Here is a 67,572-nt window from a genome sequence, read left to right on the forward strand (position 1 = left end):
TAACAACATGAAATTCCAATTGCCTATCTATCATTTAAACCAGGTTTTTTCAAAATAGGGTCAGACTCATTGTACACTTCTGTTACTACCATATTTCATGTTATAGTATGGAATACTATACTACCCTAATGAATTAAATGAGAAACATATACATTTATGTTATAGTATGGAATACTATACTAACCTAATGAATTAAATGAGAAACATATACATTTATGTTATAGTATGGAATCCTATACTAACCTAATGAATTAAATGAGAAACATATACATTTATGTTATAGTATGGAATCCTATACTAACCTAATGAATTAAATGAGAAACATATACATTTATGTTATAGTATGGAATCCTATACTAACCTAATGAATTAAATGAGGAACATATACATTTATGTTATAGTATGGAATTCTATACTAACCTAATGAATTAAATGAGAAACATATACCTTTATGTTATAGTATGGAATACTATACTAACCTAATGAATTAAATGAGGAACATATACCTTTTATTCTACAGGTTCTCCACAAGGTTCACCCACCTCCTCCTGCGCCTCCTCCCTCCTCTGTGTCCTCCTCCTCCACAGCCGTGGGCCAACATCCTCCCAGCCAGCGGCGTCAGAGAGAGGTCTCTTCCAGCAGCTTCTGGACAGATAAAGAGGAAGCGGCATCCAAACCCTATTCCCTTTCTCCCTGTCATGGAAATTCCCAGTCTGACTTCTTGCAGCCCATCATCCCAGAGTTGAGGCTAAGCTGCACGGATACGCCGGAAGACAAGCAGCAGTTGCCTCAGACACAACCCATGCATCAGGCTACACAGCAGGGCACAGGCATGCAGCATCAGGCTGGAAGATCATGGCAGTTGGAGGACTCTCCTGTTTCTAGAGCTGCCTCACAAAGCAAGGAAGATCCTGACCTCATCGACCTCTCGTCAGACTGCACCTCCATCGCAGACAAGAACTCCGTTCTCTCCATGTCTGACAGCGACTCGCTGGTGTTTGAGCCGCTTCCCGCGCTCTGCATCGTTGAGAGTGACGAGGAGTTTGAGACGGCACAAACTAAAGTCAGCCTCCAGTGTGTCTCCCTCACAGCCAGGAGGAACTCAAACGCTGCTCACCTCTCCCCCACTGTGTGGCTCAATGTGGACGACTGCTGTAGGACTCGAGCAGGAAGTACCAGCCACAGCCCCAGCTCCAGCAGCTCAGCCCCATGCCCTCTAATGGCTCCCAGTCTGAAGACCTCTCCCGTAACCAGCCCTCTAATGGCTCCCAGCCTGAAGACCTCTCCCTTGAGCAGCCCTCTCATGGCTCCCAGCCTGAAGACCTCTCCCTTGAGCAGCCCTCTCATGGCTCCCAGCCTGAAGACCTCTCCCTTGAGCAGCCCTCTCATGGCTCCCAGCCTGAAGACCTCTCCCTTGAGCAGCCCTCTGATGGCTCCCAGCCTGAAGACCTCTCCCTTGAGCAGCCCTCTCATGGCTCCCAGCCTGAAGACCTCTCCCTTGAGCAGCCCTCTCATGGCTCCCAGCCTGAAGACCTCTCCCTTGAGCAGCCCTGTGGGGTCCTTGGAGCTCTCAGAATTCCCTCCGAGCTTGCTGTCGGGACAAGAGAGTCCCATGACTCTGAGACAGAAGCGAGAGCTGTTCAGGAAGGCGCCCCGTGTGCCTCCTGTCACCTCTCTGTATGACTCCCAGCAGGAGCCGGATCACCACGGCAACCCTAACCCTAACCCTGATCACCACGGCAACAGCAGCCGAGGCCCCAGCCCGGCGGGCAGGAACATCATCCTCAGCATCCCAGCGGACCCACACACACACACACACACCACACACACACTAGAGTCTTCAGACCCGCTCAGTGAGGACAACGAGTTTGAGGACAATGATGATTACATTGATGATGATGAAGCAGACAGTGATCCGAAGTGCGAAGAGGACAATGATGAGGCAGAGTTCAAAATCCAGATTGTGCCTCGACAACGAAAGCAGAGAAAGATTGCTGTGAGTGCCATTCAGAGGGAGTATCTGGATATCTCCTTCAACACCCTGGACAAGCTGGGGGAACAGGCATCTGACTCAGGTATAGCACAGAGTCATTCACAAGTGGCATGCGTATTTGCAAAACACATTGCGTTTGTTTGAGAGCTGTGATTGCCGATCTTAGTGCATGTGTTTTCATTAGGCATTTGTAATACATTGTCTTTTGTTTGCAAATCACATAATATTTCTTAAACACATTCAGTTAGTTTGTAGTAGTCCCCCCAGGATTTTGTGATAGTGCTGCTTTTGTGGGGGATTTTGTTTCTCATTATAACTTACTCCAAATATAGGCTAATAATAAACAAGTTTATAAGGGGTACAAAATCACAAGCATCATACATAGAGTAGCTATCTATATATATAAATTGTTGTGTGTGTTTTTATGTTTTACATTTCATGTGCTCATTGTAGATGTGTTATCTGATACTCAGAATGTAATTTCAGCAAAATTAGAATGTTATTGAATACTTTCACAACCATACTCAGAAGGTAATTTCATCAATACTAGAATGTTATTTAATGTATTTCATCTCAATATCAAATATATCCCATTATCTTTTGTATAAAACACCATTTTAATTTCAACCATGTAACCATCAATCACTAAAGAGAAAGATGGTCTGAGATAGATGTTCAATTTCCTTCCATATCATTCAGTTTTCACCATCACACAAGTCCTCTCTCTGTCCTATGGCTTGCTGGGGACCTGGTTTTGGTTGAAGTGCAAAAAGGGAATTAAGGGAATTGAGTTAGATGCCAAAAGATTTAGTTTCCCAATATGTTTTGCTTGCTTAGTTTGGCTTATTCACTATTTAATATTATTCACTTTGCTCTGGATATGGAATATCCTGAAAAGGATTCAATGGTTACAATAGTCCCTCTGGCATTACTCCACACCACAAGGTGGCGCTCTCTGAGGACTGCGGTAGAAAGAATGTTCTATACCAGTAGAACCACTCACCTCTTAACACTTCTACCTGTGAGGCTATCACTTGTGTTCCATGTCTTCCAGATCCCAAAACTCTTTCCACACTGGAGAGGCCCCTGGGATCCGCCTCAGCCCCGACCCTAGAGGCGGCGCACCCTGAAACCAGCAACCGCTCTTCAGTGTCAAGTAGGATCTCCACTCACCACCACACACACGCACGCACGCACGCACGCACGCACGCACGCACGCACGCACGCACGCACACACACACACACACACATCAAAAAGTGTGACTCCTCATGTTGTGTCTTTTAAATATTATGTACAGTTTTACATAGTGTGTTCTCACCTACAATTTAACATTACGTAAATAAAATAGTTGTGTTCATGTTATTAACTCGTATAATGCAATCGCTGTTGACTTGTGTTCAGCCACTCTGGCACATGGACAACCATGATACTGAATACTGAATTCAATGGAATTGTTTGTTGTTCTTTGTGTGTGCCTTCGTGTGACTCTCTGCTTGTCTCTGCAGCTCAGTACAGGCAAGTGAAGCGTGGCTCACTGGGTGCCCTGACGATGAGTCAGCTGATGAAGAAACAACTAGAGCATCAGTCCAGCGCCCCCCACAACATCAGCACCTGGGAGGCTGGTAAAACTCTTTATTCATTTATATAGCGCCATAACAATGCAATTGCCTCTAGGCGCTTTACAGAGCCCAGAGCCTGGACCCCCTTAGTGCAAGCACAATGGCAACATGGGCAAGAAAAAACGTCCTGTTAGTCAGGAAGAAACCTTAAGCAGAACCACGGCACATAAGGGGGCACCCATCTGCTTGAGGTCAGCCTGGTGGAGATAGGAAGGGGGGGAGGGGGAGGGAAACAACAGGGGTTGTACACAGCCAGTATTTGGTAGATGTACGTAATATAAATACAGACATCCGGTGGTAAATACATGATACAGGCAAGACCAGTTTACTGTACTCATAGGGTTACTGTTACAGGGGTAAGGGATGTAGGGACAGAGAAACATTTCAGTGGTTGCAATAATGTATATTGTATATAAATGCTAGCATAGGGTATGGGGTAGAGTAAGTGTACGGCAGTGCAGTGGCGGTGGGTGCAATTTGCCGAGGGTTTCTCCAGGTAGACCAGGTGGAGAGACTACAGCAGCGTCCCATGGCGGAGATAGTCTAGATTAGGAGGGAAAGAAAAGGAACAGAGTGAGTGGGTAGAGTTTGGCTGTCCATATGCGTAGATGAGGAGTGGTGGGGGTGAGGAGCAATGTTTCCACTTTCATCAGCAATTGGAACATGCTATAAATCATGTATGGCCCTGCAAGACTACTGTTGCGCTGCTAGCTAGCAGTATGTACATTCTCGAAGTCGAAAGTCCTCTCTATGGCAGAAGTGACACACACACAGTGAAGTTAGGTTACACACTAACCCGGAGCAGTGAGCTGCCTTTGGCGGCGCCCGGGGAGCAGTGATCGGGGTTAGGTGCCTTACTCAAGGGCACTTCAGCCGTGGATGTGGGTATGGGAGAGCAGTGGTCTACCACTTTCCCCGCCCACATTTTTCCTACTGGTCGGGAATTGAACCAGCCACCCTACGGTTTCCGGCCTGAAACCCTAACCAGTAGGTCATGGCTGCCCCATAATCATGTCCCAGGTATTTATTGTCTTAAATAACTTGTGTACTAGCTAGCTCACTTCATCATTCAAACAGAGAAAAACACATAACATTATAGACATTACCCTGGAGACTAACATTATAACTCCAGCTGCCGCTGTGGGGACACTCAAAGACTGTGAAGTCGTGTGCAGATATGAAATGGAAATGAGCCCTAGTGACTAGTGACTGTTTATGGCAGAGATAGTGACACACACACACTCTGAATTATATCTCTGCATTTTACCCATCCAGGGTAGTGATACACACAGTGAAGCACACTAACCCGGAGCAGTGAGCTGCTTTTGAGCGTGTGCAGATATTTCGATAGAGAATAGAGTGCAAAGCAGGAAATGGGCTCCAGGCTTAGTGAAGTATCTTTGATCATATTACCAGCCAACAGAACTTAAATTCATAGAATTTTAAAATCCATTCCTGTGTCTCTTCTCTGCGTAGGTTTTCCAGGTCAGACCAACAAGACTAGCCTGCTGTCAGCTCCCAGCTCAGTCAGCATGTTTGTACCTGCCCCCGAGGAGTTCACCGATGACCAGCCTACCACCATGACCGACAGGTAGAGCACTAAATGCCCTTAACATGATACATCTAACCTCCTACTCCTAACCCTAACCCTACCACCATGACCGACCGGTATAGCACTCAATGCCCTTAACATGATACATCTAACCTCCTACTCCTAACCCTCACCCTACCACCATGACCGACCGGTATAGCACTCAATGCCCTTAACATGATACATCTAACCTCCTACTACACAACCAAGTTAACCACTCAGCCACTTTTGAGGGAGTCTGACATGCCTGACATTATGTAATTCATCTATCTTAACAACATCCAAAAGTGCTTTGTGTGCTTATATTCAGCACATCAGTCAATATTCTGAGAGCAGTAAGAATGTCAATTTTTTGGTAATAAAGAAACATTCTGAGGAGCTGTATAATAACAGAGGTTAATGGACATTCTAAAGAGTGTGTCTCAGGCATTAAACCAAGCTGTGGTATAACAAAGCCATAACACCTACCAATGGGTCGTATAAAGAGTATATGACAAATTAAAATGTGTTTAGCCTGACATGAAGCAGAGAGCTAAGGCATCGGTATAAGTATGTGTGTATTTGCCAGGTGTCGAGACTGTGGTGCTGTATTGGAAGAGTATGATGAGGAGACACTGGGCTTAGCTGTGACAGTTCTATCCATGTTCATTTATCTAGTATAAGTATGTGTGTATTTGAAAGTGAAAGTGAAAGTCCTCTCTATTTGCCAGGTGTCGAGACTGCGGTGCTGTATTGGAAGAGTATGATGAGGAGACACTGGGCTTAGATGTCGTGGTTCTGTCCATGTTCATTCATCTAGTATAAGTGTGTGTGTATTTGCCGGGTGTCGAAACTGTGGTGCTGTATTGGAAGAGTATGATGAGGAGACACTGGGCTTAGATGTCGTGGTTCTGTCCATGTTCATTCATGTAGTATAAGTATGTTTGTATTTGCCAGGTGTCGAGACTGTGGTGCTGTATTGGAAGAGTATGATGAGGAGACACTGGGCTTAGCTGTGACGGTTCTGTCCATGTTCATTCATCTAGTATAAGTATGTATGTATTTGAAAGTGAAAGTGAAAGTGAAAGTCCTCTCTATTTGCCAGGTGTCGAGACTGCGGTGCTGTATTGGAAGAGTATGATGAGGAGACACTGGGCGGTTCTGTCCATGTTCATTCATCTAGTATAAGTATGTGTGTATTTGAAAGTGAAAGTGAAAGTGAAAGTCCTCTCTATTTGCCAGGTGTCGAGACTGCGGTGCTGTATTGGAAGAGTATGATGAGGAGATACTGGGCGGTTCTGTCCATGTTCCTTCATCTAGTATAAGTATGTGTGTATTTGAAAGTGAAAGTGAAAGTCCTCTCTATTTGCCAGGTGTCGAGACTGTGGTGCTGTATTGGAAGAGTATGATGAGGAGACACTGGGCTTAGCTGTGACGGTTCTCTCCATGTTCATTCATCTGAGCCCTGATCTGGCTGCTCCCCTTCTTCTGGATATCCTACAGTCTGTCGGCAGGTAAACAAACAATCATCACTAAGCATCAGGTAGCTATCACCCACACACCTGACACAAACAAACCTTACCGTTAGAGAACATGAATCATCTCTGAGCATCAGGTAGCTATCGCACACCTGACACAAACAAACCTTACCATTAGAGAACATCAATCATCTGTGAGCATCAGGTAGCTATCACCCACACACCTGACACAAACAAACCTTACCGTTAGAGAACATGAATCATCTCTGAGCATCAGGTAGCTATCACACACACACCTGACACAAACAAACCTTACCGTTAGAGAACATCAATCATCTGTGAGCATCAGGTAGCTATCACACACACACCTGACACAAACAAACCTTACCGTTAGAGAACATCAATCATTTGTTTCTTTTCACACACTTAGGTTGGCCTCCAGCACTAACTTCTCTGGGCAAGCAGAGAGGTATGTTGTATACTTTTATATAATATTTATATAATTCGTCTATAGTTTGCTATTTTGTCTATTTATTTTATCTATTTATTTATTTTATTTCTTATTCAATTAAAAAAAAAAAAAAATTGATGATAATGTATATAGATCATTGATAACTATTCCCACTACCCTGCTGCTTTGGCAATTGAATTTCCGGCTCGGGATTAATAAAGGTTTCCTATCCTACTTTCATTTTCTGATGATCAGTGATAATGCCATATGTGTATGTCTTCAATAAATATGTAGTAGGATGTAGTATGTTTTCTGTGTGAGTATATGTTTAATGTGGATTTTGATGTCTCTATATTTCTAGGGTTATATAGTATGCTAATGTAATATAGTATACTAGTATATATAGTATGCTAATATCTATATGTCTGTGTTTATAGTATGCTGATCCCGGGTAATGCTGCTGGGGTTGCCAAACAGTTCCTGCGTTGTGTGTTACACCAGCTCGCTCCTAACGGCATCCTGCCACAGCTGTTCCAGAGCAACATTAAAGGTACATTTGGCCACAAATACTACAGATGTTGTCACGTACATTTACAAACACATCGCCAAGGTTTTATATACCTCTGTAAAATAGTTGACTGGTTGAGGCAGGCAGGCAAACGACGTTGTTGCTCAGCGAAAAATAGTGGTCCTGGTATTAGCCAGTTCCTGCCTAGTAACTAATCTTAACCAATCAATATACTAGAATTACATTGTCAACCCATTGTTTTTTGAGTCAACATTCTAGAATTGCATTGTCAACCCATCGTTTTTTGAGTCAACATTCTAGAATTGCATTGTCAACCCATCGTTTTTTGAGTCAACATTCTAGAATTGCATTGTCAACCCATTGTTTTTTGAGTCAACATTCTAGAATTGCATTGTCAACCCATCGTTTTTTGAGTCAACCCATCGTCTACCCACAGTTGTCACGTACATTTACACACACGTACACACACCCTAATATAGATAATCATCCAGATTAATTCAGCCTGTACGTTTGGTCATCAGATGGAAGTTTCCTACGGACTGTAGCCACCTCCCTTATTGACTTCAATGAATTGAGTTCTGTGGCTGCTCTTAATCAGCTTTTGGAGGTAAGACTACGCAAGCTTTACGCATTTTTTCTTACTTGTTATGCTTACACTTTGAAACTAGTCATATGAGCATCTAAGTATTGTAATATTATATGTGTTTATCAAAATATGTTATTTTGAAATAGATTCATTTTTAAACAGCTTGAATTGGATAATGGCTGATATCTAGCAACTGTGAAGTGTGACACGTTTCTGACTGCAGCTATCTACTAGAGCAGGATTTTTCAACTAGTTTTGTCCCAGGGACCACCATTCTGACTAAAAAGTAATCCGCGTCCCACTGATGTGCTCGCTTGCACGTGCGTGCGTGGAGAGAGGAGAGACGTGTCAGTGTGAAATCTGGGCATGGTAAAGTCCACACAGCCTGTCTATTCGTGGTGAAATGGTAGACAGCTACAGTCTTATATCATTATCTGATTCAAGCCTTGACCTGTACTTATTCTTCAAGTACACCAGTGTAGAAAAAACACTCTCACACAGGTAGATAGTTGGAAATGGCAAAATACACCTCATTGCTTTTGCAGAAAGCTCTGGACTTTTTAAAGAACTTAAGACATATGAAAATATCAATAGTACTCAATAGGCTTGGTATTCAAGAAAACGTGATGCGTTAGCAAAACCTATGGTGCGGCACGCCATTTAAGCATTTGTAGGTGCGCTTTAAAGTATTCTCTTATCTCTTATCTGCTATGAAACAACATATTATTATAAACAAACTAATAACAAAATAACATGAATTATAGTATCATGGTTTATTAGTCAAGCTATACATATGTTAACTACTGAGGTGGTCTGATTATAGTATGTCTTTCCCTACTGTTACAGTATCAGGGTTTATTACTCAAGCCATACATATGATATCTACTGAAGTTCTTCCTCTTTTATCCAGGGTCTCAATAACAAGAAGAACCTCCCAGCGGGCAGTACCATGCTCCATTGCCTGGAGAATATAGCGGCCTATATGGAGGCCCTGCCCATGGATGTCCCTAGCAACCTGTGGACCTCCATCTGCAGCCACTTCCAGACATTCTTGACCAAACTACCTGCAGTGCTTCCTCTCAAGGTATCACATGATGGTATTATGCACTCATCCATGACTGTCCATACGCATCAACATCTTGATTTATTCTATTATTCTAACTTGCACCTTTCACTTTACAGTTTTCCATTGTTTGCACTACAGTAATATTGCACTACCTGATACCAGGCACATTTGTCTTTAGGTTAGTATAGGTCTATTAGGTTAGTTTAGGTTACTACATGTGTATTATATGTTTAGCAGATGGTATTGTATGTTTATTTTGTAGATTTTGTAGATTTATTATATGGTTATTATTATATGTGAAATTTATGTTCAGAGTACTTATATGTTATGTTATGTTATTTTACGTTATGCTATGGTACGTTGTTGTGCGGTGTCTTGTCCTAAGAATTTCAATGCCCAGTCTGACTCTGTTTTTCTGTGTAAATGACAAATAAATACTTGAACTTGAACTTACCAACTTCTATCTGTTGTAGTGTCCACTGGATTCAGCCCTCAGGGTGATGATCTGCTTGCTGAAGATTCCAGCCACCAGTGTCACCAGGGTGAGTGTGGAATATTGTAATCATTTGATGGTTTCAGTCAGTGTGTGTGTGTGTGTGTGTGTGTGTGTGTGTGTGTGTGTGTGTGTGTGTGTGTGTGTGTTTGTGTGTGTGTGTGTGTCTGTGTGTGTGTGTGTTACCTCTGCTGTTTCAGTCATCTCAAGCACTTAAGAATCGTGTCTGTATTTGAAACAAATTTCACCTTGGGATTTCATTATGTTGTTTGTGCTTGGCTAGTGCATCTTACAATGAGCGGGGTTAAATATATATCAGACAACACGGCCCTGTGACTTTATTTTTGCAAATGATTTGTACTATACATATTTCACAAGTAACTGAATAGCAAACACATGAGACATAGTGGGTTTTAAATTGGTTCTCAGTTGGGCACCCAACAGCATTTGACCTAAACGTGGGCAAACTAAGGACTTAGGGGACCCTAAGGACCCAACTCATTTTGGGTGCAAATGTAAGCCTGATTGTGGGGCATTCACCTCAGGTGTGGGTCCTTTTGAGCATTACCACTCCAGCTGCTGATCTGATTTGAGTGACGATTATTTCTGCATCAGTCAAGTTTATCTTCTCTTAAATGCAGAGGTTAATTTCAGAGTGTGTGTGTCTACACCACCTCTGCCATAGAGAGGACTTTCACTTTCACTTTCACTTTCACTTTCAGTCAAGTTTATCTTGAGGGAGCCACGCCTCAACAATCAATCTACTGCTTACAGGGGTTGCAGTCCTTCCAGGGTTGTTACATATTGTCACCTTGGACACAGAACAAAACAAGAATGGGAGCATTCAGAGAATGCAAACCTCCGCTTTGTGACCTTGACCTTTGACCTTGACATCTGAAAATCGAATCAATTATTGCCATTATATTACCCAATCTTTATAACGGAAGAACCTTAATAAGCCCCTCCTCTCCTAATTTTCATTGTTTTTTCCAACTCCATTAAAAGCCAATAGCAAGCAGCCCACAATATTTGATTGTTTGTGCTTTTGTTGCCAGTGAACTGCTTAAAATGCAATGTTGATGGACAGACTGTAATCCCGACCTTCGGCTTTTCTCTTTGGCAGGGTCTTCTGGAACCCTTTTCTAAGCTGCTCAGCTTTGTCATCCAGTATAGTGTCTTTAGCCTCTCCTACCTGGTGGAGCTCTGTGGACTTTGCTACAAAACATTCAACAAGGTTAGTACTTCTGGTATACAGGGCTGTCTGAGAAACACAAATTGACCAACGCAGTTTCACCACATGCTAATGTTTGTATCTTTGACATGATTTATCCTCTTAACTTCAGTTTCAGTTTCAGTTTGTTTATTTGTTGAAGAGGGACAGTGTACATTAATAAACATTAAAATGTAAATGCACCCAATTGTAGCCAAAAGGCTAGTTTCCATTGGCAGTCCCCCTGCCAGAGTGTATATGGCTAAACAACTTAAAAAGGCTGAACCTATAGTAGGTTTCACCTTTTCCTCTTAAGGAGAATTATGTCAGGTGGTACTTTTGTTAAGTGTAGTGGCTTAGCACAATGTAAACCTGAACAAGTTCAGAGTACTTATCAGTTTCTCTACTTTAACTCATACCAACAAATAGTAAAACCAAAGTTAACATTTTAGTTTTATTCTATAAATTACTGACAACATTTCTACCAAATTTCAAATAAAAATATTGTCAGTTAGAGCATTTATTTGCAGAAAAATGACAATTGGTCAAAATAGCAAAATAAATGGAATGTTTTCAGATCTCGAATAATGCAAAGAAAACAAGTTCATATAGATTCTTAAACTACACAATACTAATGCTTTAACTAAGGAAGAGATCAGAAATCAATATCTGGAAATACTGCATCTTTTTTGCAAATAATGCTCTAAATGACAGTATTTTTATTTGAAATTCAGTAGAAATGTTGTCAGTAGTTTATAGAAAGAAACAAAAGTGTTAATTTTACTCAAACACATACCAATAAATAGTAAAAAAAGAAAAACTGATAATTTTTTAAAAGTGGTCTCTTAATTTTTTCCGCGGCTGTATTTTTTTTAAGTAAACTTAACTTAAAAATTATACATCGGCTATACTGATTTATACACAGCTAATTCTATTAATAAGAACCCTTAGTGTACATTAAGATCCTCCATATGTTGTATGACCGTTATATTTGTATGCTGGCATTGCTCCATACCTTACTTTGACCCTTTCCACACTCTGTACCCATTATGTTTGCCAGTTGTACATCTGACACATGTATGCCAATATTATTTATGTCTGAGGTATTTGCTTGATTCTATGTTTGGGTTATGTGCCTGCTTTTTCAATTCCAATAATGGCAACTCCTTCATGATACCGCCCTAATCTCACCCAGAGCAGAGGACTGTGTAGTTCATAAACACATAAATACAGTACCAGTCTTTATTCACATTGAGAGATAAATATGTACTATATTAAAAAATATATAAAATATAAAAAAACAGTGGTTCTTAACCTGGGTTTGATCGAACCCCAGGGGCTCGTTGAGTCACTCTCAGGGGTTTGGCAGGAGTCAAGACACACACAGTATAGCCTAGTTCACACTAGCAATGTCGGGTCGTTTTTTTACATACCTACGTTTTGAAGAAATCATATCTAATTTTTCAAATACAAAGGGTTCGGCGAATGCACTGATGAAGCTTGCAGGGTTCAGTACCTCCAATAGGGTTAAGAACCACTGATATGAAATGTAATATGTACTATGAAACACAATATCCTTACAGTCTTTAAACTACTGTTTAAGTTAACATTTTTTCAACATTCTTATTCCCTCATTTTAGGAGAGGGACAAGTCGTATATGTCTCGCATTGTTGTGCTAGAGTTACTTCAAGCATTAAAGTTCAAGTCTCCCCTCCCTGACACCAATCTGCTGTTGCTTGTCCAGGTAATGTCTCTGGTCACCTCTCCCCTTGTTGTTCTTATGTTTACTATCTGGAGATGAATCCGGCCCAGTGTCCGTATCAATATCATCAATATTCATGGAGATGGCCTAAAGGACCCTTTAATGCAGTGTTTCCGTATCAATATCATCAGTAGTCATAGAGATGGCCTAAGAGTCACTTTAATGCAGTGTTTCCGTATCAATATCATCAATATTCATGGAGATGGCCTAAAGGTCCCTTTAATGCAGTGTTTCCGTATCAATATCATCAGTAGTCATGGAGATGGCCTAAGCCTCACTTTAATGCAGTGTTTCCGTATCAATATCATCAGTAGTCATGGAGATGGCCTAAGCCTCACTTTAATGCAGTGTTTCCGTATCAATATCATCAGTAGTCATGGAGATGGCCTAAGCCTCACTTTAATGCAGTGTTTCCGTATCAATATCATCAGTAGTCATGGAGATGGCCTAAGCGTCACTCTAATGCATTGCTGCATGAACAAGTTTGCTTCAGAGACAGCAACAGTACTGACAGTTATGTCTGTGTGTGTGTGTGTGTGTGTGTGTGTGTGTGTGTGTGTGTCTGTGTTTGTCCATAAGTTTGTTTGCACAGACCTTGGCACCCGGCTTGCAGAGTCGACTATCCTGCAGAAACACATGATCTCCTCCCTCCCTGTGGTGAGTCCACTGGTGTGTGTGAGTGTGTGAGTGTGTGTGTGTGTGTGTGTGTGTGTGTGTGTGTGTGTGTGTGTGTGTGTGTGTGTGTGTGTGTGTGTGTGTGTGTGTGTGTGTGTGAGTGAGTGTGGTGAGCCCACTGGTCCTGTTTCCAACACTCATTTACAGAGCAATGTTTCCTCACAGACAGTTCAGTCTAGTTTATTTGTTGAAGAGGGACAGTTTACATTAATAAACATCAAAATGTAAATATACCCAATTGTAGCCAAAAGGCTAGTTTCTATTGGCAGTCCCCAAGTGTTAATGGCTAAACAACTTAACGACGATGATTTCAACCACCCCTGTCATTGGTTCTTTCTATCTAACCCTAACCCTAACCACCCCTGTCATGTGATCTTTCTATCTAACCCTAACCCTAACCACCCCTGTCATGTGATCTTTCTATCTAACCCTAACCCTAACCACCCCTGTCATGTGATCTTTCTATCTATCCCTAACCCTAACCACCCCTGTCATGTGATCTTTCTATCTAACCCTAACCCTAACCACCCCTGTCATGTGATCTTTCTATCTAACCCTAACCCTAACCACCCCTGTCATGTGATCTTTCTATCTAACCCTAACCCTAACCACCCCTGTCATGTGATCTTTCTATCTATCCCTAACCCTAACCACCCCTGTCATGTGATCTTTCTATCTAACCCTAACCCTAACCACCCCTGTCATGTGATCTTTCTATCTTACCCTAACCCTAACCACCCCTGTCATGTGATCTTTCCTTCTCTAAGTGTACCACTGCTGCCATGGAGTGCATGAGGCAGTACCTGAGTGAAATACTGGACTTCATAGCGGACATGCACACTCTGACCAAATTAAAGGTAACCTCTCTCCCCTTTCATACTTAGACAGACATTTCTGATACTCAGCTTCTGTGAAGGTAGTCTTGCCTTCATCATGTAACATATTCTTAATTTTCAGAGCCATATGAAGGCTTGTTGCCAGCCTCTTCATGAAGATACTTTTGGCGGGAATTTGAAGGTGGGTTTGGCCCAGGTTGCGGCCATGGAGATAAGCAAGGGCAATCACCGTGACAACAAGGCTGTGGTCCGACACTTGCCATGGCTATACCATCCACCATCAGCCTTGCAGCAGGGGTGAGAGACATCAGTCTTACCTATTCACTAACGTATGTGTACATGTGCTAGCATGCACTTCAGTAAATATGATTCAAAAGACACAGCAAGAAACCACGAATATCGGTATCAACACAAGAATGGGAGCATTCAGAGAATGCAAACCTCCCCCTTGTGACCTTGACCTTTGACCTTGACATCTGAAAATCTAATCAATTATTGCCATTATATTACCCAATCTCCCCACAAAGTTTGAAGGAAATCGGTCCATGCGTTTCTGCGTAATCCTGCTGACAAACAAACAAACAAACAGACAAACAAACATACAGGGGTGAAAACATAACCTCCTTGGCGGAGCTAATTAATGTTATAATGTGCCAGCTGTGTGGAACTAGAGACGATGGATCTGCAAGCAGTAACATGGTGGGACCATACTGAGCATTCCACCATCAGTGACACGACTTATAAAGTAATGCTTTAAGATTGGCCTGCCCAAATGTTTTAAGATTGGCCTGCCCAAATGTTTTAAGATTGGCCTGCCCAAATGTTTTAAGATTGGCCTGCCCAAATGTTCTTCTGTTCAATATGCTCCACCAGAGAAGAGTGAATATAGGTGTCATCTGAATGGTTAACGTAAAGCGACCATCTGGAGGGACTTTCTAAGCATTTCTTTCTTCCTCTCTCATCGTTCTCCTCTCTCTCTCTCTCTCTCCCTCTCTCTTCGTTCTCCTCTCTCTCTCCCTCTCCCTCTCTCATCGTTCTCCTCTCTCTTTCCCTCTCCCTCTCTCATCGTTCTCCTCTCTCTCTCTCTCTCTCTCTCGATCTCTCTCATCTCTCTCTCTCCCTCTCTCCTCTCTCTCTCTCTCTCCCTCTCTTTCTCTCTCTCTCTCTCTCTCTCCTCCACAGGCCAAAGGAGTTCATTGAGTGTGTGTCCCATATCCTAACCCTAACTCAGTCTCTCTCTCTCTCTCTCTCTCCCTCTCTCATCGTTCTCTCTCTCTCTCTCTCTCTCTCCTCTCTCCCACAGGCCAAAGGAGTTCATTGAGTGTGTGTCCCATATCCTAACCCTAACTCAGTCTCTCTCTCTCTCTCTCTCTCTCTCTCTCTCTCTCTCTCTCTCTCTCTCTCCCTCTCCCTCTCTCATCGTTCTCTCTCTCTCTCCCTCTCCCTCTCTCATCGTTCTCTCTCTCTCTCTCTCTCTCTCCTCTCTCCCACAGGCCAAAGGAGTTCATTGAGTGTGTGTCCCATATCCTAACCCTAACTCAGTCTCTCTCTCTCTCTCTCTCTCTCTCTCCCTCTCCCTCTCTCGTCGTTCTCTCTCTCTCTCTCTCTCTCTCTCTCTCTCTCTCTCTCTCCTCTCTCCCACAGGCCAAAGGAGTTCATTGAGTGCGTGTCCCATATCCTAACCCTAACTCAGTCTCTCTCTCTCTCTCTCTCTCTCCCACAGGCCAAAGGAGTTCATTGAGTGTGTGTCCCATATCCGTCAGCTGTCCTGGCTGCTGCTTGGCTCCCTCACCCACTGTGCCCTGCATCAGGGCTCCACGTGCTGCATGCCCATCCCACTGGACGCCGGCTCACAGATCGCTGACCACCTCATCGTCATCCTCATTGGCTTCCCAGAGCAGTCCAAAGTATGTCCACAATTATAAAACAATTGGGTTCTATCGCATAATTTATAGGTTATTCGTCAACATACCAACAGTTACGGGACTTTTCACAGCTAATAATAAATCACTCCCAGAACAGTCCAAAGTATATCAACAAAGATACATAATAATAAACTTTATCACAGGCTCAAGGCCCACATGGAAGATGTACAATACATATAATCAATAAATGACATATAAATATACATACATACATACAATCATAAGTCATATAAATCATCACCTCATCATCATCCTGATTGGCTTCCCAGAACAGTCCAAAGTATATCTTTATATATAGCTTTAATTATTATGCACTTTACACCATACATCCTTTATCCAGCACTGTACATAGCTGAATTGTATTGTTGGTAATGTCTGTACATATTGTATATATTGTTTGTAATTATTGTAAATATGTGAGAGCTGCAAGATCCCAGAATTTCCCCACGGGATTAATAAAGTATTTATCTATCTATCTTTCTATCTATCTATCTATCAACAAAGATACATAGTCAACATTTAAGATATCTTGAAGAGAGTGCAGACAGGCTCATCGCCTCTGATTTGTACTTAACTTCACTTCCCCTCCATGCCTCTATGTGGCGCTGTCTCTCTCTCCCTCCACAGACCTCAGTGCTGCACATGTGCTCCCTGTTCCACGCCTTCATGTTCGCACAGCTGTGGACCGTGTACTGTGAGCAGGCCGCCGCCACCCCGTCCCTTCAGAACCAGAACCTGACGGAGTATTCCTCCGGTGCCATCCTCACGGGCCTAGAGTTCTGGAGCCGAGTCACACCCAGCATTCTGCAGCTCATGGCCCACAACAAAGTGGTGAGGAGGGAGATGTTTACACCCTGGCGGCTTCCTGTTACGCCCCCTGGTGGCTCGGAGTAGGCCATAAGTCACGCACATAAACATTTACACCCTGGCTTCCCACACACACACACACACACACACACACACACACACACACACACACACACACACACACACACACACACACACACATCCATAAACATTTACACCGCGGCTTCCCAGTGCATAAGTCACACAAAAACAAATAAAGTGAATTTGTTAACTTGTATATGCCATTTGCATTTCATAATCAAAACCTGTTAATAGTTGTTAGATTGTTGAGACTATGGCATGAGTAAATAATATAACCGTTCTTCACAATATTTAATTAAAATAAGTCAGGTGTGTGGCTGGCATGACACACACACACACACACACACACACACACACACACACACACACACACACACACACAGTCTCGTGTGTGGCTGGCATGACACAATTGTAACTCCTTGCTCCGACCAACGCTCCTCCTAAGTAATCACAGGCAGAAAATGAAACAGCATTAAAGGTTGGCAGTATGGTCCTTTAACGAACTAGTTTAAACACACACACACACACACACACACACACACACACATACACACACACACACACACACACACACACACACACACACACACACACATACACACACACACACACACACACACACAGAAACAGCATTAAAGGTTGGCAGTATGGTCATTTAACGAACTAGTTTAAAAACACACACACACACACACACACACACACACACACACACACACACACACACAGAAACAGCATTAAAGGGTGGCAGTATGGTCCTTTAACAAACTAGTTTAACACACACACACACACACACACACACACACACACACACACACACACACACACACACACACACACACACATACACACACACACACACACACACACACACACACACACAGACACACACACACACACACACACACACACACACACACACACACACACACACACACACATCCATAAACATTTACACCACGGCTTCCCAGTGCATAAGTCACACAAAAACAAATAAAGTGAATTTGTTAACTTGTATATGCCATTTGCATTTCATAATCAAAACCTGTTAATAGTTGTTAGATTGTTGAGACTATGGCATGAGTAAATAATATAACCGTTCTTCACAATATTTAATTAAAATAAGTCAGGTGTGTGGCTGGCATGACACACACACACACACACACACACACACACACACACACACACACACACACACACACACACACACACACACAGTCTCGTGTGTGGCTGGCATGACACAATTGTAACTCCTTGCTCCGACCAACGCTCCTCCTAAGTAATCACAGGCAGAAAATGAAACAGCATTAAAGGTTGGCAGTATGGTCCTTTAGCGAACTAGTTTAAACACACACACACACACACACACACACACACACATACACACACACACACACACACACACACACACACACACACACACACACACACACACATACACACACACACACACACACACACACAGAAACAGCATTAAAGGTTGGCAGTATGGTCATTTAACGAACTAGTTTAAAAACACACACACACACACACACACACACACACAGAAACAGCATTAAAGGTTGGCAGTATGGTCCTTTAACGAACTAGTTTAAACACACACACACACACACACACACACACACACACACACACACACACACATACACACACACACACACACACACACACACACACACAGACACACACACACACACACACACACACACACACACACACATCCATAAACATTTACACCACGGCTTCAACTTGTATATGCCATTTGCATTTCATAATCAAAACCTGTTAATAGTTGTTTGATTGTTGAGACTATGGCATGAGTAAATAATATAACCGTTCTTCACAATATTTAATTAAAATAAGTCAGTTGTGTGGCTGGCATGACACACACACACACACACACACACACACACACACACACACACACACACACACACACACACAGAAACAGCATTAAAGGTATGTCATTATGTCAGTATGGTCATTAAATGAACTAGTTTAAACACACACACACACACACACACACACACACACACACACACACACACACACACACACACACACAGTCTCGTGTGTGGCTGGCATGACACAATTGTAACTCCTTGCTCCGACCAACGCTCCTCCTAAGTAATCACAGGCAGAAAATGAAACAGCATTAAAGGTTGGCAGTATGGTCATTTAACGAACTAGTTTAAAAACACACACACACACACACACACACACACACACACACAGAAACAGCATTAAAGGTTGGCAGTCATTTAACGTGTCTCTGTGGTCAAAATTACTTACAGACAACTGGAGTGGTACTGCAGATTTATTAACGATATCGGGAGCATTGTTACAAGCAATCCATGTTCATGAAATGTCCCACAACAATGCCCATCAGTCTCTGGGCAAACTCATGTCTTATACCTAAAACCCCTCCCTCGGACTAATACACTGTGGCCACCTTGTCCTCCACTATAGATAAGATTATTGACATAGGATCCCCTTACCCCAAGCCTTGAGTAACTATCTTAGCTCATCAAACCTTACCCAACAGGTCAGGCAGAATACATGGCCACACTAAGTTACCAATTCAATTTATGTTATCCTATGGAATCCTATACTAACCTCCCTAATTAAATGTGAAACATATATTTTTTATCCCACATCTCTATATCGTTCTCCAAAATAACTCTTTTACGAACCCCCAGATGGTGGAGATGGTGTGCCTGCACGTGATCAGCCTGATGGAAGCTCTCCAAGAGTGCAACTCCACCATATTTGTTAAAGTGAGTTTATCTATGATCTATGATCTATTGCTTTTTAAAGTGAGTTTATCTATGATCTATTGCTTTTTAAAGTGAGTTTATCTATTATCTATGATCTATTGCTTTTTAAAGTGAGTTTATCTATGATCTATTGCTTTTTGTTTCAGTATAAGAAAAATACCCGTATGTATTATTTTTTTGTGACATGGTTAAAATAAATTCTTAGCTATGTTAAATGTTCTGTTGGTGTCATCTCTTTTCTCAGCTCATCCCCATGTGGCTACCAATGATCCAGTCCAACCTGAAGGTAACATTCCCATGGTGTGATCTATCTAGTCAGTCAAATTAGCTTCAGATCATTTGAATTCAACCCATTTTAAATAGATGAAATCTGGTCTGCAACAGCTCCTTTCATTTGAATTCAGCCCATTTTAATAAGATGAAATCTAATCTGCAACAGCTCCTTTCATTTGAATTCAACCCATTTTAATTAGATGAAATCTAATCTGTAACAGCTCCTTTCATTTGAATTCAACCCATTTTAATAAGATGAAATCTAATCTGTAACAGCTCCTTTCATTTGAATTCAACCCATTTTAATAAGATGAAATCTAATCTGTAACAGCTCCTTTCATTTGAATTCAACCCATTTTAATAAGATGAAATCTAATCTGTAACAGCTCCTTTCATTTGAATTCAACCCATTTAAATAAGATGGAATCTGAATCGTAACAGCTCCTTTCATTTGAATTCAGCCCATTTAAATAAGATGGAATCTGATCGGTAACAGCTCCTTTTATTTGAATTCAGCCCATTTTAATTAGATGAAATCTGATCTGCAACAGCTCCTTTCATTTTAATAAGATGAAGTCTGATCTTTAACTGCTCCTTTCATTTGAATTCAGCCCATTTTAATAAGATGAAGTCTGATCGGTAACAGCTCCTTTTATTTGAATTCAGCCCATTTTAATAAGATGAAATCTAATCTGTAACAGCTCCTTTTATTTGAATTCAACCCATTTTAATTAGATGAAATCTGATCTTTAACTGCTCCTTTTATTTGAATTCAACTCATTTAAAGAAGATGGAATCTGATCGGTAACAGCTCCTTTCATTTTAATAAGATGAAATCTGATCTGCAACAGCTCCTTTCATTTTAATAAGATGAAATCTGATCTGTAACCGCTCCTTTTATTTGAATTCAACCCATTTTAATAAGATGAAATCTGATCTTTAACGGCTCCTTTTAATGTTTTCATTTGAATTCAACCCATTTTAATAAGATGAAATCTGATCTTTAATGGCTCCTTTCATTTTAATAAGATGAAATCTGATCTTTAACGGCTCCTTTTAATGTTTTCATTTGAATTCAACCCATTTTAATGAGATGAAGTCTGATCTTTAACGGCTCCTTTTAATGTTTTCATTTGAATTCAACCCATTTTAATTAGATGAAGTCTGATCTTTAACAGCTCCTTTTATGTTCTCCTCCACTTCCCAGCACCTCTCTGCAGGTCTCCACCTGCGGCTTCAGGCCATCCAGAACCGGGTCAGCTACCAGTGCTTCCAGGGCCAGGGCTCTGGGTCCCAGCCACAGGCGCTGCGCAAGTGGCTCCAATGCACTCAGTTCAAAATGGCCCAGGTAGAGATCCAGTCGTCTGAGGCTGCCTCCCAGTTCTATCCCATGTGACCTGTAGAGATCTAGTCGTCTGAGGCGGCCTCCCAGTTCTATCCCATGTGACCCGTAGAGATCCAGTCGTCTGAGGCTGCCTCCCAGTGACCCGTAGAGATCCAGGCTGCCTCCCAGTTCTATCCCATGTGACCTGTAGAGATCTAGTCGTCTGAGGCGGCCTCCCAGTTCTATCCCATGTGACCCGTAGAGATCCAGGCTGCCTCCCAGTTCTGCCTCCCAGTTCTATCCCATGTGACCCGTAAAGATCCAGTCGTCTGAGGATGTGACCCGTAAAGATCTAGTCGTCTGAGGCGGCCTCCCAGTTCTATCCCATGTGACCCGTCCACTGTCGGCCATCATGAGAGACCAAGGATATGCAATGGAATAAGCCCTTTCTCATCTTTGCATGGTGACAAGGCCAGGGATAAGGGGGATAATACACATGTTCTAGACAGGGTTAGTGTGGACCTGACAGAACCAATACACATATTCTAGACAGGGTTAGTATGTTCCTGACAGAACCAGAACCAATCCACATGTTCTAGACAGGGTTAGTATGGTTCTGACAGAACCAATCCACATGTTCTAGACAGGGTCAGTATGGACCTGACAGAACCAATCCACATGTTCTAGACAGGGTTAGTATGTTCCTGACAGAACCAGAACCAATCCACATGTTCTAGACAGGGTTAGTATGTTCCTGACAGATCCAATACACATGTTCTAGACAGGGTTAGTATGGACCTGCCAGAAAACCAGGACAATTGTTCCAATGGGTTAACAGATGAATGCAGAAGGTTTTATAAAGGTCATGAAATAAACAAACATTTTGTAGACAATAATAAAGACACTTTCTATGAAGCTTGTATCTATGAAGGCATTAATATTGTCTTATAAATATGCTATAAGTCATAGCAACACTTATTATAACTATGTATATGTCTTCACAATGACTAATTACCACCTTCATGATACAGTATGTCAGTTAATTATAAATGGTTATAATTTAATTCACAATAATGCAATTCTACATACTGTATGTGATCATTAGTCTGTGTGTCTACCAAATGTCATAATGCATCCTAGCTAACTTGTTTTGCTGAAGATATGTAGAGATGTACAATGAGACTTCACTGCTATTTCAGAGTTAAGCCATAGACATAAGTCATTGTAATATATATTATAACTATGTCCATAAGTCTTCACAGCACCCCATAACCACCTGTATGATACATCATGCATAATAATGTATGTATAGCCACCTGTATGATGCATCATGCATAATAATGTATGGATAACCACCTGTATGATACATCATGCATAATAATGTATGGATATCAGCAGACCAGCACGATGCATTATAAATTACAAAATAAAGGCACAGGCTAATGACCACATATTTATAGTAACCTTATTCTGTCTTAATAAACAACCATTCATAATTCATAAAAAAGTGGTTATAAGTCATTGGGAAAACAAACTTTGTGAAGACTTAGTTTCTTTATAAGACATAATGAATGACCTCATATTGGGAAGGGAAGCATCTATCATAGCATACAAGGTGAACATTCCTTGTAATGAGCTTGAATGGGAAACATAAAACACATTTCATAAAGATGGCCTGAAAGTTAAATGTTGCTGTCTGCTATCTGCTATCTGTAATGTGGACATTGCACATTTTAAATTGGTTTGATAATGCACTTACACAAATATTGTTTTTAACAAAATTATTGCCAGCCAGAATTAAGAATGAATTAGCTTGTTTCACAAATATAATGATTTTGTCTGTAACTTGATAATTGTTTTTAATTTAAAAAAAATATTTAGGGTGTATTGTGAAAGCTGATATTTGAAACACATATTTAGTCTTTAAAACAAACAAATCTATTCATTACCCTTATTTCATATCAGTTTACTAGCTCAAGAGTGGTTATCATATTTTTATTTTTATTTTGTTCATCATATTATATATTATGCTCATGCTTGAGTGGAACATGAGCTTGTCAACATGGTCATCAGATATTAGTGGTGAACATAGTTTGTGATATGAAAGCAGTTTGATAAAGGCCCAGCTGTTTCTGTTGATGCTTAATTGACTTCTAACTTCTCCCCAGTTTCAGTTTCATGCAGGGACACACTTTGCCAGTGGTTCTTATCCTTATTGGATGTACTTAACCCTGCAAGCTTCATCAGTGCATTCACGAACCCTTCGTAATTTGAAAAATAAAATATGATTTCTTCAAACGTAGGTATGTATAAAAACGGCTCGACATTGCTAGTGTGAACCGGGCTATACTGTGTGTGTCTTGACCCCTGCCGAACCCCTGAGAGTGACTCAACGAACCCCCGGGGTTCGATCGAACCCAGGTTAAGAACCACTGCACTTTGCCAAGAACTAGCCTTCATTGCAAAAAATGTCTTCTGTTTGGTATTTGTGCCCTGATCATGGCCCCCAAGCTAAAAGGGGGAGTGGCATTCATCCAGATGAGCGGGTGTCTGGTCACTGTTATCAATCTGTTTACCATGGAACATGGCTATGGGTTAGGGTTAGGGTTAAACTGTTATCAATCTGTTATCAATATGTTTACCATGGAACATGGCTAATGGTAGATCCCATTACAGATATCACTTTATCCTCTTTTGTATTTTTGCCTTCATCAGATAAAGTGCACTCTGTTTTTGTTGTATATTGAAATGCATCTAAAATGACAATAATGCAATATATCTGAAGGATAATATTTGATTAAAAGTGTGTGTATTCTGTTAGCTTTCTGTATATTCATTGGAACTGAATATTTCTGCCATGTCATCTTTCATGAACAGATAAAGTATCCTAACTGACACATGAACAGATAAAGTATCCTAACTGAGACACGAACAGATAATGTATCCTAACTGAGACATGACCAGATAAAGTATCCTAACTGAGACATGACCAGATAAAGTATCCTAACTGAGACATGAGACATGAACAGGTAAAGTATCCTAACTGAGACATGAACAGATAAAGTATCCTAACTGAGACATGAGACATGAACAGATAAAGTATCCTAACTGAGACATGACCAGATAAAGTATCCTAACTGAGACATGAACAGATAAAGTATCCTCACTGAGACACGAACAGATAAAGTATCCTCACTGAGACATGAACAGATAAAGTATCCTCACTGACACACGAACAGATAAAGTATCCTCACTGAGACATGAACAGATAAAGTATCCTCACTGAGACATGAACAGATAAAGTATCCTCACTGACACATGAACAGATAAAGTATCCTCACTGAGACACGAACAGATAAAGTATCCTCACTGAGACATGAACAGATAAAGTATCCTAACTGAGACATGAACAGATAAAGTATCCTCACATGAACAGATAAAGTATCCTCACTGAGACATGAACAGATAAAGTATCCTCACTGAGACACGAACAGATAAAGTATCCTCACTGAGACACGAACAGATAAAGTATCCTCACTGAGACATGAACAGATAAAGTATCCTCACTGAGACATGAACAGATAAAGTATCCTCACTGAGACATGAACAGATAAAGTATCCTCACTGAGACATGAACAGATAAAGTATCCTAACTGAGACATGAACAGATAAAGTATCCTCACTGAGACATGAACAGATAAAGTATCCTAACTGACACATGAACAGATAAAGTATCCTAACTGAGACATGACCAGATAAAGTATCCTCACTGAGACATGACCAGATAAAGTATCCTAACTGAGACATGAACAGATAAAGTATCCTCACTGAGACATGAACAGATAAAGTATCCTAACTGACACATGAACAGATAAAGTATCCTAACTGAGACATGACCAGATAAAGTATCCTCACTGACACATGAACAGATGAAGTATCCTCACTGGGACATGAACAGATAAAGTATCCTCACATGACCAGATAAAGTATCCTAACTGAGACATGACCAGATAAAGTATCCTAACTGAGACATGACCAGATGAAGTATCCTAACTGAGACACGAACAGATAAAGTATCCTCACATGAACAGATAAAGTATCCTCACTGAGACATCATTGGGGAACTCATTGGGACCACATGACACAACATGGCACAACTGATAAACAATGTCAACAGTGGATGGTTTTCAACTTACTGTACTGGAACGCGGTCAAATAAGGTATGACGTCATTCCCGGCTCTGGCTTCCGAGATAAATGGCATGCGCCATCATTCCAGGCAGATTGCTGCTGTGCAGGACGCTATTGCCTCCACAGCCCCTCTTGCTGCTGCTATTGCCTCCTCCTCCTCCTCCTGCTATTGCCTCCACAACCCCTCTTGCTGCTGCTATTGCCTCCCCCACCTCCTCCTCCTCCTCCTCCTGCTATTGCCTCCACAGCCCCTCTTGCTGCTGCTATTGCCTCCCCCACCTCCTCCTCCTCCTCCTGCTGCTATTGCCTCCCCCACCTCCTCCTCCTCCTCCTGCTGCTATTGCCTCCACTGCCCCTCCTCCTCCTGCTATTGCCTCCTCCACCTCCTCCTCCTGCTATTGCCTCCTCCACCTCCTCCTCCTCCTCCTGCTATTGCCTCCTCCTCCTCCTCCTGCTATTGCCTCCTCCTCCTCCCCCTCCTCCTCCTGCTGCTATTGCCTCCACTTCCCCTCCTCCTCTTCCTCCTGCTCCTCCTGCTGCTATTGCCTCCTCCTCCTCCTCCTGCTATTGCCTCCTCCTCCTCCCCCTCCTCCTCCTCCTCCTCCTGCTTCTATTGCCTCCACTGCCCCTCCTCCTCCTCCTCCTGCTGCTATTGCCTCCACTTCCCCTCCTCCTCTTCCTCCTCCTGCTCCTCCTGCTGCTATTGCCTCCTCCTCCTCCTCCTCCTGCTATTGCCTCCTCCTCCTTCTCCTCCTCCTGCTGCTATTGCCTCCACTGCCCCTCCTCCTCCTCCTGCTCCTCCTCCTGCTATTGCCTCCACAGCCCCTCCTCCTCCTCCTCCTCCCCCTCCTCCTCCTCCTCCTCCCCCTCCTCCTCCTGCTGCTATTGCCTCCACAGCACCTCCTCCTCCTCCTCCTGATAATGCCTACTCAGCACCTCCTCCTCCTCCTCCTGCTGCTATTTCCTCCTACTCCTCCTTCTCCTCCTGCAGGACTCTATTGCCTCCACAGCCTCTCCTCCTGCTGCTGTGCCATGGGAAAGTGTGTATCCCACTCTGCCTACTCCAACTGACAGCCCCTCGCTCTTCACCTTCTAAGCACCACTGATAAGCCCGCTGTTAGTCTCATTCCCATCATACCAGTACGGGTCACAGGGCCTATGTACACACCAGTTAGACAGTCCCAGTGATGACCAGCTTTGTTTTTCACACCAGGAGACATATATTTGCAAATACGCTTAAGATGCTTAGTTGAGGATATTTAAACTCTAATCAGAGAAGTTTCCTGACTGAGTCTCTAAGTCTATGAATTTTCATCAGTCTTGAATGCTCAAGTTCAGCAATTCATTAATTTGTGCAGATTCAAAAGTAAATGGCAAAGTGATCGCTATGTCTGTTGGTGGGGTAATTGATCAAATTGATCCACTTTGACTTAACACTGATGTCTGTATACATACTATGTCCTGCAAACAAATGCTGGCTGTGTATAACCCCTGTTGCTTCCTTTCCCCTTCTGCCACACAACCCTCCCCCTTCCCACCTTCCCACCTTCCTATCTCCACCCGGCCGACCTCAAGCAGATGGGTCCCCCCTTATGTGCCGTAGTTCTGCTTAAGGTTTCTTCCTGCCTAACAGGGAGTTTTTCCTTGCCCCTGTTGCCATTGTGCATGCACTAAGGGCCTCTAGGCTCTGGGCTCTGTTAAGCGCCTAGAGGCAATTGTATGGTTATGGCGCGATACAAATTGAATTGAATAGGGGAAGACAGATTTAAGTCTTATTTCTACACCGGGTCAAAGCCAGTTTCTGTGACATTAACCCCCTGTGATGGAATTCAAGAAAGCACATTTCAAACCGTGGCAATGGATTTTCTCTGTGTGCTTTATTCTGTTAAAACATTAACCACAACAAGAATGAAAGCAATTTCAAAAATGCATCTGATGTTCTGAGTCATTCACTTAACAGGACACACATGACATTTTCCATTAACATGTACTTTCTTCGAAAGAACACATCTAAACAAGGCACATTAGTAATATAATGAAATGCATCAAATCTATTTACAAGTCCTGTAGGCCTATTCGTTTAATGCATGAGACTGTGCTAGTTGTCCATATGACAATATATGTTCAGAACATTATCACTTGTACAGTCATTGTTGGACTGTTACCCTACTACTTGAATGTCTAGGCATTGTTAGAAATGCAACTTATTATTACATCATCATGGTAGAAGTGAGATTCAGTCACTTCTCAAGCACATGCAATGGTCGGGGCTAATCCCCTAGCCTAAGTGCCTAGCGCCATTTCCCAGCAAACCCGTGTTTAACAGGAAATACATCATTGCAATAAAACTCTTTAACATTTTATTGGCTTCCAAGCTAGCATATTGGATTGAATAAAACACATGATCTTACGAACATACGATTGGATTCAAGAGAATACACATGATCTTATGAACATATAAAGGGATTCAACAGAATACACCTGATCTTACGAACATATGATGGGATTAATCGGATCACATCAAACTGGTCTGTGCATGGTTTATTCTGCAGTTAAGGCTACTCACATCCTGAACTCACAGTTCAAAAGTTCTCACTTCTTTAACACCCCTCTACCAATGTGCCACAATGAACAATGCTCTCTTTTATGAAATAAAACAAATTTGAGCCACCAGTTGACACTCCACATGGGAGCCCTAATTTTATTAACAAATTATTATATGGTAACAATGTGTCATATGTTTTGAGAATGTGCTAAAGTGAATGCATAATGTTGTAGTATGTAATACCATGAGGAAGTTACTTCACACCAAAAACTCAAAACCACAAGAAAAAAACATCATGCAAGGAATGTCAAGCCTTTCCTATTCCAATGTCCTGTTCCGTTTTGGAATGTCAAGCCTGTCCTATTCCAATGTCCTGTTCCGTTTTGGAATGTCAAGCCAGTCCTATTCCAATGTTCCGTTTTGGAATGTCAAGCCTGTCCTATTCCAATGTTCCGTTTTGGAATGTCAAGACTGTCCTATTCCAATGTCCTGTTCTAGGGTTAGGGTTAGTCCTATTCCAATGTCCTGTTCTGTTTTGGTCCATATTTAAATGCAGTAGACCTGTAGGGTGCTAGTCATTCTGTGCAAGTCATTGACTCTAGACTGCTGTAGACCTGTATGGTGCTAATCACCCTGCGCAAGTCATTGACTCTGTTATTTTTTGCCATTTCAAATTGTTCTCTTGACAGCTGAAACTGAAACTTTTTTCTTTTTGTTAAAAATGAGTCTTTAACACCTGAGGGTGCTTGCTTGTGCTTGCTTATGTATCCTTTAACATAAATTAAGTCCACACTGTGTGTCAGTGTAACAAGCCCACTCTTATAACTGGTGTTACTGTCAGGCACAGTACATGGCACTATGTTTGCACCTAGATTGCCTGAGAAATTATTATATTGAGTCCTATAAACTATTCAATAGTTTGTTCCCTAAGAAACACGCCCCAACTTCAGCAATGCTATCTAGCTTGCCATTTGCCTTCATCCCTCGCTGGCTAGCTTCTTTTCTGCCAAGCTAGGTTGTTCTTCCAGCTCATTGATAATCACGATTACAGGGTAGCTACTGTTTTCATGCTTGCAAAGGATACACTGGGGTGAAAGCCAGTTGTGAATGAAACTACACACACCGCTCTTGCTTAACACTGACGTTGCCACTATGGAATTAAAGACCATTCGGTTTTACGCTAACCCTTTCTTGTCCACAGTTAAGTCTACATGCCGTTTCATTTCAGCTGGTTATGTTTAAACTCATTTTAAAACACAAAGTCAACTTTTTCATTACACCATGAATGAGTTACCATTCTTTCAATTCAGAGCCTTATATTGATGACTACTTTGCTTGTTTCATTAACCTAGCAAGCTAGCGTTCCTCCTGTTGCAGCTGTTCCATTATCGATGAAAATTGTTCTTTGTAGATGAACATGGGATTTCCTCTTCCTTTTTTAACAATTCAAATACATCCGGTCACGCCCACGTTAAGAGACGCGCTGCCCACTGGATCTATGAAAATGATGTTTTTCTTGTGCCTGAAATCAATCTCTCCCCCTTTCCACGCCAGAACAGAGACAGCAAGTTCAAATTGAAAAGTATACAACGGAAAAAAAAAGACATCTGAATAAACAAAACAAAAACATCAAAAATCTTTTCAATACAAGTGCTTCAATGGCCATGGTTCAGAGAGCGCGTCTTTGAAAGTGGGCGTGGCCAGATGTATTGGAATGTTAAAAAGGAAAATTCCATGGCAGCCCTTTCAATGGCACTTCTCATCTACAAAGAAGAATATTCATCGATAATTGAACACTTGAAGCTGTTTAACTTAAAGTCTCTGTTTTGGCTTCATACATCTCCCAAATTTTGGTTTCAAGCAGTGTTCATTCAAAGCAGCCTATCACATAGTTTAAATTGACAAAATGGTGGTTGAAGTTTTTTTTGTTGTAACTTTTATAGAATTAAAAGCGATAAACTGGATAAGTGAGTATATGGAAAGTAGGCTAGTCATTGTGACAAATTAGGTGTGAGCTTAAAACTATCAAACAACAATAAAAAACCAATACCTGTACTTTATTAATTATGAATAACTATCAAACAACAATAAAAACCAAGACCTGTACTTTATTATATATTTGTGTCCAGTAAGAAGAGCCTTTGTTTCCAATTAATTATTTAAACTACATTATGCCCTATCTTGGTCAGAACTCTTCGATTACTACACTTAATGTTCGGGGAAAATGATTTGTTTATGTTACGTGTTAAAATGAATATCAGCCAATATATTATTCTTATTCTTTTTTTAAATAATTAAATATCAAAATCAAACTGGTCTTAAAAATCTTATATTGGTTGGTCTCTTATCACCAACCATTTAATAACTTCAAGTTTGTCGGTTCTGATTTCCCCAAGCCATCCAGACCCCCCATTAATTACTCATAACCCTAACCCTAGATGAATTACTCCCAGCTCCAGTAAAGGCTCTTGTTTATGCCTCTATTAAAAGGAGATCAAGGTCGGCTGAATAAAAGACCAACCTCCTTTTGAGATAACTCAAAAACCCAAGCAGGAATAGTTCTATGGACAACAGCAGTTCCTCAAACAAAAAATGATTGCAGTGCTCACGGGTCCTCTGTAGAAATGTGCCACTACAGCTCTGTCTGTTTGAAGTTGGTCTCTTAGTATGCTCTGCTTAGCAGTGATTGGCCAAGCCTTGAACGGTGCCAAAGAGCGTCATCATCACCTTAGTTTCGTCTGGATGATAGCTTTAGGTCGGGAGAACTTCAGACCAGCAGTGACATTCTCAGCAGTGACATTCCCGGCAGTGACATTCCCAGGCTGGAAGCTCCTCCCCCTGGCAGAGACCAGGAGATATGACTCACACCTCCCCTGTGGCCAACGCACCTATGGGACGAATTGAAAGAGACGGCAAGTTATCCATTTGACTTTGTCCTCAGAGTATTCTTGAATTATGTAAATAATTGTAACTACGTGTGGGGGTTTGGACCAGGGGCGGAAATCACGATATTATACTGTGAACAACACTTTATGCAATTTCATAAATATCTATAATCCATGATATAATAATTTTAGAATTGATTTGCATTTTTTGCATGTTTAACGCTCAGAACCATCGCACATGGTGGGTGACCTTTAATACGTCCGGGAATTGAACCATTTCCAACAGATCATTAGAGAATCAACCTCATTCAACTGCTTTAAAATAAATCTCAAAGCACGGTTGATAAATAACCAAACATTTGATGATGAGTGGGTAAGCAGTAGAACTTGTATATTGTGATTTATTTAATTTTATTTTTAGGCCTAGGCAAGTGAACGCGTGTTATCATTTTGCTCAAAGGCTTTTATTTTGTAAAAGTCTCCCGCAAAACCAGAAACGGATAAACCATAGATACATATATTAGTGCTGTCAGTTTAACGTGTTATTTACAGCGTTAACGCAAACCCATTGTAACGCCGTAATTTTTTTTATCGCGCGAAAATGTTCTTGATTATTATTATTATTTTTATTTTTTTGGATTAACGTTTCGCCTCGCAAACTGTGTAATAGGCTAACGTTACGGTTTGAGTGAATGGTGAGCGCGATAATGTGAAATGGATGATAAAAAGCTTCTGAATAGAAAGTTTACTTTTAAAAGTTGTGTTGTGCAAAAGAAGCGAGCTTCACTGTTGTCTGAAAATGTCAACAGGCAGCTGGCTGAAAGCAAAGACGTAGTAGGCTTACCTTTTATTGGTAACCTAATTGTTACATTTTTTTGTTTTTAAAATAAGAGGCCTGAGTTCTATGTTCCCAGCAAACTTGAAAAAAAAGAAGATATTAAGCCATGGTTTAACTGCACTATAGGCTGAGTCCTTGTTAACCTGAAATGTGCACGTTATAATTTGATTTTGTACTGCCCTGTTTGGCAAAGTTGTGTTTTAAAAAATAAAACATTTGCATTAAGCAAGCCAATCCACTTTTCCATGTTGATAAGAGCATTAAAATAAAATAAAAAATAATGGAAAAAAAACAATTGAAGGGACATTTAGAATAGATAAAAATATGCGATTAATCGCGAATAATTTTGAGTTAACCATGACAAAAATGCGATTAATCACGATTGAATATTTTAATTGTTTGACAGCACTAATACAAATCATTCCAAGATGAGGCTGCAGATCTAACACCCAACTACCAGTAACCTGTCACACATAACCCTTAGTCTAGATCCGCACGCAAGGACCTTACACATGGTTTCACACTGTGGGCATCTCTTCCCCTAAATGTAGCAGTTGGACTTTTTTTCTTTGCACGCACTATAACAGCTTGGGAAAAAAGGATAAAAGGGGATCTTTCAGAAACATCCTTCAACATGTTCTGGAAAACAACCCGACTTCTCAGCAAAATAATTCTTTTCAGAGACAGCAACAACCAAGTCGAGTTAGCTAACTTTTGTGAAGTACAAGAAAATGTTGTTATCCTAGCTCTGTTATAGATGCCATTATGATAATGTTTATGTTAGCTCACTGAACGGGCAAGATAACAGCCACAACTAACGTTGATCAGACACGCACAAGCACTCATTCACAATTGGGCACTGAAAGTGTTTTTTTTCTGGTTTCTCACTCTAACAGGATTATTTGGTACTGAATATATGCTTCTCCCTGATGAAAGTAAAATGTTTCTGCTGTTACATCAGAAATTGCCAGTTTTAATGATATGATTGTGGTTCAGGATTTTGTGGCCAGTTTTTTTTTTCTTTTTCATAACGAACAGGATAACATTAATGTCCTGGCAGTGGCAATGAGCTTTAATTTTGTATTTGCTTTAATAACATTGTTAAAATTGAGATTTACACTGAATATTTTATTTACCTGCTGATGTTAAAAGTGTTTGCACAACAAATGTTATGGCACTTTCGTTCATTTGGCTGAACATTTAAAATAAAAGTGCGCTGTACACTACTTTTGAATTTATTGTCGGCTTTTGCGTATACAAATGTGATTAACCGTGATTAATCAGGGAAATCATGCGATTATTCGCGATTAAAATTTGTAATCGTTGTAAAATTTGTGTGGTTGATAACTTTATTGTAACACTTTACAAGAAAATGTTGTTTTCCTAGCTCTGTTATAGATGCCATTATGATAATGTTTATGTTAACTCACTGAACGGCCAAGATAACAGCCACAACTAACGTTGATGAGACACGCACAAGCACTCATTCACGATTGGGCAATGAAAAGATGTTTTGATTTGAAAATCCTGCATCGAAAAAGGCCTACATGAAGAAACAAAGAAAAAAAGATTGATTGTCATTGAAAAAGCACATAAAGGAACATCTGCCTGGTGTGACAACAGAACTCTTGAGACTGTCTTAAACAAAAATATTAGTGCTGTCAAACGATTATCATATTGATTGTCATAGTTAACTCAAAATTAATCGCGATTAATTGTAAATGCATTTATCGCATGTTTTATTTTATTGAAAAACAACATTGCCAAACAGGACGGTACAAAGTAAAATTATAAAATGCACATTTCAGATAAACAAGGACTCACTTTCATTTTATTTATTTACAACGCGTTAATCGCGCGATAAAAAAATGAATGGCGTTAAAATGGGCTTGCGTTAACGCCGTTAATAACACGTTAAACTGACAGCACTAAAAATTATCCATCCTGATCAAACAGGATTTATAAGAATATACCCACCCGTCCTCAAGCAGATGGGCCCCCCTTCAGTCACCAGTATCTATCAATGTTTATGTGTTTGGTAGAAAATGTCTCAAGGGTAGACTCCTGGACAGCTCTTGGACTCCTGGTATATTACATCACTCCCATCAGTACTTTGGTTTTCCAACTAAACTAATAATATTGTCTCTCCAGACATGATCAGACATTTCTGCCCCTGGTTTTGACCGAGTTACGTCACCTTATCTCTATTACAGAAACAAAACAAAGATATAACCAGGAAGTAGGTCTCACTCTGTGGAAGATCAGTAGATGTCGAAGAAGGGGTATTACCAGTGGGTAATGGCAGGCAGGAGGCGCTGACATACTCTGAGAGAAACCCAAATTTCAACATAATATTTACAAATGCCCCTGCGCAAAATAATTAAAGGCTGAGAAAAAGATTTCAATATTTCAAGTGAGCATTTCCATAAGGCCAGAGACAGAGAGACAGAGAGCGGAGCACAGACAGGCTTACATTCCCCGGGGGGTCCACACAGAGAGACAGAGAGCGGAGCACAGACAGGCTTACATCCCCTCGGGACACAGAGCGGAGCACAGACAGGCTTACATCCCCTGGGGGCAGAGAGCGGAGCACAGACAGGCGTACATTCCCTGGGGGGTCCACACAGAGAGCAGAGAGAGAAAAAGATGGAGGGTGCACACCCAGCCCTGTGGTCAAGAAAGAGAGCATAGTTAGAGCAGCCCCACTGAACAGCCCAATATTCAATTACACATACACGTAAACGTACACGTACACGTACACGTACACATACACATACACATACACATACACATACACATACACATACACATACACATACACATACACATACACATACACATACACATACACATACACACACACACACATACACACGCACACGCACACGCACACGCACACGCACACGCACACGCACATGCACACGCACACGTACACGTACACATACACACACACATATTACACATACACATATTACACATACACATATACATATTGCACATACACAGCTGACGGCATTGCAATGAAAGTTCCCCATGCGAGACAGCAGGAGGTATTTGTTATTATGAGTGAGGGGAAAGAGAAATGGAGAGGATAGAGGGATAGTTAATAGATACAAATCAAGGGAACTGAAGAGGAAATGGAAAGCATTATGTGGCCTTATGCATACACTGTTCTAATCTATTCCATTCTATTCCATAGATTCTACCTCTATGCATCCACTATTCTAATCTATTCTATTCTATTCCATAGATTCTACCTCTATGCATCCACTATTCTAATCTATTCTATTCTATTCCATAGATTCTACCTCTATGCATCCACTATTCTAATCTATTCCATTCTATTCCATAGATTCTACCTCTATGCATACACTATTCTAATCTATTCCATTCTATTCCATAGATTCTACCTCTATGCATACACTATTCTAATCTATTCCATTCTATTCCATAGATTCTACCTCTATCCGGTGTGCTACTTTCAAGAAAAACAAGTTTGTTTCAGATCGACACCAAGATGTCTGGAATCCACTGCCTGGCCCTTATATAGAATAACAGTAGGATACTCCTGACCAGGACCAGTCGTGTGTGAAGGAGTGTCTTTAAAATCCATTTTAGATTTGAATCATTCTTTGTCTGGATCTTTCAAGAGGGCTAGTGTAATATTAAACAGAAATGGTGTGTATAAGCGAAAAAACTAAATTGCCATTGTTACATTTCTGTTAGTCAGCGAGCAATAACAAAAGCTACACATTATAAGGTCAGCCTGCATCCTTCTGACTAATCGATAACTCTCACTCTTACCTTCTCTTGCGCCATTTTGGCATGTTTGCTGAAAGGTTTCAACTTTTTTAGGCTTTTTCTCTGCCTATGTACGTGCAAAACCATTGATGTCTATTGACTTAAACTACTTTGATTTCCTCCAAAAGGGGGTGTTCCCATGTAGTGAGTGAGTGAGTGAGTGAATAAGTGGTCATCCTGAACATACAGTAGCGCAGGTTTTCTTTACTTATTTTTGACAACCGAATAAAACGCACTCAAAAATAAAAATCAAATTACACTTTCTTTTTCTTTTTTTTATGAAATGAAACTTCAAACCCCCAAAACTATACAGTCCCAATACTGCATGTTTAAAACGTATTTCAGGTGCTGTTAAGACCAATAACCTGTGATAATGTCAAAAGTGTCAGTCAGTGAATGGAGATGAATTGTTCAAGGACTTCACTATGTGCAGACTGTACAAGAAATCTCCGCCTGTTGAATTACCAGAGAGGTCTGAAAGCGCCCTTCACCTCCGTTTGTTACCTCCGCCAAGAAGGTTATGTTTTCACCCCTGTATGTTTGTTTGTTTGTCTGTTTGTTTGTTTGTTTGTTTGTCAGCAGGATTACGCAGAAACGCATGGACCGATTTCCATCAAACTTTGTGGGGAGATTAGGTAGTATATTGGCAATAATTGATTAGATTTTCAGATGTCAAGGTCAAAGGTCAAGGACACAATGCGGAGGTTTGCATTCTCTGAATGCTCCCATTCTTGTTACATAATGATTTCTGGTCCAGTTTGTGATTCTGAGCTATCCAGGAAAGGGGGAAAGGAGTGAGATGGACATAGTTTAGGGTTAGGGTTAGGCTTACCTAGTTCTCTCTGAGACCTCAGTGTCTGGATCTCCTCGTGCAGCCTCTTCATCCCTCTCTCCAGCTGTGATGTCCTCTGCTCTGCTTCCTGCAACCTCCTGAACAAGCAACAGATCTTAGTTGACAAATGTTTTAAAGCCATCTTCAATTTTTTTTCAATTCTGCCAAATTCATCTGATCCTGTAGAACAGGGGTTTTCAACCGGGGGTCTGTCGCCCCTTGGTGGTCCGCGACGGCATTGCAGGTGGTCCGCGACATGAGCCTATGTTGATCAGTTCACGATTGATTTTTTTAATTTTTATAAATTTGCTATGATATTTCAACACATTTCCAGACTACTCTTGAATATCGTGAAAAATATCTAAAATAAGAAAAATGTGTCTAAAGGAGATTCATGCTGACAGAATGTAGGTACACTGCACCTATCCAGTCTATGGTAGTCTGTGCTTTGCAAATGTTAATGCATTGCGTCCCTAACGTCACACCATACACATTTTATTTGTAACGTACAGTCTGGCGCACAAAGTTCAATCGCATCTGCAGTAAAGCATAGCATACATATACTGTACTTTTGAAGTTTAGTCGAAAAAGTAATACATTTGGTGAACGACTGAAGGAAACAATGGTTTTGCTACCGTCACATTTTTAGAAATGCGTTTGGTGTGTTTCAGCCCTATTGCAGCATATGGAGACGCATCATGTTTTCTTAAATACCAAGCCCATTGAGTACATGCAACAGATGTTGCGTGATTTTCATATGTATAAAGTTCTTTAAAAAGTTGCCAGACGGAATGTCCAGAATGTCAAGAGCTTGCTGCAAAAGCAATGAGGTGTATTTTGCTCTTTCCAACTATCTACCTGTGTTAGAGCGTTTTTTCTACACTGGTGTACTTGAAGAATAAGTACAGGGCAAGGCTTCTCACCTGATTAGCTCCTCCTCTTTAAGAACTCCTGATTAGCTCCTCCTCTTTATGAACTCCTCTGTGCTTCTCACTTGATTAGCTCCTCCTCTTTATGAACTCCTGATTAGCTCCTCCTCTTTATGAACTCCTGATTAGCTCCTCCTCTTTATGAACTCCTGATTAGCTCCTCCCCTTCTCACCTGATTAGCTCCTCCTCTTTATGAACTCCTGATTAGCTCCTCCTCTTTATGAACTCCTGATTAGCTCCTCCTCTTTATGAACTCCTGATTAGCTCCTCCTCTGTGCTTCTCACCTGATTAGCTCCTCCTCTTCTCACCTGATTAGCTCCTCCTCTTTGTGAACTCCTGTGTGCTTCTCAGCCTCTTGTGCGTCGGTAGGAGTCAGTCCCAGAGCCAGAGGGGGCTCCAGCAGCGCTGACGTCGCTGCTGAGGGGAGTTCTCCAGGATGCCACATCTGGTGCTGAAACATGCCACATGTCGTATTAAAGCTTGCCAATGTTGTTGAATATAACATGTCACATGTCGAGTTAAAGCATGCCAATGTTGTTGAATCAAAGATGCCACATGTCGAGTTTAAGCATGCCAATGTTGTTGAATCAAAGATGCCACATGTTGAGTTAAAGCATGCCAATGTTGTTGAATCAAAGATGCCACATGTCGAGTTTAAGCATGCCAATGTTGTTGAATCAAAGATGCCACATGTTGAGTTAAAGCATGCCAATGTTGCTGAATCAAAGATGACACATCTGGTGCAGAAAAATGCCACATATCGAATTAAAGCATGCCAATGTTGTTGAATCAAACATGTCACATGTCGAGTTAAAGCATGCCAATGTTGTTGAATCAAAGATGCCACATGTCGAGTTTAAGCATGCCAATGTTGTTGAATCAAAGATGCCACATGTTGAGTTAAAGCATGCCAATGTTGTTGAATCAAAGATGCCACATGTCGAGTTTAAGCATGCCAATGTTGTTGAATCAAAGATGCCACATGTTGAGTTAAAGCATGCCAATGTTGTTGAATCAAAGATGCCACATGTCGAGTTTAAGCATGCCAATGTTGTTGAATCAAAGATGCCACATGTTGAGTTAAAGCATGCCAATGTTGTTGAATCAAAGATGCCATATGGTTTAGTACACTTTCTTACCACCTTCTCCTGGAAATGGTGACAGTCTTCTACCTGGTGGTGGTCAATCTCCATCATGATATTGTGACTGTGGTCCATAGCACCCGTCTCCCTGACAACGACCAAATAGTACGTACATTTGTGATTGAAAATATTACGGTGTTTGACTGGAATACCTGCAAATGATGTCTGATTAAGTTACCTCGTAGCCGTGTAGGAAAAACCAACGAAGGCCAAATGAACACCCACAGGTGCCCTGTCCATGACATCACACAGAGTTTCCTGTGAAGTACACCATTAAGTCATCCATATGAGTGTATTGAAACTATAACTAATGATAACTATTCTTCCAAGTATCATATTGTCATAAAAATTAGCCTTCATGACACTTTTTTGAGAATAGAAAAGATAAAATATCCTTAAATAAAACAGTTATAATAAATACACAAATACATGTACAATACAACAATAACAGAAGTTGATTTAAAAATTATTTCAGCATCAGTTGTTTTCCTTCCAATATTCGCAAATAGAAAATAATTACGGTGGATAACGGTGTTTAATCCTTTCACAATTAATCGTGCCACCAACATGTTTTTCAAACAGAAGCATCCCTAGGCCCAAATACCATTTCACTAAGGCAATCATCCAGCACATCAAAGTTGGATGTGTCAGTGGGGTTGGATACTTCTGGGTGGAATGGAGCCGGCAGGAGGTGAAGACGCCCCCAGTCGAGCCCACTGAAGAAGGGGTGGCCCCTCAGGTCCCCAGAGCCCCGGGTCCCCAGGCGCTCCTGCCTCTCACAGATCAATCCTGTTGATTGATTGATTGATTGATTGATTGATTGATTGATTTATTTATTTAGGCCTCGGAAGACACATTGAGGAATTCAATCCTCATTTTCAATGGTGCCGAGAGTACAATGAGAGTTGATACATAGGATAAAAATAAAATAAAATAGAAATAAAATAAAATAGATAATATAAATATGCATATTAAATAGTCCAGGAGTACAAGGGAATGGTCATAAATAACATCTTGTCATAAATAACATCTCACCTGTGATGAGAGAGCTGGCCTCTGGAGAAATCTGCGGACCCGCTGAAGGGAATCCAAAGTGATCCTGCAACAACGCACAAATGCCACTATTCATTTAAGTAATTAGATCAGCACTGCAGTTTTTGCACTATTTTTCCATAACTCAAATGGGAAGGGCTTGCCAAAGGCCCCTCACTGGGAGGTGTATCTTGGTCTCAGTATTGTATACTGTTAATTCCTTTTGGGGGAAGTGGGGCTTGGTCTTAGTATTGTATACTGTTAATTCCTTTTGGGGGAAGTGTATGTTGCTGCTGTGTGGGCGGCTCTCATGTTTGACATGGTCAGCCATTTGTGGGCTTTATGCCTTTCACCTAGTAGGGTTCTTTATACAGCGGCTCTGTGCCTACGTACACTCCTGTCTCCTAGCGGTAAATAAACATTTACAGTATATAACCATTTCTGATTCTACGTGTTGTCTGTGACCTGGGTGGATCTGGTTCGTGTGACCTGAGCTTTGTTGCTTGGCACAACATAGATTTGTATATTTATGAATATTTAAAGCATCTTCATGCAGGCGATATTAGATCAGAAAGATCAGATCACCCAGGATCCATTGACATGACAGGTGTGACAAAGGCCCATAATCTCATATTTTGAGTAATTTTGACATTTTGAATTCTACTGTTGAGGTGTAGTGGCACATTTGTGCTGATGACCATTTGTTTGTTTCATGGAAGCACACCTGGAAGTGGATGATGACACACACACACATACACACGCACACACAAACACACACAAACACACACACACACACTCTACACACACACCTGGAAGTGGATGATCTTGGCGTATGTCTCAGAGATAGACTCAGCAAAGAAAGGTGTCGTCCCCAGCAACATTTCATAGGCGCACACACGCACTGCACACACACACTACACACACACACACACACACACACACACACACACACACACACACACACACACACACTCTACACACACACACCTGGAAGTGGATGATCTTGGCGTATGTCTCAGAGATAGACTCAGCAAAGAAAGGTGTCGTCCCCAGCAACATTTCATAGGCGCACACACGCACTGCACACACACACTACACACACACACACACACACACACACACACACACACACACACCCACTCTACACACACACCTGGAAGTGGATGATCTTGGCGTATGTCTCAGAGATAGACTCAGCAAAGAAAGGTGTCGTCCCCAGCAACATCTCATAGGCGCACACACCCAGGGCCCACCAGTCACACTCCGTCCCATAGCCCCCACCCAGGCCCTCCACCGCACGCAGTATCTCTGGAGACAGGTAATCTGGGGTGCCCACGGCCAGGGAAGAGAGAACCTGGGGGGAACACACAGAAACATAGTCATGTGTCTTTTGATTGCTGCATTCACAGTAACTAGATGAACACAGTCATGTGTCTTTTGATCGCTGCACTCACAGTAACACAGTCATGTGTCTTTTGATTGCTGCATTTACAGAAACACAGTCATGTGTCTTTGGATTGCTGGATTCACAGTAACACAACAACACAGTCATGTGTCTTTTGATCGCTGCATTCACAGTAACACAGAAACACAGTCATGTGCCTTTTGATGGCTGCATTCACAGTAACAGTCATGTGTCTTTTGATGGCTGCATTAACAGTAACACACAGAAATAGTCATGTGTCTTTTGATTGCTGCATTCACAGTAACAAACAGAAACAGTCATGTGTCTTTTGATTGCTGCATTCACAGTAACACACAGAAATAGTCATGTGTCTTTTGATTGCTGCAATCACAGTAACTAGATAAACACAGTCATGTGCCTTTTGATCGCTGCATTCACAGTAACACAGAGAAAAAGTCATGTGTCTTTTGATCGCTGCATTCACAGTAACACAGAAACACAGTCATGTGCCTTTTGATGGCTGCATTCACAGTAACAGTCATGTGTCTATTGATGGCTGCATTAACAGTAACACACAGAAATAGTCATGTGTCTTTTGATTGCTGCATTCACAGTAACAAACAGAAACAGTCATGTGTCTTTTGATTGCTGCATTCACAGTAACACACAGAAATAGTCATGTGTCTTTTGATTGCTGCAATCACAGTAACTAGATGAACACAGTCATGTGCCTTTTGATTGCTGCATTCACAGTAACACACAGAAATGGTCATGTGTCTTTTGATTGCTGCATTCACAGTAACTAGATGAACACTGTCATGTGCCTTTTGATTGCTGCATTCACAGTAACACACAGAAACAATCATGTGTCTTTTGATTGCTGCATTCACAGGAACTAGATCAACACAGTCATGTGTCTTTTGATTGCTGCATTCACAGTAACTAGATGATAAGGCCCCAGCAACATTTCAAATCTTACACCCTGGACACTGCGCTCATCCAGTGAGCGTCGTCTGGCACTGCCCCCGGTGCAAGCACGGCAATCCAGACTTTTCTCAGTTGTAGTTCCACGTTGGTGGAACGACCTGCCTAGCACTACCAGAGCAGGGGCGTCCCTCTCTACCTTCAAGAAGCTCTTGAAGACCCAACTCTTCAGAGAGCATCTCCCTTCCTAACTGGCACCTTGGCTTAACTTGCACTTAAGCAGTGAAAGGCCCGCACTTCTTTTTCTTTCTATGTCGTTTTCAATTAAAAAAAAAAATAAGCAGTATTTATTGTTACACCAGGTTTTATTGCTCTTAGCTTGATTGTTCTCTCCCTTGTACGTCGCTTTGGACAAAAGCGTCTGCTAAATGACTAAATGTAAATGTAAATGTAATAAGGCAATGTGGCTTAACCTTTCCATCCTCCTGGAGCCTCAGACAAGATCCAAAGTCCCCGAGCCTGACGTGGCCATCTTCAGTGAGCAGGATATTGTCTGGTTTGACATCTCTGGAAGTATGACAATGAACGTACACCGTATACCGTGACTACACATTTACCCTAGAGAGAGTACACATTTCATAATTCAATTCAATTCAATTCAATTCAATTCAATTCAATTCAATTCAATTCAATTCAATTCAATTCAATTCAATTCAATTTCTTTATTTCGCCATGTACACAGGCACTAGGAATTCTGATTGGTTTTCTCCATGCAGGCTGGAGCATCACAAATAGAACAGAACAAAGGCACAAAACAGAACAACAATACAAGAAAGTACGGTAACACTTTATAATAACCCTCCGTAATAGACCATTTATGAAGCATTTGTTCATAGTTTGTTTATCATTTACAAATTGTTACCCCAACATTTACAAACCTTAGTAATATATTTGTAAATGAGTAGTAATGTATTTATGAACCTGTTTTCTAATGATCTATAAGAGTTTTTTATAAGGACATTAGTTAGCAATTTATAAATGAGTATTAATGTATTTACAAACATTTTTCAAATGCTTTTCTAATGATCTATAATATCATATATAAGGACATGAGTAAGCTGTTTTGAAATGAGTACAGATGTGTTTATGAATATGTTTCAAATGATTTTCTAACGATCTAAAAGATCATTTATAAGGACATTAGTAAGCTATTTGTAAACGAGGAGTCATGTGTGTATGAACATTTTTCAAACCATTTTCTAATTATTTATAAGATCATCAATAAGGTATATAATAATGGTCTGCTCACATTTTGTAAATAATTTACAAATGATTAAGCAAGCAAGTTTCAATGAGTTAGTAATGCTTCATAATAGCCTTTATAAGGTATGTGCTGATGGTCTGCTCACCATTTATGAGTCATCATGAATAATCTTTGTCATGCATAAGCTATCGTCCAATTCATACGTGAAATAATATATGTGAGCACATGTAACACCTTAGTTTATGCTTAATATAGGTTTTTAGAAACCATTTACTTACCATTAGTAACGTGTTTCGCATGGGTTGATATGAAGTGGGCACTGTCTATACTTTATACGCATTTACAAATGGCCAGTAACTGAGGAACATACTATAGAAACCATTTACTAACCATTAGTAAAGTGTTTTGCATGGGTTAATATAAAGTTGCCACTGTCTATACTTTATAAGCATTTACAAAAGGCCTGTTACTGAGGAACATACACTATAGAAACCATTTACTTATCATTAGTAAAGTGTTATGCATGGGTTGATATAAAGTTGAGACTGTCTATACTTTATAAGCATTTACAAATGGCCTGTTACTGAGGGACATACCATTAGTCAACACTTCTGCAGCAACAACTCCAAAAATGACCTCGAACGTTAGATGGTTAAACATATCAATGGCAAAAACACACAACACAGCATCGAGGGAATGGAAAATTGGAAAACATTTATTTAAAAAACTACATTAACAATAAATTCACATTTAAACATGCATTCTAATATGCTAAACACAACAGCAACAATGGAACTTTAAATAAGGGGATCAGCTAGTTTTTTTTTTTATTTATTGCCAAAAGTTTGCCAGACTCTTTATATGCTTTTAATTTGGTTACAATGCTTTCGTCCCCCTCTATGGCATCCTTACACCTCTGTGTAAAACTAGAGAGCTCCTCCGTGGAGGAAGAGTCGGAAGAAGAGTCGGATGACGCGTCGGAGGAATCAGGCCCTGGCTTGGATGAAGCGCTTGAGTCTGTTTTCTGCGACTGACTTTTCTTCGCCTCTGGTGGACTGCCTTTGTCCTTTTTTCTTGCTGCTACAAACAGACAATGACAGAGGATGATTAGTGGAAAATATAGGCATGTGGGTGGCACACTAGTAAGTGTGATGGTCTTTGGAAGATAGTTTTCTGAGTTCAAACTAGAACAGGTCGATGCAAACGTACGTGAGGAAATGACTAGTATGAAACCACTAGTGTCAATCAACAAAAACACGAAGAGAGTAATGCTAGCAGGAAAATACAATTATGCACTTACATCATCAGTAACGCATACGGCAACACAATGTTAACTTTATGTACTTAGCATTAGAGATTATAAGCACACGGTATTAGACCATGAGGGCACGTATGGGCTGGCACGAAAAGGTTTCAAGTTCCCAAGTGTATTGTCAAATATGGCAAATTGACTTACTCATAGCCAGTTGTTCCCTCAGGAAGTCGCTCTCAAATAGTCATGTCTTTCAGCATCTCCTGCTGCCAGTCCAATTTCTGCCTGGCCATCTCCAGCTCATGGCGCAGTCTAGTTGACGTCAATTGGGCATTAGGAGCGAGTGTGGTCCTAGCTAAATGTTTGGGGGAAAGAATACAACTTTTCAATAAAAATGTTCACACCGCTAATTTCCAATAATCAGGTTAATCATATGCAAATTCAGCGAGAAGGGAAATAGTTTTGTTAGTCTAAGGTTACTAGCTACGAAGTGTAACAGGTGGAACCAACCATAGGAAAGAGTTATATTAAATGAAATGTATTATTTAATTAAAGCTTCAAACAATTATTTCACACTGAAACACTTTCCACCCTGTTCATGACAATATTCTTAACACAGATACCTGTCCTACTCACCGGTGAGTTCTTCTAACTGAAACAAAAGGCACAATAACCAGAACACAAAATATCATTGCCCCGTACCAACATGCACTAAATCCACTGTGTGTTAATAACACTAGCAACATACATTCATAAATGCAATAAACTTATATACATAAATGCAACAAAAGAACGTTTTGTCCATTAAACACATTACCCAATCAAAATTCAATGTTTTTCACATTCACTATGCTGTTCGTTGCACTGTTCTGTTCAACGTTTAGTTCAAAATGGTTGAGCCACGGTCATCAAAGTGTATGGAAATGTTCCCAAGATGCATATTACCGTCCCGGACACTTTGCAGCTCAACAACATCAATCAGTAGCGTGGGAGAGGGAGGGAGGGAGGGAGGGAGAGAGAGAGAGAGAGATAGCAAGTGTGCTCCACGCACATCAGGGGCTGTAGTGGTGGAAACGGCTAGCTGTCCTCGTTCGTTGACGTGGTGTAGTCTCCGATGTTGGCGACGAGCTAGTTTCTAAATATTACTACACTTTGCTAGCTAGCGAGGACATTCCACCTCACACTACAACGTGCTATACTTCTTAGCAGTAACACCGGGCGATCTTCAGAGCTGGTGATGTGAATTCTTGCTTCCTCCACACGGTCACTCTACCGTAGTTCATCCGTAACACGGACACTAACAGACCTTACAAACTTGGAGTTAAACTTGCAATTAACTGACTTATCCTACCGTCACTCTTTCTCAATCACATGTGAGCTATCCGGGCGCCGCCATCTTCTCTCTTAACATTCTCCGTCTGCCCCTTGTCACGCCCTCTCCGCTCACTCCATTGGCCAGTGCACCAACTTTCCAGTCACTGATTGGCTGGACCTATGGTCAAGTTCTGTGGTGCTATTGGGTGTGGAACAGAGATTGATATCCCAAAGTTATCGCAGGGGCCAATGGAGAGAGCGGAGAGGGCGGGACAAGGGGCAAACGGAGAATGTAAGAGAGAAGATGGCGGCGCCCGGATAGCTCACATGTGATTGAGAAAGAGTGACGGTAGGATAAGTCAGTTAATTGCAAGTTTAGCTCGAAGTTTGTTAGGTCTGTTAGTGTCCGTGTTACGGATGTTACAGATGAACTACGGTAGAGTGGTCGTGTGGAGGAAGCAAGAATTTACATCACCATCTCTGAAGATCGCCCGGTGTTACTGCTAAGAAGTATAGCACGTTGTAGTGTGAGGCGGAATGTCCTCGCTAGCTAGCAAAGTGTATTAATATTTAGAAACTAGCTCGTCGCCAACATCGGAGACTACACCACGCCAACGAACGAGGACAGCTAGCCGTTTCCACCACTACAGCCCCTGATGTGCGTGGAGCACGCTTGCTCTCTCTCTCGCTCTCTCTCTCCCTCCCTCTCCCACGCTACAGATTGATGTTGTGGTAAGTAATACCCTCCCCGTTGTGACTCCACATCGTCAATGAGCTGCAAAGTGTCCGGGACGGTAATATGCATCTTGGGAACATTTCCATACACTTTGATGACCGTGGCTCAACCATTTTGAACTAAACGTTGAACAGAACAGTGCAACGAACAGCATAGTGAATGTGAAAAACATTGAATTTTGATTGTGTAATGTGTTTAATGGACAAAACGTTCTTTTGTTGCATTTATGTATATAAGTTTATTGCATTTATGAATGTATGTTGCTAGTGTTATTAACACACAGTGGATTTAGTGCATGTTGGTACGGGGCAATGATATTTTGTGTTCTGGTTATTGTGCCTTGTTTCAGTTAGAAGAACTCACCGGTGAGTAGGACAGGTATCTGTGTTAAGAATATTGTCATGAACAGGGTGGAAAGTGTTTCAGTGTGAAATAATTGTTTGAAGCTTTAATTAAATAATACATTTCATTTAATATAACTTTTTCCTATGGTTGGTTCCACCTGTTACACTTCGTAGCTAGTAACCTTAGACTAACAAAACTATTTCCCTTCTCGCTGAATTTGCATATGATTAACCTGATTATTGGAAATTAGCGGTGTGAACATTTTTATTGAAAAGTTGTATTCTTTCCTCCAAACATTTAGCTAGGACCACACTCGCTCCTAATGCCCAATTGACGTCAACTAGACTGCGCCATGAGCTGGAGATGGCCAGGCAGAAATTGGACTGGCAGCAGGAGATGCTGAAAGACATGACTATTTGAGAGCGACTTCCTGAGGGAACAACTGGCTATGAGTAAGTCAATTTGCCATATTTGACAATACACTTGGGAACTTGAAACCTTTTCGTGCCAGCCCATACGTGCCCTCATGGTCTAATACCGTGTGCTTATAATCTCTAATGCTAAGTACATAAAGTTAACATTGTGTTGCTGTATGCGTTACTGATGATGTAAGTGCATAATTGTATTTTCCTGCTAGCATTACTCTCTTCGTGTTTTTGTTGATTGACACTAGTGGTTTCACACTAGTCATTTCCTCACGTACGTTTGTATCGACCTGTTCTTGTTTGAACTCAGAAAACTATCTCCCAAAGACCATCACACTTACTAGTGTGCCACCCACATGCCTATATTTTCCACTAATCATCCTCTGTCATTGTCTGTTTGTAGCAGCAAGAAAAAAGGACAAGGGCAGTCTACCAGAGGCGAAGAAAAGTCAGTCGCAGAAAACCGACTCAAGCGCTTCATCCAAGTCAGGGCCTGATTCCTCCGACACGTCATCCGACTCTTCCTCCACGGAGGAGCTCTCTAGTTTTACACAGAGGTGTAAGGATGCCATAGAGTGGGACGAAAGCATTGTAACCAAATTAAAAGCATATAAAGAGTCTGGCAAACTTTTGGCAATAAATGAAAAAAAAACTAGCTGATCCCCTTATTTAAAGTTCCATTGTTGCTGTTGTGTTTAGCATATTAGAATGCATGTTTAAATGTGAATTTATTGTTAGTGTAGTTTTTTAAATAAATGTTTTTCAATTTCCATTCCCTCGATGCTGTGTTGTGTGTTTTTGCCATTGATATGTTTAACAACCTAACGTTTGAGGTCATTTTTGGAGTTGTTGCTGCAGAAGTGTTGACTAATGGTATGTCCCTCAGTAACAGGCCATTTGTAAATGCTTATAAAGTATAGACAGTCTCAACTTTATATCAACCCATGCATAACACTTTACTAATGATAAGTAAATGGTTTCTATAGTGTATGTTCCTCAGTAACGGGCCTTTTGTAAATGCTTATAAAGTATAGACAGTGGCAACTTTATATTAACCCATGCAAAACACTTTAGTAATGGTTAGTAAATGGTTTCTATAGTATGTTCCTCAGTTACTGGCCATTTGTAAATGCTTATAAAGTATAGACAGTGCCCACTTCATATCAACCCATGCGAAACACGTTACTAATGGTAAGTAAATGGTTTCTAAAAACCTATATTAAGCATAAACTAAGGTGTTACATGTGCTCACATATATTATTTCACGTATGAATTGGACGATAGCTTATGCATGACAAAGATTATTCATGATGACTCATAAATGGTGAGCAGACCATCAGCACATACCTTATAAAGGCTATTATGAAGCATTACTAACTCATTGAAACTTGCTTGCTTAATCATTTGTAAATTATTTACAAAATGTGAGCAGACCATTATTATATACCTTATTGATGATCTTATAAATAATTAGAAAATGGTTTGAAAAATGTTCATACACACATGACTACTCGTTTACAAATAGCTTACTAATGTCCTTATAAATGATCTTTTAGATCGTTAGAAAATCATTTGAAACATGTTCATAAACACATCTGTACTCATTTCAAAACAGCTTACTCATGTCCTTATATATGATATTATAGATCATTAGAAAAGCATTTGAAAAATGTTTGTAAATACATTAATACTCATTTATAAACTGCTAACTAATGTCCTTATAAAAAACTCTTATAGATCATTAGAAAACAGGTTCATAAATACATTACTACTCATTTACAAATACATTACTAAGGTTTGTAAATGTTGGGGTAACGATTTGTAAATGATAAATAAACTATGAACAAATGCTTCATAAATGGTTTATTACGGAGGGTTATTATAAAGTGTTACCGAAAGTACCAGTATGATCATGGAGGTAGTGCAATAATAGAAATGTTAAATAAGTTAAATAAATAAATTATTGAAAGGTAGTTCAGTTAGAGTTTGGCAAATACCTGTGAACATAGCCAAGCCGGTGGACAGAGTCTATGAGGGGTGATTGATTGATTGATTGGTGTGAGGGGTGATTGATTGATTGATTGATTGGTGTGAGGGGTGATTGATTGATTGATAAATACCTGTGAACATAGCCAAGCCTGTGGACAGAGTCTATGGCCATAACCATCTCTGCCAGATAGAACTGAGCCATGTCCTCTGGGATACGATCACCAAACTTACTGAGCAAGGTCAGCAGGTCACCACCAACATAATAATCCATAACAAGATACTGAAAAACATGAAGGACAAAGACAGGAAGTCAACATGCACATTATCGCCCCGAAGTTTTAAATCACTGAAACATTTCCTTCAAGATTTTTATATTACTGATGTTAAATTGTTCAGAAATATAGTTTTGAGATTGTCAATGTTGTAAATAAATTGAAGCTGGAAGAAGCAGAATTGTAATGGAATATCTATACAGGCATATGAAGTTTTATTTTAATGGAATATTTACACAGGCATATGAAGTTTTATTTTAATGGAATATCTTCACAGCCATATTAAGTTTTATTTTAATGGAATATCTACACAGGCATATGACGTTTTATTTTCTATTTTAATGGAATATCTACACAGGTATATGAAGCTTTATTTTCTGCAAGCATTACTCCTGCATTTCAGTGTAACAGTACATTGGCGAATCCTAAATGATCATGTTGAAAGGTGAATTGATAATTCAACCATTTAGCAGCTATGTTCCTGCAGCTGAAAACTATTGCCCTGTAAATAAAGCAATACTACTAGCTTTTTTTAAACTACTGGAGTATTTGGAGAAACAGCATTTGTGAGTTTGATTATGGTCTCAAAATGGCCAGAAAGCAAGAGACACTTATCAGTCTAGTGCTATTAATTAAGATTATTCCATGCAAGTAACTAAAGACATCTCACAGGATACAAAGCTTTGCCCTACTTCCCTCACAGAACAGTGCAGAGTGGTTCTGATCGGGACTGTAAGAGGCCCCGGCGCACCACACTAGGGTCTCTGGTTTGAGGAACAAATGTTCATATCCTCAGCTGTCAGCTTTATTGAACACTGCCTGGCTCTGGAATGATGGCCTTAAAGGTAGAGCTTCAAAGACAAATCCCTATCTAAGATTGGCCAAAAAAAGGAAAAGATAATTTTATTGACTTTTTATATTTGAAGTATTGGATCATTGAGAGCATTTATGAGACACAGAACACATGGAGCCTGCTGAAGGAGTGCTTGGTGCTATCTGTCAATCATGGTGCTATCTGTCAATCATGGTGCTATCTGTCATTCATGGTGCTATCTGTCAATCATGGTGCTATCTGTCATTCATGGTGCTATCTGTCAATCATGACGTTATCTGTCAATCATGGCGTTATCTGTCAATCATGGTGCTATCTGTCAATCATGGCGTTATCTGTCAATCATGGTGCTATCTGTCAATCATGGCGTTATCTGTCAATCATGGTGCTATCTGTCAGTCATGGCGGTTATCTAAGGGTGATTTGGTGCTGAATTGGGATATGTAAAGAGCAAATGGAATCTTCAATAAGGAACCCTGTCACTCAATGTTTCAACGCCATGCCAACACCCTGTGTGCTTGACTGAAGCCACAATGGAACAATGACTCCAAATAATGCAAGATTAATTTAGGGAAGAATTACGTATCAAGCTGTAATACCATACATGAAAGAAATGTTTCATGCATAAATGTTTTATTTTAAGCATAAAATATTTTTTTCTAACATTGTCAATGTCTTGACAATATTTTCTCTCATTTTGCACTTTATTTGATAAAATGGAGTTTATGTGGAATATTTAGAATATCTAGAAAATCTAGACGTTCCTCCCAGAATTCTGAGTGATTCCAAACTTTTGAGAGCTACATACATACATACATACATACATAAAAAAGCAGATGAAACTTATCCTTACAAGGTAATTGTCATCTTGAAAAGCATAGTGCAGTTCCGTAATCCACTTTCGGTCTCCCTTTAGAAGGACCTCCCTCTCTTCTTGGTAGCAAGCTGTCTAAAAACCACAGAAACAACACAGAAGCAGAAGCTATCTTCTGAATGTCCACTCACCCACTAAGACTACAGGCACCTGATAAAGCTTCAAACAACCTGTTTCACTCTGTGTTGGTGTTCAGCACCTGTCCTCTCTTCAGCATGTCCCACTTGTTCATGATCTTCAGAGCGTACACCTGCCGTGTACTCCGCATCCGCGCAACAGCCACCTGCACACACAAAACCTGTTTCAGAGAAATAGGACACACCTCATAACCCTTACCCTTCATACTCCTATAGAGAACCCTACTAAAGACTCATACTCCTATAGAGAACCCTACTAAAGACTCATACTCCTATAGAGAACCCTACTAAAGACTCATACTCCTATAGAGAACCCTACTAAAGACTCATTTATGGTCGGCCTTTTAAGCACACACGCAAGACATGCAAGAGCCCCTTGCATCGTTGCTAACCCCCTCCGAGCACCTTTTGCGTGCACCTCCCAAAGTTCGTAACTATCCAATGAGGCGACGCAAGCCGCAGGGCTGTGATTGGTCCAACCCATCGCTGTTTACCTTGTGGGGAGTAGCATGCTAACAATAGATAGCTGGCTCAAACACCTCGCAAATCCCCTCAGAAGTATTTTTCAGTTACAATAACAGGGTTTTCACATTGCACAGTATTTATTTTTCGGTAACTTTAAAAAAATCGAAGCAAAAAACAAAGTCAAACAAACAGCTTTTATGCAAAAATGCGACCATCTCTGGAGTTTGGTTCGCCATTTTTTTTTATTGTTTTGCGACACACACTAACCGACAGAGAACTATAAGGGCCCTATCTTGCCGATCAGAAACGCAAGTAGGACGGCGACAAACGCAAGTAGCTGTGTGGGCGGCTCTATGGTATTTTAACGGCGGAAAAAACACACTTGCGTCCAGCGCAAGTGTCAAAAGGGTTGGTCCAAAGGAGGTTACTCAGCCATAGGTGTGGTTTGGGCGTAATATGCAATAAACCAATCAGACCGTCATCTCATATACCCTTTAAGAGCGAGGAGCGCCTATTCCATAGCGGCTTGTTATTATAATGGCGGAATTACCTGGAGGAAGACCGTGAGGCCACCAGAACGTGTGTTACCAGAAACAATCACGGCAATATTTTCCCATGCTTGTTTGAGAAATGATTCTACTTTTAATTTCTCTTTTGTATTTTTTCAGTTACTAGAATTCGTTTTTTGGTGGCAACATATTTGAAATAAAAGTCACAAAAACATACTTTCCGATGTTTTGGGTTCACCCTCACTGAATCACTAGGTTATGTATGCATGGTAATAATATTGCACCCATCGGCACATGCAGGTCAACCTCACGTCTTCTAAAGTCCTCTAATCTATCCTCATTTATGTCATTGACACATCCATGATTCATGGCAATGTTGTGTAAAACACTGGGGGGGGGGGCACGTATGTGAATACGTATGCTTAGCCCTCTCTTGGCTGTCGGGTGTTACGGGAAATTGTATGAATTCCCCAGCATTTCGGACTAGACCTGACGTAACTGCATGTATAGCTGAACTTTTTGCAGACTGTGATAGGGACACTGTGCGTCTGTCCCCAGCTCATCTGCCAGAGAGAGAGCGAGTGAGTGTGAGTGTGAGTGTGAGTGTGTGTGTGTGTGTGTGTGTGCGCGCGCGCGTGCGGCCAGCCACTGATCAGGCTCTCCCAGTGGTGTAGTCCAGGGTATACGCAGGTATACGGAGTATACCCACTTATTTTTCAGTCAGCATTGAGTATACCACTTCTCAAAACAGGGTGTTTATCCTGTGCTGTATGGGCTGCTTAAAAATAAATAAGAGTATACCCACTTCTCCAAGGACCACTACTTCACTAGGCTCTCCTCTCTTCCGATCTCTCCCTCTCCCTCCCTTTTCTCCTTATCTCGCCGCAGACTGTGATATGGACAGTGTGCGTGTGTCCCCAGCTCATCTGCCAGGAGATGGCAGACATCAGAACCGCCATTACAATTAATCTGAATCATTTGGGTCAATGTGTAATAGATGTTTTCCTATTTTTAAAATATCTTGGATATGGATATCACAATGATTTCCTCATGTGGTAAATACTTTATTTTCCTTGTAATTATATATGGCTTGCCAAAAAATTGGTGTAAATCTCTCGTGAAGACGACAGAAGTAAAGTGTAGCCTATAGGTCCTATACTGTGCGGGCAAGCACATGCGCCCTTAAAATAGCGTTCTGAATACGCGTTACAGACTTTAGACATTGCGCCTCTGACATTAGACCAGCTTTTTTGTGGTCAATGGCGCACGGCGCACGGCATTGTTTTGAAACTGCAAAATACCACTTGCGCCAGAGAAACGCCTTCTCTGTTATGCCCCCGCCCATGTCGACGCAAGTTAATTTCGAAGCGCGCCTCTGGAGGGAAAATCGCGCTGTGCGCTGGGTGCAAGATAGGAATGATACATGCGTCGGTGACAATGTCAATTGCGCTGGGTGCAAGATAGGGCTCTAAGAGTCCGTCAAAGCAACTGCGTGTTCGTTTTTAAAGCCCTTAGTGGGCAGGCTCCATTTTATATCACAAACCTCTTAACCTCCTATTCTACCACCAGGCCCCTCAGGTCGTCCAACTTAGGGCTCCTGGCAGTCCCCCAATCTAAACTTAAATCCAGGGGTGGCCGCACTTTTGCTGTTGCAGCCCCTAGACTGTGATACAGCATTCCCCTGTCTATAAGATCAGCCCCCTCTATTGACTCCTTCAAGTCCAGGCTCAAAACCTACTTTTATTCCTAAGCATTTGGATCTCCCTGATTTCGGTTGATCGTTTGTATATTCGCTTTCTGTCAGAGGAGTTTCTGTCTTTTTTATGTGTATATAGATGCTTAGTTGTGTGTGTTGCTTCTGTTTTTCTATTAGATTTTTTTACTAAATTATTTGTATTTATTATTTGTGATCTTATTGTTTTGTTTCTGTTTTCTATTTGTTTTGATTTCGAGTTTTATTGTGATTTACTTGTAAAGCACTTTGGTCAGCGTGAGCTGTTTTTAAATGTGCTATATGTAAGGGATAACGGCCTACGAGCTGTACAGTTCTACAGAGATAATGGACGATGCGTTGCAAAGAACTCCACGACGCGCAGCTTATCTCCCATTTACAACATCCAAAAATGTTTTTATTATTATTATTATTTAGAATTTCCTTTATCTTTAGGGAACTTAATATGCATAATAACCTGATGAATTATTGATTTGAAGCCTGGTGCTCCCGTTAGAGAAAGTAGTGAGTTTTTTCAACAACAAAAAAAACGTTACATTGGTTATCAAAGGTAACCATTCAGGAGCATTGATATGGAACGGCGATTTAACATTTCTACTGGGACTACGTCCAAGGTGTCCGGTTATACGAACTTAATGTACACCCCATTAGCCAATCAGAAAACAGCATTTCGTTCCAGAGGGAGATATAAATAAGTATGACTTGACTTGACAGGCAGTAATGCAATCGTAGAAGCATAACAGAATCTTAAAGTCTTTAAAGTTTCTGCTTATACTTAAACCTACAACCTTTAAATGTATTTAAGGTTCTAAATAAATCCACTAAAACCCTTTTAGGTTCCCAGAAAAAAAACCCCGTATCATTTGAGGAGAAGTCAAAGGTCTTTAGATTAGTCCCACACCTCACTGAAGGTCCCTCTGCCAATCACTTTCAGGATCTCAAAGTCATCCCTTTGAATGCGTGTCCTCTTCACCTGCCTCACCAGTGGATCAGCTAAAGTTGGAAAAGAGATGAAAATAAGACGTGAGTGAGGGACGATATCGATTGAAATTTAAGGTGGACATCAGAGAAATGTGTAGTTCAATTCAAATCAATTAAATTCAAATGTATTTACATAGCAACAAAACAATACAATTGTCTCAAGGTGCTTTACAGAGACCAGTGCCTGAACCCCCTTAGAGCAAGCACAATGGCAACCAGTGCAAGACAAAACTCCCTGTTAATCAGGAAGGAGCCTAAAGCAGATCCACAGCACATAAGGGGGGACCCATCTGCTTGAGGTAAATGATTATGTGATCTGTCTAACAATGCTGTTAACATTTAAGTCCAAGTCTTCCTGGAATGGCCCATTTATATTCTTCAACTGCTTAGAAATAATGTTTTCTGGTTTATGAGGACTGTCTGAGCCACAAAGATATATTGGTTTCAAATTGCTTACATTGTCAAAAACATCAGAGCATGTCAGAATCATGGTATTTCCTGAATTTGGACCCTGACTTCATTCCTGAGTTGTCATGCTACTTTCAGTCATTGAGTGTGTTAAGTTAGAGCCCAAACTGCCATGGCCAGTTCTTAATGGGTGGCTGATATAGCTCTTTACTCCCAAGCTTCTATTTCTTTTGTGCTTTAGCTATGTAACATGACTGTAGACACTCCATTATCTGAGTGTGGAACTTGACTGCAGTTGTACACATCTGAGAATGATACACGTTGGCACGGGTCAACAGAATGATAACTGGGCTCTAAAGCCCCGGGGCGATAGCAGAGCTCGTAGTCCCTCCTGCATTCCACTCTGTCTCCCGTGCCAACAGAGGAGCATGTCCCCAGGGAGACTCATACATCTTTCCATAATGGTCTGCACAATCTCTCCTCTCCTCTCCCAATTGTTTACAGCAGCCTTTACCAGATTTGTGCCAGCTGGTCTGGCTGCGTTATAAATGGATATCTTTCCAGCAGAGACGACCTGACAATATTTTGTGTTTGCCTCTGCTGTGTGCCTTTGTGTGTGTGTGTGTGTGTGTGTGCCTGCCTTATGTGTGTGTGTGTGTGTGTGTGTGTGTGTGTGTGTGTGTGTGTGTGTGTGTGTGTGTGTGTGTGTGTGTGTGTGTGTGTGTGTGTCTGTGAGCTTTCCACACCCGTTTGTTTGCATGCATCTTTTTATACTCCCTACTGTTGCTTTAATGTCCAGTTCACAGTCACAGGCTCTTCCACCGCTTGGAAAAGTCTGCCCTTGTTTGGACAATTGAGTTCAATGCTTTCTTTATCACAGCTGCCTGGTGTACACTCATGTACTCACAAAAGAACTTGTAACAGAACTAAAAATAGGATTACAACACAGTTACCCAACAACAAATCAAAAATTAAATTATAATTTGGATGGTGTGTTTATTTTATGTAAGTTTAATTGTGAGGAAGGCTTTGAGTATCAACTATTATGGCTATTTATTGAGACTTATATTTGAGGCATATAGTATTGTGCATGGTCAGGTTCTAATTGCTAATAAATATTTTGTACTGTCTATGATTATCCAACATAATGATAGCACCCACCTCACCCCCTCCTGATCTCAGATGAGGTTATGGTTGTAGGCCCTACATATTTGATCTAGACATATGCTGATGGAGATTATTTACAAACACTGTTAATGACATGAGAATATATCATTCAAGTGCCTTATTTTAATAATGATCTTATATGCCTTTCTTTTAACAGAGACATGGCTCTTCTGTGTCCCTGTGTATTGTGTGTAACTTGATTCACTGGCACCACTTATTGTTTCCTCAACCTTGTGAAAGTACAAGAAGCTCAGACGAGAACCTTGTTTTGACTATGATTTCTAACACTTACGGCGTCAGCATTAGATCAATCTAAGCATATAAACCTTGTGGTTCCTAAGTGAAATTGCTTCACTTCTCATCCTAGTGTTTCGAGTGAGCCCGAGAGACGTGCCTCACTCCCTGACCCCTTAAGAGACGTGCCTCACTCACTGACCTCTTAGGAGACGTGCCTCACTCCCTGACCCCTTAAGAGACGTGTCTCACTCCCTGACCCCTTAAGAGACGTGCCTCACTCCCTGACCCCTGACCCCTTAAGAGACGTGTCTCACTCCCTGACCCCTTAAGAGATGTGCCTCACTCCCTGACCCTTTAAGAGACGTGTCTCACTCCCTGACCCCTGACCCCTTAAGAGACGTGTCTCACTCCCTGACCCCTTAAGAGACGTGTCTCACTCCCTGACCCCTTAAGAGACGTGTCTCACTCCCTGACCCCTTAAGAGACGTGCCTCACTCACTGACCCCTGACCCCTTAAGAGACGTGTCTCACTCCCTGACCCCTGACCCCTTAAGAGACGTGCCTCACTCACTGACCCCTGACCCCTTAAGAGACGTGTCTCACTCCCTGACCCCTTAAGAGACGTGCCTCACTCACTGACCCCTGACCCCTTAAGAGACGTGTCTCACTCCCTGACCCCTTAAGAGACGTGCCTCACTCACTGACCCCTGACCCCTTAAGAGACGTGTCTCACTCCCTGACCCCTTAAGAGATGTGCCTCACTCCCTGACCCCTTAAGAGACGTGCCTCACTCACTGACCCCTGACCCCTTAAGAGACGTGTCTCACTCCCTGACCCCTTAAGAGACGTGCCTCACTCACTGACCCCTGACCCCTTAAGAGACGTGTCTCACTCCCTGACCCCTTAAGAGACGTGCCTCACTCACTGACCCCTGACCCCTTAAGAGACGTGTCTCACTCCCTGACCCCTGACCCCTTAAGAGACGTGCCTCACTCCCTGACCCCTTAAGAGACGTGTCTCACTCCCTGACCCCTGACCCCTTAAGAGACGTGCCTCACTCCCTGACCCCTTAAGAGACGTGCCTCACTCCCTGACCCCTTAAGAGACGTGCCTCACTCCCTGACCCCTGACCCCTTAAGAGACGTGCCTCACTCCCTGACCCCTTAAGAGACGTGTCTCACTCCCTGACCCCTGACCCCTTAAGAGACGTGCCTCACTCCCTGACCCCTTAAGAGACGTGCCTCACTCCCTGACCCCTTAAGAGACGTGTCTCACTCCCTGACCCCTTAAGAGACGTGCCTCACTCCCTGACCCCTTAAGAGACGTGCCTCACTCCCTGACCCCTTAAGAGACGTGCCTCACTCCCTGACCCCTTAGGAGACGTGCCTCACTCCCTGACCCCTTAAGAGATGTGTCTCACTCCCTGACCCCTGACCCCTTAAGAGACGTACTTTTCATGTGTACTTTTACTATGTAAAGTTTATTGTGGTAGGAGTAAAGGAAAAAAAATAAGCCTATTTGGGTGTATTTTGGGCATATTCGATTAGTGTATACTCATTTGCATATTAAAAATAACTTTCAAAGAAACTTGTAATACAAAAAAAATTAAGCTTTCACACACATGACATTGCCGTTTTTACTGTCAAAAGACACCATTTAGTAACCCTAACCCTAACCCTAAACCTGACCCTAACCCTAGAGTGAAAAATATCCAAGTTTTCCAATGCGCCCTCGAGCCTGCGAGACAAGATGCTGTAATTGAATTGGCTGAAGTGGCAGAGTCAGAAACACTTTGTGAAACGTGACAAAAAGAGAGCTGGCAGTAATCTGACACGGTAAGCTACTGAATATACGCCAGGAAATAATAAAACCTCATATTAGCATTTCGTTTGGTCTCAGCATTGATAGTTTTAACACTTTTGTGCTTTGTAGATACAAAAATGCCACCTTAAAATAAGAGAGGTATCAGAAGTATTTCACCACCAGAAAGTAAGTAGTTATCAAGAAGCGAAGCCCATGTCGTTATTAGTTAGTGGTTAGCTATAGAAAAACTACCCACACAGTTCGAACATGCTAGCATTACATCGCTACCCATTCTACAACATTTTTAGAAAGTTGTTAGTGTGTAAAGCATGTAACTTTTGCTTGCACTAAATCTATCCCTAGCGTCTGCATCTTGCTTTGTCTTGTGTTGCACTTGCTTGATGTTTGACTGTGTTAGGAAAGTTGTTGACTCACTAGTTTGTCATAGTTTCAAAGTAATCAAATTTCAACATGTTTCGCCGCTAGCATCTTGTTAGTGATTAGCAATTTCTCGGTTGTGCTGCTTCAATGCTAGTTTTCTGTAAAATATATATATATTTTTTTTAAAACAAGGTTTTTTCATTGCTTTTTAACGCACAGATGTTAAATTGTACCTTACAAATATTAATTCAAGAGTCAAAGAGCACAAACTCCCACAACCCCACCCCCTCCCACACACCCACCAAATCCCCCTCCCTTAACAAAACAGGCATGCAGATACAACTCCGACACACAAATCATAAGCGCAGTAAATATGAACCTAAAACAAACACACACAAAAGCAAAATAGTTGAACGGTTCATCACACTCCTCTCTCTGTTTACGCTGCATTCCAGTCAAGATGTTTTGGAACTCTTACTTGGAAACGCATAATGGAGTTGTCTTGAATTATCCATTAATCCTGAAACCAAATTTGCTGTACAAGCCATCCAATGAACATGATATTTGAATTGTAATGTAGAAGAAAAAAAAAACAATAATATTTTGTCTCTTTTTGGGGGGCACTGTAGCTCACAAAGTAGCCTCAACCACATTCGGGCTTGACGCCCACGGATGACATGGGTTCGAATCCGGCCCGATGTCATTTCTCCAGTCAAGACCCTGCCTCTTGTCCCACTCTTCGCTAACCTATCAATTAAAGGCATAAAAAAGCCCAAAAGAAATCTTCAACGAATATTTTGTCTCCTTTATAAAATATCCACCATGCTCACATGGTCTGAGTGACGCGTTAGGCTTACATGGCCTTGTGCTTTCTTTCTTCTACAGCAGACAGTCATCAGTGTGTGTTTCGAAGAATGGAGGACAAACGGTCGCTGGTTAATCAGTTATGCAAGTCCATACACAGCAGTCATAGCTTTTCTTGTGGCCACTTCATCATAAAACACAGACAACATCAATGTTATACGCAGACCTGAGTTTGTCCCTAAAGGGGTTACAACCAATCCATACTGATCTTACAGTTGTGTGAGGGTTTTGCTTATCAGTGCTCAGCTTCAGTATACTAGCTGAGGCTCATTATATAACATTTAATCGCCATTATAAAGCTATACCAGCAAGTCTAGCTTTATAGCACGTATAGTGTATACTGTACGTATAGTGTGTTGTATTGTCACTTCATATGTAGGTGAGACACTAACAGGCATAGAGAGAGAGAGAGAGAGTGTGAGTTAAATAAAGAAGAGGTGGGAACTGACCCCATTGGAGGAAGCCTGAGACATACTTCTCCCTGGACAAGGCAGAGCCACGAAACTCCTGATAAACCCCCACTAGCAGGTCCAGTAGAGTCTGGAGCCCCACGGGACCGGACTTCGGGCAGAACCCTGCTGGCAGGCCTGACGGGTCTTTGGGTCCTTGTTCTGCTGACATAATCGCAGAGCTGTGCTGGACTCAGTTCAACTGGTCTGCTGCTCCATGATCTCTGTAGTAGTCGGAGTTGTTCTTAATCCTGGGCCTTTACCCCCGTCCCGCTAGCCTCCAGCCCACACTTGGACACTTGTCTGGGGCACCACCTCTCTGGCTTGTTGTCCTGATTAAGTGGTAACCTCTGCTATTCACTGTAGTCTCTGTCTTTTCGCTTTCTCAATGTCTGTGTCGCACTCACCCCCCCCCCCCCCCCCCTCCCCCTCCCTTCCCTCCACATTTGATGTCTGCCATGCCTGCTTCTGTAGCTCTGCCTCAGGCCCTTTTTTGGTCCGTCTCTCTCTCTCTCTCACACACACACACACACACTCACAAGAGCTCTCCCTCTTCCTCTCGCTCTCTCTCTCTCTCTGGAGTTCTCAGTCTGTGTACGTTGTGAATTCCCCTGCAAAGAATATGGAGCTCTATGCTTGGTGTACAATTGTAACAACTTTCAATCAGTTTTAATCTGGCTTCACTTTAATATGGTATTCCACTCATCAAGTGACAGTTTAAGGTCTAGGGCAAAGAGATTCCCCTCTATACTTCTTGGCTCCTATAAGGGTTAAGGTTAGGGTTAGATTCCCCTCTATACTTCTTGGCTCCTATAAGGCAGCTTCCCGCCCATGGCCAGTAGGGGAAAGTGGGGTGATTTGTGCCAGCGGGGAAGTTTTGCCACCCCCTATTTCTAGGGAACCATAGAAAAAATTGGTCAAGTGACCACACATTTTTGAAGAGTCAGCCAATTAACTCATCCTGCAAAGAAGAGAGCCTCTTTGCATGAGAGATAAGCACATTAAATGTTGAAATGCAAGCTGCATCGATTATTGCATTTTCATAGAAAGACAAAATTGTGACAAGGAAAAGCTTTTTCTCTTATTAAAAAATAGAGAAGGTAATTCATCTGTTGATTTTCTTTAATTATCAAACACAAAGTAGGAAGAGATTTTAGACTCTGAGTAGCAACTTGAATGTTTTAAAAGTCGAAATGCATCGATAATCGTTTTATCGGTTAAGAATTGATAATCGATAATTGGTTTAGAATCAATAATCGGTTTAGAATCGAATAGTTGACCTTTGAATCGGAATCGGAATCTAATCGAATCGTGAGGTGCCAAGAGATTCCCACCCCTAATCCTCAGGTACTCTCATGTCCTTGTTCAGTGCCGCTGTTTCGGGGGTGTTAAACTCCAATGGGAAAGGTGCATGTCGGAGGTGTTTGACATTCCTTATCACCAGAGTTCCATTTTCTGTATTGACCATTTCAAAAAAAGTGTCGGAAGTGCTTCTTATTATGACATTACAAATGTCCTTGTATTTTGCATCTGATTTGCTGTTTTCCAGATGTGAAATGTATACAATGTCTCCAATTTTGAAAGTGTGTTCTTTTGCTCCATGTTTCTTATCTGCATACTCTTTCATTTTGTTTTTGTATTCATCATGATGTTTTCTGATCCCGCATTCTTCTTCTTCTTCCTTCTCCAAGTTTGGTAGCTTTGTGTGCATATCCATTCCAAAGATAAGGAAGGCTGGAGTTTCACCTGATGCTCTGTGAGGGGTGGTACGGTATGCCATGAGAATCTTTTGCAATTCCGCCGTCCAGTTCTTTCCTTCACATTTGGCTGATCTGAATGCCTTTTTCAGGTAACGATGGAAACGTTCTATCTTACCATTACTCTTGGGGTAATAGGGTGACGCCCTAATGTGCTTGATTCCACAAGTTTTAATAAAATCTTCGAAGAAATTAGCTACAAATTGTCTGCCATTGTCTTATATTGTATGAAATTCAGTTTCTATCTGGAGTTTAATTTGTACTGTTTGGCATTTGGAATCTAAGCTCTGACAGAGAGGATATCTCATGCTTCTCTCTCATAACCCTAGTGTCCCTGTTCATTTCTTTACACCTGACATTTATTTTCTAACACTAAATAAGAATACATTCATGTCTTTGCATAAGTAGTGAACAGCTTTTTGAGAGGCATGTATTTATCCATGATAATATTTGTATTGAAATGCACGTGCCTACAGGAATGAGGAACTGGATGATAACAGCTCAGCCCCCATAAGCTTTAAGGAAGTCAGTCACTATTTGTGACCCGCTTGATCAAAACAAGGTCATAAATAAGATAATATAAGATAAACTTGTATTAATTCCGTTAGGGATATTCAGGTGTAATAGCAGCAAGATTTATGCAGTGAAGATGTCATGTGATATTTCTCATGACGTGATAGTAAGCTCAGCTCCCATAAGCTATAAGGGAGTCAGTCACTATTTGTGACCCACTTGATCAAAACAAGGTCATGTGACGAGGTCATATTTCTCATAGCAAGTTGACATCAACACACCAATTATGCTTTGTTTTAGTTTTACAGATGTGTACATGTTGATACTGTGCTTTATAAGGACAATGACAGGGTATTCTGCGCAAGGCAAAAAAGATGTCAGAGAATCAGGCCGAGGCACTCAAACAGTGATTATGACCTTCATTACCATGTTGTGCTGTTATTTTCCCGTAAGGGCAATTAAACTGATAAAGCAGGTTACAAAGTAGTTAATGAATGATGAATATGGCCAGTGTCCTTGTACCTTTCACCAGTGAAGCCATTAGGGTTTAACAGCATATCCACTGGATCATAATATCTCAAGGTAGCAATTTCTTGCAATCATTAACCTAGACACCATACTTAAGGATGCCAACTTCTCTGAGTTGTTACTTGTCATGTGAAGACACAAACACACAGAATGAAGATTGTTGCTGTTTTGTTTTTGCTGTGCTGTGGTTCTTGCTGTGGAATCAATGGAGACAACAATCTAAGTGAGAATGACATTAATCATAAAGGTCTGCACAGCAGAAACGACGACAGGACGGGGAAACAGACGCAGGAAGACGACAGGACGGGGAACCAGACGCAGGAAGACGACAGGACGGGGACCCAGACGCAGGAAGACAGACTAGAGGAGGCAACGCCATCATCCTCTACCAAAGGCAGGATGCCAACCTTTTTATTCATAAAGGCATTTCCTACTTTTAAAAAAATGTATACATTTTCCTAAACTGTCCTTTTGTCCTTTAGCATTCTGAGATTCTGCTTGAATGAAGAGTGCTCAACAAATAAAATGAATTATTATTATTATTATTATTATTATTATTATTTTGTATTATTTATTTTTCTCTACCAAAGGCATCTGCCAACCTGACATCCATGCGGTGTTGAGGGAGATGAGCGCTGTGCTGGGTGAACAGAGGGTGGAGCTCAGGAACACAGTGAGAGACCTGGAGAATCTGAGGGCAGCATATGAGGGTATAAGGGATTGCTCTTCATTGCAAAAATTGCTAAATATATTTTAGTTTTTTTTTTTACTTCAACCTAATTTCCTTTTCAGCTCAGTCCATTCATCTAAATGCAGCTATGGAAGAACTGAAACAAGTTAATAAAGTAAAAAATCTGTGTAAAGTGATAATCGTACCCTGAGGGTAAAGAAAAACAGAGGACATGGTCAACAGCAATACAGTTGCTCTGTGATTCACAGCACATTTTAAATTAATCTGCAAGGTTTCTTCACGTGGTTTGGTCTTCATTGCAAAAATTGCTAATTTTTTTATTTTTTTTTTTTACTTCAACCTGATTTCCTTTCAGCTCAGTCCATCCATCTCAATGCAGCTGTGGGAGAACTGAAACGAGAAAATAAAGGTAAACTGAAAGCATGACATCATGAGCTCATTCATTGGATATTCCTCATTGATCTGTGATGTATGACCCGATTGCAATTTTAGAACAAGCAGCTCAACTGAGAGCCATGGCAGCCTGGTCCAACACCACTGAAATGAAAGTCACAGGCCTGGAAAGAGAGAATCGAGGTAATGTACTCATTCTGAATAAGAAACAGAATTTCAAAACTGTGTGATTGAAAATGAATCTGTCTCCCTCACAAGCACTTAATCAACACTTTAAGATCACTTCATCAGGTATTAAGGGCACAAATAAATATTGCACAAAAGCCCAGACTACAGTTTTACTCTGCAATGAATTTGGATGTGCTTGAGTGTTTTGTTGTTATTTACACTATTTATATTTGCCTAATTGCATTTGTTCTGAATAATAAGTTATTCATATTCTTTTGACAAAGTTATGATTTATGTTCACTCTATTCATGATTCACAGGGAGGAAGGTTGCTTTTTCAGCTGCCATTTTGGAGTCTAACCACGGACCCTTTAACACTGGAGTCACTTTGGTTTATAGGCATGTCTTTTCAAATATTGGCAATGCTTACAACCCAAGCACAGGTATAGACACTCAAGTTGTTCATAGAGCTCTACATTTCTTATTCATGTTTAGATTTCAATCACGTCTGTTTTTTACTCCTGGCATTCAGGCATCTTCACTGCACCAGTAAGAGGAGTCTATCAGTTCGACTTCAAGGTGTATGGTTCTGGTAGCAGCAGCAACCCATCAGGAGTGAGACTACGGAGAAATGGACAGCATGTTCTCATTGCTTATGTTCACCAAAATGCTGGGATTGTCCACAGCTCTAACGGAGTGTCTCTGCTGCTAGAGGTGGGAGATGTGGTCTATGTGCAACTCTACCCTGGTGCATGGATATTTGATAATGGAAATCATTATAACACCTTTAGTGGCCACTTGCTTTTCCCAATGTGACAGGTGAATAAAATGGAGATTTGACCTATTTTGTTCATGTTCCTCTGCTGGCAATGTGGTGCAGTCGAGCCTGTTTTTATGGAGAAAAAAGCTCCGATCGAACTAACCGTTTTGTCAACCAAACACTTTTAAAGAACAGGAAATACAGTACACATTTACGAAATTGCATGTATTTGAAAAAATTCATTGCAGGGATCATGTGTCGACTCTCCAAACACACACACACACTTGTGATGTAGGGCTCTCTCTGCTGGCAGTTTTGTGAATTTACGGAGATGTAAAAGTTAAAAAAAAAAAGGATTTCATTTTTTCAATCAATACCAATTGAAAAGTTTATTTTTGTATTATTTCATGAAGTGATGTGGAGGAAAGCTTCCAAATAGTATAGTTATATGTCTAACATTTTATAGCCATCTGTAGTTATAAATTCGTTTTTCATGTTAAACAATGTAGATGACAGATGGGCTACCTAGAGCTGGCCAGATGTGTGAGTCACGGGTTACTCAGGCAAACACATAAAAAGTATCCTGAAATGTCTCATTCAGTTTTTTCTCTTTTTCTGGATCAGCTAGAAAAGAAGATTGAGAATGTTGCCGACAGAACAGGAATCTCCTGGCAGGCAACTTAGCGAATCCTAAGGGATGTCGAGCAGACACACAGATTGTTCACTGTTCCTTTTAAAAAGATGACAATTATAACGGTAATTACCAGCACCTGTTACTGTGCAATTAGCTGCTGGTTACGGCACACTCACGCCAAACTCACACTATTGCTTCAATAACGGCACACGTTTGCGTTGGAATGCGTTGATCCAACGGATGACAGAGGAGAAGTCTAGCGCATGGGATTGTGTTGATAACAGAGACGTTATAGTGAGATTGACAGGTCAGCAAACCAATCATGCCACTAGCAAGCAACCTTGTGAGTAGTAGCGGAAAAACGGATGGCACCCACCCAGGCTACAGGAAACAGCTAAAGGTCATGATTCTATAGCTAGTAAAGATTGAAGGTCTTGGGAGTTCTGAATAGAAGAGTTTGGAAGCATTCACTCTTTTAAAATATTAAATAGACCAGCATGTCAAAGCATTTATTTACACATTTTCAGAAGTAAAACACAAAATATGCAATGCAACTATATGTGCCTAACTAATTAACTAAATGTGTGTGTGTGTAAGAGTGTGAGTGCGTGTGTGTGTGTGTGTGTGTGTGTGTGTGTGTGCGAGTGCGAGAGAGAGTATGAGTGTGTGTGTGTGTGTGTGTGTGTGTGCATGTGATTTTTAAGGCTGGCATAACGCTGATCAGGGATTAACTGGAAGTGCAGAGTGCTCTACCAAAAGACGTTTAAAACTCCAAAGAAAACACACAAATGTGTATCTTGTCCACCCAAACACTGAAGGATAAAAACATGGCACCAAAACGTGATAGTAAGGACATGCTTACATTCATGTTTTTACATGCAGCCGTGGCCTACTGGTTAGGGTTTTGGGCTGGAAACTGTAGGGTGCCCGGTTCGATCCCACACCAGTGGGAAAAATTTGGGCGGGGGAAGTGGTAGACCACTGTTCTCCCATGCCCACATCCACGGCTGAAGTGCCCTTGAGCAAGGCACCTAACCGTAATCACTGCTCCCCAGGCGCCGCCAAAGGCAGCTCACTGCTCCGGGTTAGTGTGCTTCACTGTTTGTATCACTACCCTGGATGGGTAAAATGCATAGATAGAATTCAGAGTGTGTGTGTGTCACTATCTCTGCCATACACATAGTCACTAGGGCTCATTTCCATTTCCATTCCATAAGTAGTGAACAGCTTCCTGAGAGGCATGGATTGAGCCAAGATAATATTTTCATTAAAATGCACGTGCCTACAGGAATGAGAAACTGGATGCTTACAGCTCAGCTCCCATAAGCTATAAGGAAGTCAGTCACTATTTGTGACCCGCTTGATCAAAACAAGGTCATAAATAATATAATATAAGATAAACTTGTATTAATCCTGTTAGGGATATTCAGGTGTAATAGCAGCAAGATTCCAACATCTGGAATATCTGTACTGATTTTGATTTTGTATTGATTTTAAGAGAGATGAAACATTGCCTTTGACCGGACAAATGGATAAATACATGAGATTGGAGCCTGCTGCATCTGTTAAGCTTTTGATCCTGTTTTTCACAATCTTTCCACAGAATAACATTACGTAATACGTCAGTAAAGGTAGGCCAATTACTGAGTACCAGAATCTACACCAACTCACCTGTAAAACACATATATGGATAAGAAAGTGCAAAGGGAGGCAT

General features: G+C 41.1%; 2 protein-coding genes across 2 annotated transcripts in view; one reads left to right on the top strand and one right to left on the bottom strand.

The window, feature by feature from the left end:
- The window catches only part of unc79 (unc-79 homolog, NALCN channel complex subunit), a gene marked incomplete at both ends in the record, with an annotated part of 89,038 nt that extends 67,512 nt beyond the window's left edge, over positions 1 to 21,526 (top strand). The window contains 21 exons of the mRNA XM_080837810.1: positions 521 to 1,237; positions 1,532 to 2,075; positions 3,048 to 3,149; positions 3,500 to 3,632; positions 5,052 to 5,204; positions 6,557 to 6,697; positions 7,092 to 7,130; positions 7,550 to 7,662; positions 8,163 to 8,248; positions 9,138 to 9,311; positions 9,767 to 9,835; positions 10,910 to 11,020; positions 12,637 to 12,741; positions 13,339 to 13,416; positions 14,202 to 14,291; positions 14,392 to 14,567; positions 15,994 to 16,177; positions 16,823 to 17,026; positions 19,780 to 19,857; positions 20,102 to 20,143; positions 21,338 to 21,526. Of these exons, the coding sequence (XP_080693936.1) occupies positions 521 to 1,237; positions 1,532 to 2,075; positions 3,048 to 3,149; positions 3,500 to 3,632; positions 5,052 to 5,204; positions 6,557 to 6,697; positions 7,092 to 7,130; positions 7,550 to 7,662; positions 8,163 to 8,248; positions 9,138 to 9,311; positions 9,767 to 9,835; positions 10,910 to 11,020; positions 12,637 to 12,741; positions 13,339 to 13,416; positions 14,202 to 14,291; positions 14,392 to 14,567; positions 15,994 to 16,177; positions 16,823 to 17,026; positions 19,780 to 19,857; positions 20,102 to 20,143; positions 21,338 to 21,526 (3,528 nt within the window). The remainder of the gene's footprint in view (positions 1 to 520; positions 1,238 to 1,531; positions 2,076 to 3,047; positions 3,150 to 3,499; positions 3,633 to 5,051; positions 5,205 to 6,556; positions 6,698 to 7,091; positions 7,131 to 7,549; positions 7,663 to 8,162; positions 8,249 to 9,137; positions 9,312 to 9,766; positions 9,836 to 10,909; positions 11,021 to 12,636; positions 12,742 to 13,338; positions 13,417 to 14,201; positions 14,292 to 14,391; positions 14,568 to 15,993; positions 16,178 to 16,822; positions 17,027 to 19,779; positions 19,858 to 20,101; positions 20,144 to 21,337) is intronic.
- Positions 21,527 to 30,976: 9,450 nt separating this feature from the next.
- On the bottom strand, positions 30,977 to 60,587 carry LOC308364466 (myotonin-protein kinase-like; the record flags this gene model as incomplete). Its single annotated transcript, XM_080837599.1, is given in 17 exon segments — positions 30,977 to 31,029; positions 31,032 to 31,077; positions 34,163 to 34,237; positions 34,386 to 34,522; positions 36,546 to 36,643; positions 37,785 to 37,921; positions 38,616 to 38,706; positions 38,797 to 38,876; positions 39,223 to 39,407; positions 39,654 to 39,717; positions 40,804 to 41,004; positions 42,453 to 42,546; positions 49,436 to 49,584; positions 51,262 to 51,357; positions 51,482 to 51,565; positions 55,027 to 55,118; positions 60,416 to 60,587. Coding segments are annotated over 17 exon segments (1,854 nt in total).
- Positions 60,588 to 67,572: the final 6,985 nt, after the last annotated feature.

The sequence above is a fragment of the Sprattus sprattus genome (genome assembly GCF_963457725.1).
Source record: "Sprattus sprattus genome assembly, chromosome: 4".
Lineage (NCBI taxonomy): Eukaryota > Metazoa > Chordata > Actinopteri > Clupeiformes > Clupeidae > Sprattus > Sprattus sprattus.